This window comes from Harpegnathos saltator, unplaced genomic scaffold (genome assembly GCF_003227715.2).
Source record: "Harpegnathos saltator strain DR-91 unplaced genomic scaffold, Hsal_v8.6 scaffold672, whole genome shotgun sequence".
NCBI classification, from domain to species: Eukaryota; Metazoa; Arthropoda; class Insecta; order Hymenoptera; family Formicidae; genus Harpegnathos; species Harpegnathos saltator.
The window spans coordinates 6,252-77,224 of NW_020230507.1; the positions used below are offsets into that span (position 1 = coordinate 6,252).

At 36.3% G+C, this 70,973-nt stretch overlaps 6 protein-coding genes and 1 long non-coding RNA gene across 21 annotated transcripts in view; 1 reads left to right on the plus strand and 6 right to left on the minus strand.

Annotated features, from left to right (window-relative positions):
* Positions 1–2,834: 2,834 nt before the first annotated feature.
* On the minus strand, positions 2,835–20,615 carry LOC105181717 (cytochrome P450 4C1). 11 transcript variants are annotated; one of them, XR_003113884.1, is made up of 15 exons: positions 20,468–20,615; positions 20,134–20,346; positions 19,800–19,909; positions 19,506–19,596; positions 19,056–19,241; positions 18,365–18,455; positions 16,024–16,126; positions 15,713–15,812; positions 15,531–15,637; positions 15,207–15,275; positions 14,639–14,807; positions 14,289–14,468; positions 13,990–14,226; positions 12,846–13,062; positions 12,624–12,773 (listed from the first exon to the last, which is right to left on the minus strand). XR_003113884.1 is itself a non-coding variant. In XM_025305063.1 (14 exons), the coding sequence occupies exons 3-14, from the start codon at positions 8,150–8,152 to the stop codon at positions 4,015–4,017; spliced, it is 1,527 nt and encodes a 508-aa protein (XP_025160848.1). In that variant the 5' UTR covers positions 8,153–8,214; positions 11,724–12,048; positions 12,624–13,901; the 3' UTR covers positions 2,835–4,014. The 11 variants fall into 11 exon arrangements, 8 of the variants coding, with proteins under 8 accessions (XP_025160848.1, XP_025160847.1, XP_025160852.1 ...); XM_025305063.1 differs by lacking the exons at positions 13,990–14,226; positions 14,289–14,468; positions 14,639–14,807; ... (8 more) ...; positions 20,134–20,346; positions 20,468–20,615 and adding exons at positions 2,835–4,181; positions 4,245–4,424; positions 4,543–4,711; ... (8 more) ...; positions 7,999–8,214; positions 11,724–12,048 and having other exon boundaries at positions 12,624–13,901; XR_003113882.1 differs by having other exon boundaries at positions 12,624–13,062.
* Positions 20,616–24,930: 4,315 nt separating this feature from the next.
* On the minus strand, positions 24,931–29,587 carry LOC105189626 (cytochrome P450 4C1). Of its 4 annotated transcripts, none has more exons than XM_025305070.1 (13): positions 29,445–29,587; positions 29,111–29,318; positions 28,777–28,886; positions 28,482–28,572; positions 28,032–28,217; positions 27,341–27,431; positions 27,138–27,240; positions 26,869–26,968; positions 26,694–26,800; positions 26,370–26,438; positions 25,833–26,001; positions 25,522–25,701; positions 24,931–25,459 (listed from the first exon to the last, which is right to left on the minus strand). In XM_025305070.1, the coding sequence occupies exons 2-13, from the start codon at positions 29,262–29,264 to the stop codon at positions 25,293–25,295; spliced, it is 1,527 nt and encodes a 508-aa protein (XP_025160855.1). In that variant the 5' UTR covers positions 29,265–29,318; positions 29,445–29,587; the 3' UTR covers positions 24,931–25,292. The 4 variants fall into 4 exon arrangements, with proteins under 4 accessions (XP_025160855.1, XP_025160854.1, XP_025160857.1 ...); XM_025305069.1 differs by having other exon boundaries at positions 29,111–29,323; positions 29,445–29,580; XM_025305072.1 differs by having other exon boundaries at positions 29,111–29,193; positions 29,445–29,574.
* Positions 29,588–35,137: 5,550 nt separating this feature from the next.
* Positions 35,138–35,406, minus strand: LOC112589953 (uncharacterized). Its single transcript, XR_003113885.1, has 2 exons — positions 35,305–35,406; positions 35,138–35,253 (listed from the first exon to the last, which is right to left on the minus strand). It is a non-coding gene; the product is annotated as an uncharacterized LOC112589953 (long non-coding RNA).
* Positions 35,407–35,797: 391 nt separating this feature from the next.
* On the minus strand, positions 35,798–37,924 carry LOC105183738 (cytochrome P450 4C1). Its single transcript, XM_025305073.1, is given in 10 exon segments — positions 35,798–35,880; positions 36,050–36,139; positions 36,203–36,291; positions 36,293–36,365; positions 36,368–36,379; positions 36,496–36,664; positions 37,019–37,087; positions 37,332–37,438; positions 37,514–37,599; positions 37,822–37,924. Coding segments are annotated over 8 exon segments (609 nt in total). The 5' UTR covers positions 37,515–37,599; positions 37,822–37,924; the 3' UTR covers positions 35,798–35,880; position 36,050.
* A 2,681-nt stretch (positions 37,925–40,605) lies between these two features.
* On the plus strand, positions 40,606–47,218 carry retm (real-time). 2 transcript variants are annotated; one of them, XM_011142058.3, is made up of 16 exons: positions 40,606–40,856; positions 41,247–41,396; positions 41,599–41,730; positions 41,872–42,000; positions 42,108–42,211; positions 42,492–42,571; positions 42,750–43,052; positions 43,201–43,289; positions 43,358–43,495; positions 43,651–43,771; positions 43,859–43,983; positions 44,367–44,438; positions 45,200–45,446; positions 45,574–45,689; positions 45,750–45,892; positions 46,041–47,218. In XM_011142058.3, exons 1-16 carry the CDS (start codon positions 40,794–40,796, stop codon positions 46,108–46,110), a joined length of 2,082 nt encoding a protein of 693 aa, XP_011140360.1. In that variant the 5' UTR covers positions 40,606–40,793; the 3' UTR covers positions 46,111–47,218. The 2 variants fall into 2 exon arrangements, with proteins under 2 accessions (XP_011140360.1, XP_011140361.1); XM_011142059.3 differs by lacking the exon at positions 44,367–44,438.
* A 2,051-nt stretch (positions 47,219–49,269) lies between these two features.
* On the minus strand, positions 49,270–50,785 carry LOC105183729 (uncharacterized protein C45G9.7). Its single transcript, XM_011142057.3, has 3 exons — positions 50,377–50,785; positions 50,164–50,292; positions 49,270–50,074 (listed from the first exon to the last, which is right to left on the minus strand). The coding sequence occupies exons 1-3, from the start codon at positions 50,431–50,433 to the stop codon at positions 49,886–49,888; spliced, it is 375 nt and encodes a 124-aa protein (XP_011140359.1). The 5' UTR covers positions 50,434–50,785; the 3' UTR covers positions 49,270–49,885.
* A 2,645-nt stretch (positions 50,786–53,430) lies between these two features.
* Positions 53,431–70,973, minus strand: part of Dscam3 (Down syndrome cell adhesion molecule 3) — a 126,029-nt gene continuing 108,486 nt past the window's right edge. Inside the window, exons 5-33 of the mRNA XM_025305057.1 lie at positions 70,890–70,973; positions 66,522–66,668; positions 66,201–66,341; positions 65,596–65,786; positions 64,635–64,875; positions 64,162–64,315; positions 63,940–64,091; positions 63,271–63,540; positions 62,885–63,030; positions 61,882–62,317; positions 60,405–60,698; positions 60,095–60,298; positions 59,816–59,971; positions 59,671–59,741; positions 59,206–59,449; positions 58,980–59,126; positions 58,739–58,900; positions 58,305–58,521; positions 58,129–58,217; positions 57,736–57,915; positions 57,403–57,591; positions 57,143–57,328; positions 56,376–56,823; positions 56,056–56,282; positions 55,801–55,969; positions 55,507–55,670; positions 55,283–55,385; positions 54,384–54,572; positions 53,431–53,929 (exon numbers count right to left, since the gene is read on the minus strand). The exon at positions 70,890–70,973 is cut by the window's right edge and continues 81 nt beyond it. Coding sequence (XP_025160842.1) covers positions 53,878–53,929; positions 54,384–54,572; positions 55,283–55,385; positions 55,507–55,670; positions 55,801–55,969; positions 56,056–56,282; positions 56,376–56,823; positions 57,143–57,328; positions 57,403–57,591; positions 57,736–57,915; positions 58,129–58,217; positions 58,305–58,521; positions 58,739–58,900; positions 58,980–59,126; positions 59,206–59,449; positions 59,671–59,741; positions 59,816–59,971; positions 60,095–60,298; positions 60,405–60,698; positions 61,882–62,317; positions 62,885–63,030; positions 63,271–63,540; positions 63,940–64,091; positions 64,162–64,315; positions 64,635–64,875; positions 65,596–65,786; positions 66,201–66,341; positions 66,522–66,668; positions 70,890–70,973 — 5,453 coding nt within the window. The 3' untranslated portion in view covers positions 53,431–53,877. The remainder of the gene's footprint in view (positions 53,930–54,383; positions 54,573–55,282; positions 55,386–55,506; positions 55,671–55,800; positions 55,970–56,055; positions 56,283–56,375; positions 56,824–57,142; positions 57,329–57,402; positions 57,592–57,735; positions 57,916–58,128; positions 58,218–58,304; positions 58,522–58,738; positions 58,901–58,979; positions 59,127–59,205; positions 59,450–59,670; positions 59,742–59,815; positions 59,972–60,094; positions 60,299–60,404; positions 60,699–61,881; positions 62,318–62,884; positions 63,031–63,270; positions 63,541–63,939; positions 64,092–64,161; positions 64,316–64,634; positions 64,876–65,595; positions 65,787–66,200; positions 66,342–66,521; positions 66,669–70,889) is intronic.

A 70,973-nucleotide genomic window follows, 5' to 3' on the forward strand; every position in this document is an offset into this window, starting at 1 on the left:
TTTTGGACTACAATGACGACCCTCTACTCCCAATAGAAGCGGAGATATCGACGGAGAAAGGTTGAAAATTTAACCTTCGATATCTCCTAAACGGTTAGAGATACAGGCTTCGGACAGGTACCAAATTAAAGCCCATTCAAAACCCTACATTTTGGACTACAATGACGACCCTCTACTCCCAATAGAAGCGGAGATATCGACGGATGAAGGCTGGATATCGACGGAGAAAGGTTAGAAAACTTTAACCTTCGATATCTCCTAAACGGTTAGAGATACAGGCTTCGGACAGGTACCAAATTAAAGCCCTTTCAAAACCCTACATTTTGGACTACAATGACGACCCTCTACTCCCAATAGAAGCGGTGATATCGACGGATGAATGCTGGATATCGACGGAGAAAGGTTAGAAAACTTTAACCTTCGATATCTCCTAAACGGTTAGAGATACAGGCTTCGGACAGGTACCAAATTAAAGCCCTTTCAAAACCCTACATTTTGGACTACATGACGACCCTCTACTCCCAATAGAAGCGGAGATATCGACGGATGAAGGCTGGATATCGACGGAGAAAGGTTAGAAAACTTTAACCTTCGATATCTCCTAAACGGTTAGAGATACAGGCTTCGGACAGGTACCAAATTAAAGCCCTTTCAAAACCCTACATTTTGGACTACATGACGACCCTCTACTCCCAATAGAAGCGGAGATATCGACGAATGAAGGCTGGATATCGACGGAGAAAGGTTAGAAAACTTTAACCTTCGATATCTCCTAAACGGTTAGAGATACAGGCTTCGGACAGGTACCAAATTAAAGCCCTTTCAAAACCCTACATTTTGGACTACATGGACGACTCTACTCCCAGTAGAAGCGGAGATATCGACGGAGAAAGGTTGGAAAACTTTAACCTTCGATATCTCCTAAACGGTTAGAGATACAGGCTTCGACAGGTACCAAATTAAAGCCCTTTCAAAACCCTACATTTTGGACTACAATGACGACCCTCTACTCCCAATAGAAGCGGAAGCGGAGATATCGACGGAGAAACGTTGGAAAACTTTAACCTTCGATATCTCCTAAACGGTTAGAGATACAGGCTTCGGACAGGTACCAAATTAAAGCCCTTTCAAAACCCTACATTTTGGACTACAATGGACGACCCTCTACTCCCAATAGAAGCGGAGATATCGACGGATGAAGGCTGGATATCGACGGAGAAAGGTTAGAAAACTTTAACCTTCGATATCTCCTAAACGGTTAGAGATACAGGCTTCGGACAGGTACCAAATTAAAGCCCTTTCAAAACCCTACATTTTGGACTACAATGACGACCCTCTACTCCCAATAGAAGCGGAGATATCGACGGATGAAGGCTGGATATCGACGGAGAAAGGTTAGAAAACTTTAACCTTCGATATCTCCTAAACGGTTAGAGATACAGGCTTCGGACAGGTACCAAATTAAAGCCCTTTCAAAACCCTACATTTTGCACTACATGACGACCTCTACTCCCATAGAAGCGGAGATATCGACGGAGAAAGGATATGGAGAAAACTTTAACCTTCGATATCTCCTAAACGGTTAGAGATACAGGCTTCGGACAGGTACCAAATTAAAGCCCTTTCAAAACCCTACATTTTGGACTACATGGACGACCCTCTACTCCCAGTGGAAGCGGAGATATCGACGGATGAAGGCTGGATATCGACGGAAAAGGTTGGAAAACTTTAACCTTCGATATCTCCTAAACGGTTAGAGATACAGGCTTCGGACAGGTACCAAATTAAAGCCCTTTCAAAACCCTACATTTTGGACTACATGGACGACTCTACTCCCAGTAGAAGCGGAGATATCGACGGAGAAAGGTTGGAAAACTTTAACCTTCGATATCTCCTAAACGGTTAGAGATACAGGCTTCGGACAGGTACCAAATTAAAGCCCTTTCAAAACCCTACATTTTGGACTACAATGACGACCCTCTACTCCCAGTAGAAGCGGAGATATCGACGAATGAAGACTGGATATCGACGGAGAAAGGTTAGAAAACTTTAACCTTCGATATCTCCTAAACGGTTAGAGATACAGGCTTCGGACAGGTACCAAATTAAAGCCCTTTCAAAACCCTACATTTTGCACTACATGGACGACCTCTACTCCCAATAGAAGCGGAGATAGATATCGACGGAGAAAGGTTAGAAAACTTTAACCTTCGATATCTCCTAAACGGTTAGAGATACAGACTTCGGACAGGTACCAAATTAAAGCCCTTTCAAAACCCTACATTTTGGACTACAATGGACGACTCCTACTCCCAAAGAAGCGGAGATATCGACGGATGAAGGCTGGATATCGACGGAGAAAGGTTAGAAAACTTTAACCTTCGATATCTCCTAAACGGTTAGAGATACAGGCTTCGGACAGGTACCAAATTAAAGCCCTTTCAAAACCCTACATTTTGCACTACATGGACGACTCTCTACTCCCAGTAGAAGCGGAGATATCGACGGAGAAAGGTTGGAAAACTTTAACCTTCGATATCTCCTAAACGGTTAGAGATACAGGCTTCGGACAGGTACCAAATTAAAGCCCTTTCAAAACCCTATATTTTGGACTACATGGACGACTCTCTACTCCCAGTAGAAGCGGAGATATCGACGGATGAAGGATGGATATCGACGGAGAAAGGTTGGAAAACTTTAACCTTCGATATCTCCTAAACGGTTAGAGATACAGGCTTCGGACAGGTACCAAATTAAAGCCCTTTCAAAACCCTACATTTTGCACTACATGGACGACTCTCTACTCCCAGATGTATATTGTACATTTAGCCCGATAGATACACGCATTTCATGCATTATTTGTAATAATGAAGTTACATTATTATTAAACATGCAAGTAGCTATGTGTGCCGCAATTTCAACAATAATGGCTCCGCTGTGCATTATTTTTGGAGCTACTTGCCAAATTAGATTATTCAAGCTGTCGCCACTAGTTTACATATAGCTACCAACGCAGTGCTCCAATAACGCGTCACATTTCAATATAGCAGAAAACACTTAAAAAATTCAAAATTCGATATCCCGTGTTAGGTGTTTCCAAACCTGGAATGTCGTCCGCACTTTTTAATTTTTTCACATTGGCCCTAGTACTTGCTTCATTTCTGTCGGCTTTGTACTGATTTTAAGTAGGATGCTTTTTCATTTTACATCTTTCCTAAATCTTCCAGAAATATGATCTTGTCTCCATTCTTTATTTCTTCCATCTTTACTTAGAATACTGTGAAATGAAGACTTTGATCCCAGTCTTAACTGCCAACTGTACGGATGGCAAGCTACTGACGAATTAAGCTATATTTATATCTAGATAACCGTTACGTTCAAAATATGTGACTCAAATAGGCTTCGTGCAGATATACCGAGAAATATTATAAATTCGAGAAGAATAATACATAGGACAGGCAATCAGACCACGCTGCCTAAGTAGCGCCCGCTTGTGCAAGATTTAAACGTACTCTCAGACCTGTAACTTCGTCATATGTTGCAATATCGACTTAAAACTGAAAGAAATTATTCTCCACATATGAAGCTTTGAGGTGTACAAAACGTAAACTCGATTTTTAACTCTGTTAGGTACATACGCCCCTTTAAACTATGGATACGTTCACGGTACTTTGCAGGAAACAGTTCCTTTTCTCCACAATATCAACAATAGACCTGAGAAATTAATCGTTTTGACAGTAACTTAATGTGTGACTATAGTAATATTGAAGAAAATCGTACAATATGCACTTACGCTTCCATTCTTCGAAAAAGAAAATATTTCTTTACTCCATTTTAATTATTACTTATGAGATAAAATATCTCCATGTAATAACATTCGATGAACATCAAAATGAACTAATGAACTAAATGAACTAACTAAACCATCACAAAATCTAAGTAACATTGTAATAGTAATATAATGTTCCGTTCACGAAATACTCTTTCCTCGGAATTAGTACTCGTGTTAGACAACTACTCCCGTTTAATTGGAATAACTTTCATGCGGATCGGACGTGAGGTGCGTAATACAATATCCAACTTGAATGAAACATCCTTCAAATAATCAACGGGTTCCAAGTAAAAATTGTACACCAGGCTGGCTATCATAGCCTTCAACTCCAACATGGCAAATCGTTGACCTAAAGATTTTAATATCATTAGAATTTATTTGCGATGTAGGAATATAGTATCTTATGAATTACCTATGCAATTTCGTAATCCTGCGCTGAACGGTACATAGGAATAAGGATGACGTTTCTGTATATTCTCTGGTAAAAATCTGTCTGGATCAAATACTTCTGGATCCGGCCAAAAGTTAGGATCGTGATGAAGGGTATAGATAAAAAGATGCATCGTTGTATCTTTTGGTATTATATATGATTCTGAAAATAACAGTGAACATACTAGAGTCTTTTTTCTTTACAAACAGCGAGGAAAAATTTAAATCATAAATATATCGGTATATAAATTTTATAGCATATAGATCCATTAATTATTTACGTAATTTTAGATCAGTGGTGCAAATGCGCGATATTATAGCAACGCTAGGATACAGTCTTAATGATTCTTTCAAGCATCTCTCTAAATAAGGTAGATTCTGTAACGCACTCATCGTAAGCTTCCCATTATTTTCCTGCATCACCTCATTAATTTCATTTCTTACACGATCCTGCAAACAAAAGTTTATACAATACACATCTTTTGCGTCTATATTGATTGTTAAATCGGAATTGTTTATATGTTTGTAGAATATTTGTAATTTCTAAAACAGTCTTCATAATTAAAAAGATCGAGAGAGAAAGAGACATAGAGAGAGAAATACTGAAAAATTTACCGAGACGATCTTTTAAAAGCTTAAAATTCCCTTCAATTATTTGATAAAACTGATTTATAGATATTTATAAAATATATAAAATAAATATATAAGACAAGTTTAAATAATCGTATATATATTGACAATTTATCATTGGTTGACGTTATTGCAAAAAGTTTGTTGCGAGATTATTTTAAGATGGGAAAAGTACCTGAATATCCTTATGTTCAGCTAATAATAGTAGACTAAAACATAAACTTGTCGCCACAGTGTCATGACCCTGTAATGATAAGAATTTCTTTCCGTACAGTTAATTAGTGTATACGTGAATAATAATAATTATACGCTGCAGAAAGCACGCAGATGAAGTACAGTCGGAATAAATGTTTCGCACTTATAGTTTCCAATAATCGCCGTTTAATATGCTCCGTTTAATATATCTCGTTGTATCATAATTACTATTATAATATTATTATCATCATATCATAATACTATTAAATCATAACTATATACTATTAAATCATATCATATCATAATACTATTAAAAGTATTAGCTTACAACATACATATATTAAACAGAAATACAGCTATATTCTTGAACAATTTTACAAAACTGTAACGTTTACCTCGAACACGAAAGTGTCAATTTCTTCTCTAATATCTGAATCAGTCAAATTACCATTGCGAGATTCTGCTAGCAAAATGTCCAATATGGCCATTCGTTTCTTTTTATCTTAAATAAACATAAAATACGTTATCTGTGCATCACATGACGTACAATATTTTATAGACGAAACATACTCCCTGTTATTTCTTTGTCTTCTATTTCTGTGTTGTTTTCAAAGTACTTCAAATATCGTTCTCTGGTTTCTTCATGATAACGTTTTCTATTTGCGATAATCTACAAAGACAAAGAAAAATATAATACCAACGTTATTTATTTCAATGCTACTAAAAGTATTTCTTAATTGATTTATTAACAAATTGATAATTTTTATTTATATATTTGCAAGAAGAATGTTTTCTTAAATGTCCAAATAATGTAATAACGTCTACATAAACATACTCACTTTCTCAGTAAATGAATGCAAGATATTCAAATACTTTGATTGTATAGTACTCAGTGATGTTAAATTAAATATCGTATCATTGAAAAGCCATGGTTTGACCAATCTAAGAGCAATTACATAAAATTAAATATGTTTAAGAAAATAATTGTATGGCTCCTAAATAATTTAGGTTGATTTCTTTTAACATACTTATTTATATATTACCTTTCGATTATAAGTTTACCGATATGGTGAATAGTCTGCCGATATTGTTGAGACTGATCGAAGTCGCTCAAAGAAATACCCATGGAGGTTTCTGAAAATATACTTGCCAAAGTTATATAGAAAAGTCGTCGGTCATATTAGTTTTACCACAATAATTTGATACTATTACACGCATGGTATTCATCGTGTTTCATTTGAAACTAGTAGAATATAAAAAGACATAAAATGCAATAAAGAACTCCGTATGTGTTTGTTACGTAAAATAACCTTCGGTCATTGCCCGCGCGTGCAGGTATTCAACATTTACGAATACATGCGCATATATATACATTACACACAGAAGAAAATATCAGGTTGTTTGAAAGAAACATAATCGACATTCAGATTCTATGTCGTCATAACTGCATGTTTAATTCTTTGATTTTACGCAGTTATGATAATGGAGTTGTAATAATATGGAGTTGTGACATAGATTTGTTCAAAATTATGAAAATTACGACATATTCTAGAACAGAATAATTTAACCAAGATTACTTTTTCAAAAGAAACATACCGGGGGGGTCCTTTAGGACTGGAAACAATTCGTTACACATTAAAACATGCCAATTTAAGAAATTGATAAAAATAATAAAAAGTTCACGCGAAAAAGACGCAAATTTTCGTAAAAAAGGCAAAATATACATATATATACCACATATTGCATTTAATGTATGATGACTGGTAAATAACATCACGTCTTCGATAATTGACTCTTCGGCAGGATTAAAAGACTTCACTGCGCGATTACCCTCTTCAATAAAAGTTTTGACAAATTCTTTCAATATAGAAAAGTGAAAGGCAGGCGTTAGTATCTTTCGTCTTTGATGCCACTTGGCTCCTAAGAAAAAGATAAGATAATATTATATGCGTGCATAAATATTATTTTTTATTATTGTTATCATGTTATCATTGTTATCATGTATATTGTTATCATGTAGCACATGATCATGTTATCATGTTATCATTGTTATCATGTATATTGTTATCATGTAGCACATGTAACGAAAGATGACATTTATTCAACTTATGTCGCGATAAATTAAGATTAAGCGTACTCACTTTGATAATCGCTAGCACTTAACGTACTATATTTAGTTTCTTAGAACTCTATTATGTCGTGATTGTTTTCTTCAAGAACTATCAAAGGCAATGATACTGTTCTGCATGAAAATTACGCATGACAAAAATACCTTGACTAGTAAGGAGACCATCACCTAACCAGGGATGAAAAAATTTGTACTCGTAACCTTTTACAGTGTGCTCCATACTGCTTAATATTTTCTAAAATCATAACGATATAGGATTAAAAAGCATGTTGTTATTATTGAATTATACAGATAACAATGATAGAATATGGGGAATATGTGTATGATTTTAAGTTGAAGTTGTAAACATTGACTTCGATTAACGTTAATGAAAACGCTGTGTAGATAATAAAATGTATCTATTTTCCGTAATAGTAGTTTTACCAACCTGCACGTCGTCCGGGTGATGAATAAAAACGTTAGGAAACGTGAGAATCCAAAATTTACTAATTGGATAAAATCTCTTTGTGTAATCGAGTACAAAGAGCCATAGTTTTTCTAAAATGTAAAGAATATTGAATTCAAAACTGTAAAAAATATTAAATTTAGATTTTCTACAATTTTTTCATAGTATTATTCTTTTCAACAATCCATTATACAATTAAATCAGAATTAACACCTTACATCTTGCTAACGAGCTATTGTGCAATTTTAGCTACTAATAGGGATTTCATTTTTTATTGTTGATTAGCGACAAACAAATTAATAGCTTATTATGTGAAACTTTATATAAATTTTTACTTACCTGGCGAATATGAACTAATTCGTATAACATATGGAGTAGGAAAACGTAAAGATCCTGGTATTTGTTCAATAAGCCGTCCATTTCTTCCAAAGTGGGCGACACAAAGATATATGATCACGAGAAAGAGACATGTTAATAATATAGTAATGATCATTATTCGTTGAAATGATAGCCGCTTTAACACTTTGTCTTTCTTCTTAATCCTTACATCCTATACTGCAACATAAAAAAGGTATCGTTTTATGAAAAACATATCCAAGATGAAATGCGAAATTGTATATAATACATATATACAGGGTGGTTGATTATAAGTTGCCAACCCGAAATGTCAAAGTAGATTGGGTTAAGATAAACATAAAAGTCCCATACCGTTTTGCGAGATTCGCAATAATCATCGAGTTATTAATGACAGAAATCTGAGGAATGGGAGCGCGCCGACATAGATGATTCGAGAAACGTTGCAGCTACTCAGGCCACAGCGCGGCCCACTCGACCCAGCAACTATTGGCGATGTGCGGCGAGACGTAGGTCTGGCGAGATAAAACAACGAATAGCAGCGCATTGTCTTTCCCCTCGCCGCGCACTGGCAACAGTTTCTGGATCAACTGGGTCGCGCTGCAGCCTAAGCAGCTGCAACGCTTCTCCAACTATCTATGTCGGCGCGCTCCCATTCCTCAGATTTCTGTCATTAATAACTCGATAATTATTGCGAATCTTGCAAAACGGTATGGGACTTTTATGTTTATCTTAACCCAATATACCTTCACATTTCGAGTTGACAACTTATAATCAACTACCCTGTATACATATACAGGGTGTTTGATAGCTGATCATGCAGACGAAAGTTGGAGATAGATTGGGTGTAGCCGAGAAGAAAGTCATGTATCATAATGTCAAATTGCCAATAGTTATCGAGTTATTAATTAAAACATGTGAGCCAACGAGCGCGTAGAGAGCGGAGGGCGGCCGCAGTAAGCACGTAGACATTTGATACAGGCGGAGTTAGCGAGTAACGGTAGGCGAGCGCGCGCGACGAGGGGCAACGTAAACGACAAGAGGCGCTCGCTCGCTCCTCGTCGCGCGCGCTCGTCTCTTGTCGCTTACGTCGTCCCTCGCCGTTGGCTCACATATTTTAATTAATAACTCGGTAACTATTGCCAATTTGACATTATGGCACATGACTTTTCTTCTCGGCTACACCCAATCTATCTCCAACTTTCGTCTGTATGATAAGCTTTCAAACATCCTGTATATATATTTACGTATACAGGGTGTCCCATTTAACCTGACAAATCGTAATTTCTGGAAAACTACATGTCGGATCAAAAAAAGTGGGTAATGAAATTTGTTTGTCTCGAAGAGGGACATCCAATGATATCAAACTCAACCTCCCCCCCCACTCCTAGGGGGTGGGGGTGGGGGGCAACTTTGAAATCTTAAATGGGAACCCCCATTTTTTATTGCAGATTCAGATTCTGCGCCACAAAATACGTAAGTTTCGTCCGAAATTCTTTTTTTGATTCGTGATAGATGGCGCTATAATCGCAAAAAATTAGGTTTTCTGCAATTTTCCAGAAATGACAAATTTTCCATAAAACATGTTTCCATAAAACAATTTTCCATAAAACATGTTTCCATAAAACAATTTTCCATAAAACATGTTTCCATAAAAACTTCACGTAGAATCTAATTCTGCAATGAAAAATGTGGATTCTCATTTGAGATTTGAACGTTACCACCCACCCTACCCCGAGGGGATGGGGGGAATAATTGTTATTATGTTTTTTAAAAATATTTTTAAAAATATTGAGCAGGTATTTTTTTATTTTTCAATCCAATGATCATTTCTGGAGAATTGCAGAAAATCTAATTTTTTGCGATTACAGCGCCATCTATTACGAACCAAAAAAAAAGTTTCGGACGAAACTTACTTATTTTGTGGCGTAGAATCCGAATCTGCAATAAAAAATGGGAGTTCCCATTTAAGATTTCAAATTTGCCCTTCACCCCCACCCCCGGGAGTGGGGTGGGAGGTCGAGTTTGATATCATTGGATGTTCCCCTTCGAGGCAAATAAATTTCATTACCCACTTTTTTTGATCCGACATGTAGTTTTCCAGATATTACGATTTGTCAGGTTAAATGGGACACCCCGCATAATTTACACACACACACACACACGTATATGTAAAATTGCAAATATCCAGGAATTTATAAATAAAGCAAATGTAATTGCAGATAATTTATCGTTATATAATTTATATTATTTTAGAAAAGATTTTACGTATTTTTGAAATAAATACGTATTACGATTTTATTAATAAGAACGTATTTTTTTGATAGTACCTAAACACTATTAAAATAAATGATATTTATGTCGACAAATAGAACTGATTAACAACATATGATATTTAAATAAAAGCAGGTCATTTTAAATCAAGAGTTATATAATTAAAAGAGTTATATAATTATATTGTAAAAGTTATATAGTTAAAAGAGTAATTAAAGAGTTATATAATTTCATAGTTCACAAAACGCAATACAAGAATGCACAAGAAACTCACAGCGTTCGAAATTTTAACAGTCTTTCAATATATCGACGATCAATGTATCGTGTCTTCGGACTTTATTACAATCTGATATACATTAACTGAACGTTGAGTTCTGCACACAAACTATCCGCGTAAGTATGAAGTAGGACTTTATACTATTTCATGTTTACTCAGTCACATATATAAGTTATACACCAACGTTGTAGTCACTACTGAAATCAATATTAGAATTTATAATGTAATTTTATAATAAAATTTTGAAAATATCATTATTAATTACAAACAATCAGTCAGATACTCGTCACTAGGTGATAAATATCCAAGATACATAAAAGAAAAGAGCAAAGTATGAAAAAATATTAAATAAATATTTTCGTAGTTTTAATGAAGCAGAATATTACGCACTGTTTTCTGATTAAAGTAGTCGTACAAAGAGTAGCAAGTAGCTACTACTATGACAAATATACACACGCACGTATACGCAGTTATAGATAAGTCGCGTGCACGTTCTCAATGTTATCTTTTTATCAATATTTTGTCAAACAAAGTCAGCAATTTAAGATGATAAAATTTTAGTTTAACATTCAAGTCCAATGTTGAAGACGTTAATACTTAATACTTCTACATTAATACTTAATACGATACTTTTAATCTATAATGTCTTGCTTTATTTGTATATTTCGTTCCTATAAATTCAATTTGTCTAAAATTGACAAATGTTTATAATTCTGAAAGAGTTGATCTTTCGACTTATGTTTTTACTAACAAGGAGATGGCAATATACAATAATATCTGTTTTATTATATAAAAACATATTTTCAAATGTTAATCAGTTATGTTTCCCTTCAAACATACATAATGTAAAATATTTCGGCCAAACAAATAATTCTTTGATAAAATGTTCGTGGTGTGCTACTTGTTTGTGTTTTACATGCTTTTATGTGAATTTTCCTCCACAATATTGTATGGCAATGTCTGAATTTTATAATAAATAATTAAAATGTTTATTCTTGTTAATTTTTATATAATAAAACAGATATTATTGTATACGTGTGCATTATATTTCTGTCCTACGAAAAATAATAAAAATATTAAAAATATTATAGAAATATTAATAAAATATAGTAATATATAATATAAAAAAAAAGTTGGCACTGCGAAAACTCAAACATACCTCGGATGTAGACCACAAAATAATAGCGCGCGCCTTAGCTTCCGCAGTTACCGCACTTCACGCTTATTGATTCCAAGTTACTAGACTTAACATGTAGCTGTTTCTTTAATTGCAAATTTCTCGCAACGAAGGCCCATGCACGCAAACTCTTTTAGGATTTTATGTACTCAACCCCTCCATTCGAATGAAATATGACTCATTCAATTATCGATTTTACATGTCTTGCCATCTCCTTGTAAGTATATTTTACTCAATATATCGTAAATATTATTTGCCTTATAAGCCTGGGACTTTTTTCTTTAAAGAGGCATATATACCTAGGAGCCTGAGAAAAAGGTAAATTTCAGAAATTTTTTCTGGAAAATTATTGAAGTTACAGGATTCGGTTTTTCCTTTATTTGAAAACATACACTTTTAAGAATATTCATGATTTTTTATGGTCTGCATTTATAAAAAATAATACAAGCAAACGAAGTAATATTCGAAAAATTCGTATAATCGGTACCACACGTAGCTTCGCAAAAACTCAACTCAAACAAAAAAGAGAAATAGATTATTAAAATAGATAGTATAATTTTTCGCATATTGTAGTCGTATTGCAGTTTTGAAAATATCGATTTTTATGGCGGAATCGATTTGAATTTAACATAGCGATTTTCAAGGAAAAATTCATTCTTCAGCGTTTTTCTGCTGTAAAATAATTACGTATCATAAAAATAATCCTACGATACACGATAGAGAATTATGTATAGAATAAGTAAAAAAAGTTGCAGGTACATCGGTTTAATGGTTAGGTTAGGCTTTAGAGTAATTTCTGGTACCAGTTCGACAAAAATTGTTCCGAGGAAAACACGTTTGAATGTTTAGTCGTTGGTAAATCATGAAATTTGTTTAACTTACATCGAATCATCGATACCAGGGCCGTAATGTAGGTCTTTCCTGACGGATGATATAGTGAGTCTTTCACATTTTCATTCGCTGGCGACGACGTGCTCTCGCTTTTTTAGTAATCCCAAGTCGCGCACCTTTGTTTGTGCGGCGGCCATCTTCCTGTATAGTATATTGTACGTTCAGCCTAACAGATACACGCATTTCATGCATTATTTGTAATAATGAAGTTACATTATTATTAAACATGCAAGTAGCTGTGTGTGCCACAATTTCAACAATAATGACTCCGCTGTGCATTATTTTTGGAGCTACTTGCCAAATTAGATTATTCAAGCTGTCGCCACATATAGCTACCAACGCAGTGCTCCAATAACGCGTCACATTTCAATATAGCAGAAAACACTCAAAAAATTCAAAATTCGATATCCCGTGTTAGGTGTTTCCAAACCTGGAATATCGTCCGCACTTTTTAATTTTTTCACATTGGCCCCAGTACTTGCTTCATTTCTGTCGGCTTTGTACTGATTTTAAGTGGGATGCTTTTTCATTTTACATCTTTCCTAAATCTTCCAGAAATATGATCTTGTCTCCATTCTTTATTTCTTCCATCTTTACTTAGAATACTGTGAAATGAAGACTTTGATCCCAGTCTTAACTGCCAACTGTACGGATGGCAAGCTACTGACGAATTAAGCTATATTTATATCTAGATAACCGTTACGTTCAAAATATGTGACTCAAATAGGCTTCGTGCAGATATACCGAGAAATATTATAAATTCGAGAAGAATAATACATAGGACAGGCAATCAGACCACGCTGCCTAAGTAGCGCCCGCTTGTGCAAGATTTAAACGTACACTCAGACCTATAACTTCGTCACATGCAATCGTCATTGCAATATCGACTTAAAATTTAAAGAAAATATTCTCCACATATGAAGCTTTAAGATGTACCAAACGAAAACTCGATTTTTAACTCTGTTAGGTACATATGCCCCTTTAAACTGTGGATACATTCACGGTACTTTGCAGGAGGCAGTTCCTATTCTCCCCGATATCAACAATAGACCTGAGAAATTAATCGTTTTGACAGTAACTTAATGTGTGACTGTAGTAATATTGATAAAGAAAATCGTACAATATGCACTTACGCTTCCATTCTTCGAAAAAGAAAATATTTCTTTACTCCATTTTAATTATTACTTATGAGATAAAATATCCCCATGTAATAACATTCGATGAACACCAAAATGAACTAATGAACTAATGAACTAAATGAACTAACTAAATGAACTAACCTAAATGAACTAACTAAATGAACTAATGAACTAATGAACTAAATGAACTAACTAAACCACCACAAAATCTAATTAACCTTATAAGAGTAACATAATGTTTCGTTCGCGAAATATTCTTTCCTCCGAATTAGTACTCGCGTTAGACAATTACTCCCGTTTAATTGGAATAACTTTCATGCGGATCGGACGTGAGGTGCGTAATAAAATATCCAACTTGAATGAAACATCCTTCAAATAATCAGTGGGTTCCAAGTAAAAATTGTACACCAGGCTAGCTATCATAGCTTTCAACTCCAACATGGCAAATCGTTGACCTAACGATTTTAAGACATTTAGAATTTATTTGCGATGTAGAATATAGTATCTTATGAATTACCTATACAATTTCGTAATCCTGCACTGAACGGTAGATAGGAATAAGGATGACGTTTCTGTATATTCTCTGGTAAAAATCTGTCTGGATCAAATACCTTCGGATTCGGCCAAAAGTTGGGATCGTGATGAAGAGCATAGATAAAAAGATGCATCGTTGTGCCTTTTGGTATTGTATATGATTCTGAAAATATCAGTGAACATACTAAAGTCTTTTTTTTACAAACAGCGAGGAAAAATTTAAATCATAAGTATATCCGTATATAAATTTTATATACGGCCAAAAGTTAGTTCGGCCAAAAATCCCAAATCCGTATAAAAATTTTATGACATATAGATCCATTAATTACTCACGTAATTTTAAATCAGTGGTGCAAATGCGCGATATTACAGGAACGCTAGGATACAGTCTTAATGATTCTTTCAAGCATCTCTCCAAATATGGTAGATTCTGTAACGCATTCATCGTAAGCTTCCTATTATTTTCCTGCATTACCTCATTAATTTCCTTTCTTACACGATCCTGCAAACAAAAGTTTATACAATATACATCGTTTGCGGCCATATTGATTGTCAAATCGCTATTGTCCATATGTTTCTAGAATATTTATAATTTCTAAAACAATGTTATTTAGTTAAAAAGATCGAGAGAGAGAGAGAGAGAGATAGAGAGAGAGAGAAAGAGAGAGAGAAAGAGAAAGAGAAATACTGAGAAATTTACCGAGACGATTTTTTATAAGCTTAAAATTTCCTTCAATTATTTGATAAAAACTGATTTACAAAATGTATGGATATTTATAAAATATATAAATTAAATATATAATACAAGTTTAAATAATCGTATATATATTGGCAATTCATCATTGGTCGACGTTATTGCAAAGAGTTTGTTGCAAGATTATTTCAGGAGGGGAAAATGTACCTGAATATCCTTATGCTCAGCTAATAATAGTAGACTAAAACATAAACTTGTCGCCACAGTGTCATGACCCTGTAATGATAAGAATTTCTTTCCGTACAGTTAATTATTGTATACGTGAACAATAATAATTATACGCTGCAGAAAGCACGCAGATAAAGAGCAGTCCGAAAAAATGCTTCGCACTTATAGTTTCCAATAATCGCCGTTTAATATGCATCTCGTTGTATCATATCATAATTACTATTAAAATTATTAGCTTACAACATATATTAAACAAATATACAACTACATTCTTGAGCAATTTAACAGAACACTAATGTTTACCTCGAACACGAAAGTGTCAATTTCTTCTCTGATATCTGAATCAGTCAAATTACCGTTGCGAGATTCTGCTAGCAAAATGTCCAACATGGCCATTCGTTTCTCTTTCACTTAAATAAACATAAAATACGTTATCTGTACAAATGAATTTCATGATATACAGTTATTTTATATAGGAAACATACTCCCTATCACTTCTTCATTTTCTGTTTCTGTGTTATTTTCAAAGTACTTCAAATATCGACCTCCGGTTTCTTCATGATAACGTTTTCTATTCGCAATAATCTACAAAGTCAACAACAACAAAGAACAACAAACTACAAAGATCTACAAAGATAAAGAAAAATATAATTCCAATGTTATTTATTTCAACGCTTCTAAAAATATTTCTTAATTAATATTTTAACAAATCGATAATTTTTATTTATATATTTGCAAGAAGAATGTTTTCTTAAATGTCCAAATAATGTAATAACGTCTACATAAACATACTCACTTTCTCAGTAAATGAATGCAAGATATTCAAATACTTTGATTGTATAGTACTCAGTGATGTTAAGTTAAATATCGTATCATTGAAAAGCCATGGTTTGACCAATCTAAGAGCAATTACATAAAATTAAATATGTTTAACCACTTGCGCTGGAAAGACGTGCTACGCATGTCAAGATGCTTTTGTCACAAAATCGCCAACGACGTGCTGTACACGTCGGCGGGCAATTGTCACAGAAATAAAAAAGATGTGCGTGGCACGTCGACTGAGACTGTTTGCTAGAGCATAGTTGCTGATTACACTACATCGCGTCTAATTATCCATATTCAACCCATATTCTAAAATGGGAAACGACAGTGAAGTTAGCGATATTATTTCGACAAATAGAAAAAGAAAACAAGATAGTGCGAATAGTGATAGCGATTTCGATGAAATCGTTTTTCCACTTCGCAATCGGCGTAGAATCATTTCTGATGACGAGGAAGAAAGCAAAAATAAAGATTGTGAAATTAATCTTATATCTAAGGAATGGATGTAGAAAAACACTCAAAATATAAGTAAAATATGGAAATATTCACGAATTCCAAGAATAAATATACTAGTTGGGCAAAATGTCACAGCTTTACAAATGGCAAATGGAATACTAACGGAAAACTTTTGGACAATCTTTGTAACAGAAACTAATCGTTACGCGAGTCAGACTTTCCAAAATGCAACTAGCAAATTAAAAAAGTATGAAGACAAATGGAGGGACACGAATATAGATGAGATAAATGCTTGCATTACTTTATGCATTTTGATGTTTCAAGTAAAAAAACCCACTGTTCAATCTTATTGGTCAAAAAGAAGCATAATCGAAACTCCTATATTTCGAAAAACCATACCATTTTGGAGATTTGCCCTACTATCTCGCTTTTTACACTTCACTAACAACGAAGTTGTAGACAATAACGATGACCGTTCATGTAAATTGCGAAGTATAATCGACTATTTAAATGAAAAATTTAAAACTACACTCCCGAGGAATATGTATCATTAGATGAATCTCTAATGAAATATATAGGCCGCATGTCATATAAGCAGTACAATCCGTCGAAAAGAGCACGCTTTGGAAAGAAATTCTATAAACTTTGTGGATCTAAGTCGGGATATTGCATTCAATTTAAAATATATACTGGTCAAGATATAGATAAAAATGCAAACACAAGTGCATCGGAAAATGTCACGATGTTTATGTGCACATCAATAGCTGGTTACGGACACACTCTGTTTGTCGACAATTGGTATTCTTCGCCAGGACTGTTTGAAAAGTCGCAATTTATAAAAACTAATGCCATAGGAACAGTGAGGTCCAATAGAAAGAATATGCCCAAAGAACTTGCAGCAACAAAACTGAAACGATCTGATGTTATCTCAAGATCGTGTAATGGCATTTTAGTTGCAAAATGGAAAGATAAGAAAGACATATATTTACTGTCCACAAAACATTCGAAAATTGAGATGATGGAAATGGAAAAGAAGAGGTGGAAAAATTATAATAGCCCTGTTACAAAGCCCAATATCGTTTTGGAGTATAATGATGGCATGGGTGGGATGGATCTGCAAGATAGTTACTTATCTTCGTTTACGCTCATGAGGAAATATGTAAAAAGTTATAAAAAATATTTTTTTACTTAGCGGATTTTGCACTTTTTAATTCTTATGCTTTATTCTGTAAAAAATGGATGTAACAAAAAGCAAGAAATATTCGTTTTTGAAGTTTCGATTAGATGTGGCAGAGCAAATTTTACAAGGTGTATGTATTCCTGATTATAAAAAATGTGGAAGGATGTCTGTTGGTTGCACACCAGATCGTTTACAGGCAAAGCAATGGGGACATTTCCCGAGGAATATTCCACCCACAAACGCCAAAAAGATCCACAAAGAAGGTGTAGAGTATGTGCCAAACACAAAAAACGCAGTGAAACTACATGGGAATGCAAGAAATGCCTCATGCCATTACATATTCCAGACTGTTTCGAAAGATACCATACTTTGCACGATTATTAATAAACAAATTTAGTGTTTAGATTTGTATAATTTTATCACCAATCGATGCATCGTTATATTCTCTTCAAAAAACTATTAGACGACCTAGGTCGAAAATTAATTAGTTTAGAAGATATAAATCTTTTCCCGATTTCTATAAGGTTTCGAACACTTAACGTCTCGCAGTGAGTTGCAGTCAACTGTTTTGGTACGCATATCTGTGAATTTCTTGCCAGCGCCAGGGGTTAAGAAAATAATTGTATGGCTTCTAAATAATTTAGGTTGATTTCTTTTAACATACTTATTTATATATTACCTTTCGATTATAAATTTACCCATATGGTGAATAGTCTGCCGATATTGTTGAGACTGATCAGAGTCATTCAAAAAAATGCCCATAGACGTTTCTGGAAATATACTTGCCGAAATCACATGAAAAACTTATTGGTCATACTAGTTTCACTATAATAATTTGATACTGTTACATGGATGGCATTCACCGTCTTTCATTTGAAACTAGTAGAATATAAAAAGACATAGAGTGCAATAAAGAACTCCGTATGTGTTTGTTACGTAAAATAACCTTCGGTCATTGCCCGCGCGTGCAGGTATTCAACATTTACGAATACATGCGCATATGTATACATTACACACAGAAGAAAATATCAGGTTGTTTGAAAGAAACATAATCGACATTCAGATTCTATGTCGTCATAACTGCATGTTTGATTCTTTGATTTTACGCAGTTATGATAATGGAGTTGTAATAATATGGAGTTGTGACATAGATTTGTTCAAAATTATGAAAATTACGACATATTCTAGAACAGAATAATTTAACCAAGATTACTTTTTCAAAAGAAACATACCGGGGGAGTCCTTTAGGACTGGAAACAATTCGTTACACATTAAAACATGCCAATTTAAGAAATTGATAAAAATAATAAAAAGTTCACGCGAAAAAGACGCAAATTTTCGTAAAAAAGGCAAAATATACATATATATACCACATATTGCATTTAATGTATGATGACTGGTAAATAACATCACGTCTTCGATAATTGACTCTTCTGCAGGATTAAAAGACTTCACTACGCGATTACCCTCTTCAATAAAAGTTTTGACAAATTCTTTCAATACAGAAAAGTGAAATGCAGGCGTTAGTATCTTTCGTCTTTTATGCCACTTGGCTCCTAAAAAAGAGATAAGAAAATATTATACGCGTGCATAAATATTATTCTTTATTGTGTTACCATGTAGCACATGTAACGAAAGATAACATTTATTCAACTTATGTCGCGATAAATTTACATTAAACGTATTTGCTTTGATAATCGCTAGCACTTAACGTACTATATTTAGCTTTTTAGAACTCTATTATATCGTAATTTTTTTCTTCAAAATCTATCAAAGGCAATGATACCGTTCTGCATGAAAATTACGCATGACAAAAATACCTTGACTAATAACAAGGCCATCACCTAACCAAGGATGAAGAAGTTTGTACTCGTAACCTTTCACAGTATGCTCCATACCGCTTAGTACTTTCTAAAACCATAAAAGAAAAAGGATTAAAAATCATGTTGTCATTATCCAATTATACAATACTTATTAACATAGATAGAATGTGTTATGGGAAATATGTGTACGATTTTGAGTAAAAGCTACGAACATTGGCTTCGATTAATGTTAATGAAAATGTTGTATAGATAATAGGTGTATCTATTTTCCGTAACAATTATTTCACCAACCTGCACGTCGTCCGGGTGATAAATCAAAACGTTAGGAATCGTTAAAATCCAAAATTTACTAATTGGATAAAATCTCTTCGCGTAATCGAGTGCTAAGAGCCATAGTTGTTCTAAAATGTAAAGAATACTATAATTAGATTTTCTACCTTTTTTTCAATCGTACTATTCTTTTCAACAACCTACTATGCAATTAAATCAGAATTAATATCTTACATCTTGCTATAAGCTGTTACGCAATTTTAACTACAAATACAGATTTCATTTTTTATTGTGTATTAAGCATCGACGAACAATCTATAGCTTATTACATAAAACCATACAAATTTTTACTTACCTGGCGAATATGAACAAATTCGTATAACATATGGAGTAGGAAAACATATAGATCCTGGTATTTGATCAATAAGTCGTCCATTTCTTCCAAAGTGCGCGACACAAAGATACGTGATCACGAGAAAAAGGCATGTTAATAATATCGTGATGATCATTATTCGTCAAAATGATAACTGCTTTAAGACTTGGTCTTTTTTTATCTTTACACGCTATACTTTAAAAATATAAAATATATACTATAAAAAACGAAATACCGTTTTATAAAAAACATGTCCGTAATGATATACACAAATGTATATATATACATATACGAGTACGTATGTATGTATGCTTACAGCGAAATTTCAACAGACATTCAATATGTATCGTGTCTGAAGACTTCACACTTTGCTAAAAACTGATGTATAATAACTGAACTGTGAGTTCTACACACAACTATCCACATAAGTGTGTGGAGTAGGACTTAAATTATTTCAAGCTTACTCCTATATATATGTAAATTACGCACCAAGATTGTAGTCACTACTTATATCAATATTAGTACCATTATTAATTACAATCAGTCAGATACTCACTAGAATAAAATAAATACCTAAGATACATAAAAGAAAAAAAGAAAGTATAAAGAAATATGAGATAAATATTAGTAGTTTTAATAAAACGAAATATTACGCGCTATTTTTTATTAAAGTAGTTGTACAAAGAATAGCATATACCTACTGCTGTATATGTACATACGCATGCGCGCATATAGATGGCACTTGTACATTGTAAATGATGAGTCATTTGTTTTATCAATATCCTATCAATCAAAGTCAGTAATTTAATACGACAAGATTTTAGTTTAAAACCCAAGTCCAATCTTGAAGACGTTAACACTCAATTCTGTAAATAATACTTTTTACCTACAATGACTTGCGTTACTTGTATACTTCGATTGTATAAATTCGATGTTTAAATTTGGAAAATGTTTATAGTCCTGGGAAAGTTGATTTTTCGACTTATGTTTTTACTAACAAGGAGATGGCAAGACATGTAAAATCGATAATTGAATGAGTCATATTTCATTCGGATGGGGGGGTTGAGTATATAAAAACCCTATAAGGGTTTACGTGCATGGGCCTTCGTTTGCGAGAAATTTGCAATTAAAGAAACAACTACATGTTAAGTGTTGTAACTTGGAACCAATAAGCGTGAGGTGCGGTAACTGCGGAAGCTAAGGCGCGCGCTACTAGTTTGTGGTCTACGTGCGAGGAATATTCAAGTCCTCGCAGTGCCAACTTTTCTTTTATAATATTATGTATTATTATATTTTATAATATTTCCATAATATTTTTAATATATTTTTTATTTTTCGTAGGACAAAAATATAATGCACACATATACAATAATATCTCTAATATTATATTATAATATATTATAATATTACATAAATTAGTACCATTATTAATTACAATCAGTCAGATACTCACTAGAATAAAATAAATACCTAAAATACATAAAAGAAAAAAAGAAAACGTAAAGAAATATGAGATAAATATTAGTAGTTTTAATAAAATGAAACATTACGCGCTATTTTTTATTAAAGTAGTTGTACAAGGAGTAGCATATAGCTACTGCTGTATATGTACATACGCATGCGCGCATAAAGATGACACTTGTACATTGTAAATGATGAGTCATTTGTTTTATTAATATCCTATCAATCAAAGTCTAACTTATTGATTACTGGAAATTTTAAAATTATCAAATTGGTCAAAAATCAAAGCTCTATTGTAACAATATATTCTTGAGACCAAATAGAGTATAAAAGTCTAATACCGTTTTTTCTTTCAATAAACAGTTAACAAGATATCGTAAGTTAAATGTCGAAAAAGTTACCAAATTTTCTTTAAATATCTCAAAAAATATTAGGCAAATAAAAAAAAGTTTCAGACAAAAATTGTTTAAATTAATTGATAAGAAAAGATGATATAATAAAAAGTTGGGATTTCCATTTAAGAAAAGTAATGATCAGTGAATATCTAGAAAGTGGCGCCATCTGTTAACAATCTGATATAGTTGTTTTATGTTTCTCTTGAAACCAAACAACTTTTCTCTGAAATATTTTTTTCTAAAATGTCGTATTTACAAGAATATCAAGATGGACGCATGGTCCAATACATCCGGTATATAAGAAAAGCAAAACATTAATATAATGTTTAATTAATTTCCAGTCAACTATGTTCAATGGAATATAATAAGACAATTGTTGCTGTACTTGAATAAGGAAATGAGAGAAATTTGGTATGACTCATTTCAAATAAAATATAATGTGGACAAGCGACAACCACGGTAACTCTTCAATACATAATAAAACGATTTTTAGTTCCTAGATATACATTCAAGTATATTTCTTTTTATCTTATAGTTGGAAATTATGTGTCTCAGATACACAACACATGTTGCAAGACGCTTTGTCTGCACTATTTATCAAGAAATATAACCTGCCAGATAGCATAACAGCTGTGAGTTCATCATGGAATGTTTTCCTTCCAACACATGTAGGGAAGAAAGTCAAGAGAAGAAAGATATTTAAAAATGTGTTATTATTCCGTGTTATTAATCTTTTTAAGGGGATGCTGAACGCGAAAACTTTATCAACAGCGAAATGTCAAAATTTGATATTTTTTCTGCAAAGTTTACGTCATCTTAAATGCTTCAGAATTAAATATGCTTTTACACGATGAAAGTACGTACAAAAATTAATTGAAGCATCACTCAATATGTGACGAAAGCGATAAAAAATTTTTCAATTAAAATTTCGAATTGACAGTTAGCGTAATATTTATCTAATACAAAAGTTTTGCAGCTTGTATGCACTGAAACTCTGGATGCTCCAATGAGGAAAAATTTACAAATCATTTCTAACAACTCAAAATTTAGGTAGGAAACCTGAAACGATACGAAAACTTTGCAGAAAAATTTTTAATATATGCGGTTAGGTCTTCCGATAAATATGATAATGCAGAGCAGAAAAATAGTTTACGACTGTTCTCATAGCCAGCGCTGCAATTTTCCCGCAAATATGATAACGAGTAATCCGAATGTATCCTAAGTATTAGGTTGTTGCAGATGAAATAGCCATTTTTTAATTTTTAATTTAAATTTTTATTCGACACACTTTATATACATCTCGTCAATCGAAATAATCTCCCCCCACCTCAATACGCTTTCTCCAACGTGATACAAGCGCATCAATGCCTTTCACGTAGAAATTAGAAGAGCGAGATGCAAGAAATTCGTTGAACGCATTTTTCACGTTGCTTTCTGTTTGAAATACCTTTTCACTTAAAAAGTTATCCAGATGCTTAAACAAATGGTAATCAGTTGGAGAAAGGTCAGGAGAATAAGTAGGGTGAGGAATAACTTCGCATTTGTATTCTGTTAATGTTTTTACAGTTTCTTTTGCAATATGCGGTCTAGCATTATCATGGAGCAATAACATATCGCATCTATTTAATAACGCCGGCTGTTGAATACGCAGTTTTTCCATCACAATATGAATTTCTTCACAATATTTGTCAGGATTTATAATTTCACCCTTTCTCAAAAACGAAAAATGTACAATACCCTTGGCAGACCACCACCATACAGATACCATAACTTTACGTGTATGAAGGTTCGGTTTCGGCATGTGTTTCGGAGCTTAATCAGCATCTAACCACTGGGCAGAACGTCGACGATTGTCATAAAGAACCCACTTTTCATCACACGTTACTCTTCGATTCAATATTCCTTCATTATTGTGTCGGGAAAGCAAAGATGGGCTGATTTCCATACGGCGAAGCTTGTCTCACTCAGTCAGTTCATATGGTACCCATTTGTCAAGCTTTTTCACTTTCTTCATGGCCTTTAGGTGTCGGGAAACAGTGGAATAATGAACGTTGATGCTGTGTGCAATATCTCGAACTGATAAACGCGAGTTTGCTTCAACCATGTCTTTCAAAACATTGTCATCAATCACTGATAGTGCATGGCCGCGAGGCAAATTGTCGAGATTTGTATCACCAGACCGAAACCTTTTCAAACCAATGTCTAATGGTTCGATCACTTACAAAACCTTCCCCAAAAGCAGTGTTTATGTTTCGCGTTGCCTCGGCCGCACTATGACCAAGTTTATATTCGTACAAGAATATTATCCGCATTTCCTTACTTTCCATGTCGAAAAGACAGCGATTTTCAACGATATAAACAATGTGATAAAAGTAAGGTTATGCGTGCGAATTTACGTGTGGGGCATATACTTTTCAAATATCACGCATGCAACGACAACTGCATGAAAAGAGCTGAACTACTCGGGAAATTTGAATTTTGAAAAACGGCTATTTCATCTGTAACAACCTAGTATATACATATAGATATATATACAGGGTGGGGGGTTATGAGTTTACAACCTGAAAATATGTGACTCAAATAGGCTTCGTGCAGATATACCGAGAAATATTATAAATTCGAGAAGAATAATACATGGGACAGGCAATCAGACCACGCTGCCTAAGTAGCGCCCGCTTGTGCAAGATTTAAACTCTCAGACCTGTAACTTCGTCACATGCAATCGTCATTGCAATATCGACTTAAAATTTAAAGAAAATATTCTCCACATATGAAGCTTTAAGATGTACCAAACGAAAACTCGATTTTTAACTCTGTTAGGTACATATGCCCCTTTAAACTGTGGATGCATTCACGGTACTTTGCAGGAGGCAGTTCCTATTCTCCCCGATATCAACAATAGACCTGAGAAATTAATCGTTTTAACAGTAACTTAATGTGTGACTGTAGTAATATTGAAAAAAATCGCACAATATGCACTTACGCTTCCATTCTTCGAAAAAGAAAATATTTTTTATTCCATTTTAATTATTACTTATGAGATGAAATATCCCCATGTAATAACATTCGATGAACACCAAAATGAACTAATGAACTAATGAACTAAATGAACTAACTAAATGAACTAACCTAAATGAACTAACTAAATGAACTAATGAACTAAATGAACTAATGAACTAAATGAACTAACTAAACCACCACAAAATCTAATTAACCTTATAAGAGTAACATAATGTTTCGTTCGCGAAATACTCTTTCCTCCGAATTAGTACTCGCGTTAGGCAACTACTCCCGTTTAATTGGAATAACTTTCATGCGGATCGGACGTGAGGCACGTAATATAATATCTACTTTGAGTGAAACATCCTTCAAATAATCAATGGGTTCCAAGTAAAAATTGTACATCAGGCTAGCTATTATAGCTTTCAACTCCAACATGGCAAATCGTTGACCTAACGATTTTAAGACATTTAGAATTTATTTGTGATGTAGAATATAGTATCTTATGAATTACCTATACAATTTCGTAATCCTGCACTGAACGGTACATAGGAATAAGGATGACGTTTCTGTATATTTTCTGGTAAAAATCTGTCTGGATCAAATACCTCCGGATTCGGCCAAAAGTTGGGATCGTGATGAAGAGCATAGATAAAAAGATGCACCGTTGTGTTTTTCGGTATTATATATGATTCTGGAATTATCAATGAATATGCTAAAGTATTTTTGTACGAACAGCGAGAAAAAATTTAAATCACAAATATATCTGTACATAAATTTATCTGTACATAAATTTTATAACATACAGATCCTTTAATTACTCACGTAATTTTAAACCAGTGGTGCAAACGCGCGATATAAAAAAAACACTAGGATATAATCTTAATGATTCTTTTAAGCATCTGTCCAAATACGGTAGATTCTGTAACGCGTTCATTGTAAGCTTCCCATTATTTTCCTGCATCACCTCATTAATTTCATTTCTTACACGATCCTGCAAACAAAAGTTTATACAATATACATCGTTTGCGGCCATATTGATTGTCAAATCGCTATTGTCCATATGTTTCTAGAATATTTATAATTTCTAAAACAATGTTATTTAATTAAAAAGATCGAGAGAGAGAGAGAGAGAGAGAGAGAGAAATACTGAGAAATTTACCGAGACGATTTGTATAAACTTAAAATTTCCTTCAATTATTTGATAAAAACTGATTTACAAAATATATGGGTATTTATAAAATATATAAATTAAATATATAATACAAGTTTAAATAATCGTATATATATTGGCAATTCATCATTGGTCGACGTTATTGCAAAGAGTTTGTTGCAAGATTATTTCAGGAGGGGAAAATGTACCTGAATATCCTTATGCTCAGCTAATAATAGTAGACTAAAACATAAACTTGTCGCCACAGTGTCATGACCCTGTAATGATAAGAATTTCTTTCCGTACAGTTAATTATTGTATACGTGAACAATAATAATTATACGCTGCAGAAAGCACGCAGATAAAGAGCAGTCCGAAAAAATGCTTCGCACTTATAGTTTCCAATAATCGCCGTTTAATATGCATCTCATTGTATCATATCATAATTACTATTAAAATTATTAGCTTACAACATATATTAAACAAAAATACAGCTACATTCTTGAACAATTTAACAAAACACTAACGTTTACCTCGAATACGAAAGTGTCAATTTCTTCTCTGATATCTGAATCAATCAAATTACCGTTGCGAGATTCTGCTAGCAAAATGTCCAACATGGCCATTCGTTTCTTTTTATCTTAAATAAACATAAAATACGTTATCTGTGCATCACATGACGTACAATATTTTATAGACGAAACATACTCCCTGTTATTTCTTTGTCTTCTATTTCTGTGTTGTTTTCAAAGTACTTCAAATATCGTTCTCTGGTTTCTTCATGATAACGTTTTCTATTTGCGATAATCTACAAAGACAAAGAAAAATATAATACCAACGTTATTTATTTCAATGCTACTAAAAGTATTTCTTAATTGATTTATTAACAAATTGATAATTTTTATTTATATATTTGCAAGAAGAATGTTTTCTTAAATGTCCAAATAATGTAATAACGTCTACATAAACATACTCACTTTCTCAGTAAATGAATGCAAGATATTCAAATACTTTGATTGTGTAGTACTCAGTGATGTTAAGTTAAATATCGTATCATTGAAAAGCCATGGTTTCAAAAACCTAAGAGTAATTACATAAAATTAGATGTGTTTAAGAAAGTAACTGTATTACTTCTAAATAATTTAGATTGATTTCTTTTAACTAGACATTTATATATTACCTATTGAACATAAGTTTACCCATATGGTGAATAGTCTGCCGATATTGTTGAGACTGATCAGAGTCATTCAAAAAAATGCCCATAGACGTTTCTGGAAATATACTTGCCGAAATCACATGAAAAACTTATTGGTCATACTAGTTTCACTACAATAATTTGATACTGTTACATGGATGGCATTCACCGTCTTTCATTTGAAACTAGTAGAATATAAAAAGACATAGAGTGCAATAAAGAACTCCGTTTGTGTTTGTTATGTAAAATAACCTTCGGTCATTGCCCGCGCGTGCAGTTATTCAACATTTACGAATATATGCGCATATGTATACATTACACACAGAAGAAAATATCAGGTTGTTTGAAAGAAACATAATCGACATTCAGATTCTATGTCGTCATAACTGCATGTTTGATTCTTTGATTTTACGCAGTTATGATAATGGAGTTGTAATAATATGGAGTTGTGACATAGATTTGTTCAAAATTAGGAAAATTACGACATATTCTAGAACAGAATAATTTAACCAAGATTACTTTTTCAAAAGAAACATACCGGGGGGGTCCTTTAAGACTGGAAACAATTCGTTACACATTAAAACATGCCAATTTAAGAAATTGATAAAAATAATAAAAAGTTCACGCGAAAAAGACGTAAATTTTCGTAAAAAAGGCAAAATATACATATATATACCACATATTGCATTTAATGTATGATGACTGGTAAATAACATCACGTCTTCGATAATTGACTCTTCTGCAGGATTAAAAGACTTCACTGCGCGATCACCCTCTTCAATAAAAGTTTTGACAAATTCTTTCAATACAGAAAAGTGAAATGCAGGCGTTAGTATCTTTCGTCTTTTATGCCACTTGGCTCCTAAGAAAGAGATAAGATAATATTATACGCGTGCATAAATATTATTCTTTATTGTGTTACCATGTAGCACATGTAACGAAAGATAACATTTATTCAACTTATGTCGCGATAAGTTTACATTAAGCGTATTTGCTTTGATAATCGCTAGCGCTTAACGTACTATATTTAGCTTCTTAGAACTCTATTATATCGTAATTTTTTTCTTCAAAAACTATCAAAGGCAATGATACTGTTCTGCATGAAAATTACGCATGACAAAAATACCTTGACTAGTAAGAAGGCCATCACCTAACCAAGGATGAAGAAGTTTGTACTCGTAACCTTTCACAGTATGCTCCATACCGCTTAGTACTTTCTAAAACCATAAAAGAAAAAGGATTAAAAATCGTGTTGTCATTATCCAATTATACAATACTTATTAACATAGATAGAATGTGTTATGGGAAATATGTGTACGATTTTGAGTAAAAGCTGCGAACATTGGCTTCGATTAACGTTAATGAAAACGCTGTGTAGATAATAAAATGTATCTATTTTCCGTAACAATTGTTTTACCAACCTGCACGTCGTCCGGGTGATAAATGAGAACGTTAGGAATCGTTAAAACCCAAAATTTACTAATTGGATAAAATCTCTTCGCGTAATCGAGTGCTAAGAGCCATAGTTGTTCTAAAATGTAAAGAATACTATAATTAGATTTTCTACCTTTTTTTCAATCGTACTATTCTTTTCAACAACCTACTATGCAATTAAATCAGAATTAATATCTTACATCTTGCTATAAGCTGTTACGCAATTTTAACTACAAATACAGATTTCATTTTTTATTGTGTATTAAGCATCGACGAACAATCTATAGCTTATTACATAAAACCATACAAATTTTTACTTACCTGGCGAATATGAACAAATTTGTATAACATATGGAGTAGGAAAACATATAGATCCTGGTATTTGATCAATAAGTCGTCCATTTCTTCCAAAGTGCGCGACACAAAGATACGTGATCACGAGAAAAAGGCATGTTAATAATATCGTGATGATCATTATTCGTCAAAATGATAACTGCTTTAAGACTTGGTCTTTTTTTATCTTTACACGCTATACTTTAAAAATATAAAATATATACTATAAAAAACGAAATACCGTTTTATAAAAAACATGTCCGTAATGATATACACAAATGTATATATATACATATACGAGTACGTATGTATGTATGCTTACAGCGATCGAAATTTCAACAGACATTCAATATGTATCGTGTCTGAAGACTTCACACTTTGCTAAAATGATGTATAATAACTGAACTGTGAGTTCTACACACAACTATCCACATAAGTGTGTGGAGTAGGACTTAAATTATTTCAAGCTTACTCCTATATATATGTAAATTACACACCAACATTGTAGTCACTACTTATATCAATATTAGTACCATTATTAATTACAATCAGTCAGATACTCACCAGAATAAAATAAATACCTAAGATACATAAAAGAAAAAAAGGAAGTATAAAGAAATATGAGATAAATATTAGTAGTTTTAATAAAACGAAATATTACGCGCTATTTTTTATTAAAGTAGTTGTACAAAAAATAGCATATACCTACTGCTGTATATGTACATACGCATGCGCGCATATAGATGGCACTTATACATTGTAAATGATGAGTCATTTGTTTTATCAATATCCTATCAATCAAAGTCAGTAATTTAATACGATAAGATTTTAGTTTAAAACCCAAGTCCAATCTTGAAAATGTTAACACTCAATTCTGTAAATAATACTTTTTACCTACAATGACTTGCGTTACTTGTATACTTCAATTGTATAAATTCGATGTTTAAATTTGGAAAATGTTTATAGTCCTGGGAAAGTTGATTTTTCGACTTATGTTTTTACTAACAAGGAGATGGCAAGACATGTAAAATCGATAATTGAATGAGTCATATTTCATTCGGATAGGGGGGTTGAGTATATAAAAACCCTATAAGGGTTTACGTGCATGGGCCTCCGTTTGCGAGAAATTTGCAATTAAAGAAACAACTACATGTTAAGTGTTGTAACTTGGAACCAATAAGCGTGAGGTGCGGTAACTGCGGAAGCTAAGGCGCGCGCTACTACAATAGTTTGTGGTCTACGTGCGAGGAATATTCAAGTCCTCGCAGTGCCAACTTTTCTTTTATAATATTATGTATTATTATATTTTATAATATATCCATAATATTTTTAATACATTTATTATTTTTCGTAGGACAAAAATATAATGCACACATATACAATAATATCTATAATATTATATAAATTATAATATATTATAATATTACATAAATTAGTACCATTATTAATTACAATCAGTCAGATACTCACTAGAATAAAATAAATACCTAAGACGCATAAAAGAAAAAAAGAAAGTATAAAGATATATGAGATAAATATTAGTAGTTTTAATAAAACGAAACATTACGCGCTATTTTTTATTAAAATAGTTGTACAAAGAGTAGCATATAGCTACTGCTGTATATGTACATACGCATGCGCGCATAAAGATAACACTTGTACATTGTAAATGATGAGTCATTTGTTTTATTAATATCCTATCGATCAAAGTCTAACTTATTGATTACTGGAAATTTTAAAATTATCAAATTGGTCAAAAATCAAAGCTCTATTGTAACAATACATTCTTGAGACCAAATAGAGTATAAAAGTCTAATACCGTTTTTTCTTTCAATAAACAGTTAACAAGATATCGTAAGTTAAATGTCGAAAAAGTTACTAAATTTCATTTAAGTATCTCAAAAAATATTAGGCAAATAAAAAAAAGTTTCAGACAAAAATTGTTTAAATTAATTGATAAGAAAAGATATAATAAAAAGTTGGGATTTCCATTTAAGAAAAGTAATGATCAGTGAATATCTAGAAAGTGGCGCCATCAGTTAACAAACTGGTATAGTTATGTTATGCTTCTCTTGAAACCAAACTACTTTTCTCTGAAATATTTTTTCTAAAATGTCGTATTTACAAGAATATCAAGATGGACGCATGGTCCGATACATCCGGTATATAAGAAAAGCAAAACATTAATATAAAACTCTATGTTTAATTAATTTCCAGTCAATTATGTTCAATGGAATATAATAAGACAATTGTTGCTGTACTTGAATAAGGAAATGAGAGAAATTTGGTATGACTCATTTCAAATAAAATATAATGTGGACAAGCGACAAGCATGGTAACTCTTCAATACATAATAAAACGATTTTTAGTTCCTAGATATACATTCAAGTATATTCCTTTTTATCTTATAGTTGGAAATTATGTGTCTCAGATACACAACACATGTTGCAAGACGCTTTGTCTGCACTATTTATCAAGAAATATAACCTGCCAGAGGCCTAGCATAACAGCTGTGAGTTCATCATGGAATGTTTTCCTTCCAACACATGTAGGGAAGAAAGTCAAGAGAAGAAAGATATTTAAAAATGTGTTATTATTCCGTGTTATTAATCTTTTTAAGGGGATGCTGAACGCGAAAACTTTATCAGCGAAATGTCAAAATTTGATATTTTTTCTGCAAAGTTTACGTCGTCTTAAATGCTTCAGAATTAAATATGCTTTTACACGATGAAAGTACGTACAAAAATTAATTGGAGCATCACACAATATATGACGAAAGCGATAAAAAATTTTTCAATTAAAATTTCGAATTGACGGTTAGCGTAATATTTATCTAATACAAAAGTTTTGCAGCTTGTATGCACTGAAACTCTGGATGCTCCAATGAGGAAAAATTTACAAATCATTTCTAATAACTCAAAATTCAGGTAGGAAACCTGAAACAATACGAAAACTTTGCAGAAAAATTTTTAATATATGCGGTTAGGTCTTCCGATAAATATAATAATGCAGAACAGAAAAATAATTTACGACTGTTCTCATAGCCAGCGCTGCAATTTTCCCGCAAATATGATCACGAATAATCTGAATGTATCCTAAGTATATACATATAGATATATATATATATATAAGCAAAATTCCCTTAAATAATTTTTGAAAAAATGAAAATACCAAAAAACACGTATTTTGATTTTTCAAAAAAGCTACCCTATGACATAGATACCGATCATTCCCCACCCCCTGGTACGAGCGGGTAAAAGGGGGTTGAAAATTTTAAATTGGACTAAGGGTCGAATGGGTGCTCATTTGAAAGGTCTTTTCATAACAAACACACCTTTAAAATTTTAAGTCGCTACGACTCCCACCCCCATTAAAAATGGCGGCCGTTCAAATTTCGAAATTTCATGCATTTGGTGTTATCCAGGATCAACCGGCTACTTAAAATCAATTGTTTTCACTGCTACTTAAAATCAGTTGTTCTCACTGCTACTTAAAATCAAAAGATATTTAGATGGACAGGACTGGGAAGTATTACTCCACCCGCCATATTCGCCAGACATAGCTCCTTCAGATTACTACTTATTCCGGACAATGCAGTCAGATTTTACGGGAGAACAGTTCACTTCATACGAAAGTATCAAAATTTGGCTTGATAATTGGATCAGCTCAAAAGACCAGGACTTCTTCAGGCAAGGAATACATAAATTAAAAGATGGGCCTGGAAAATGGGCGAAGGTTGTAGCTGCAGATGGAGCATACTTTCAATAAACTTTTCTTTAATTTTCTAAACAAGCAAATGTGTTTTATTTTAACAAAAAAGGGCGGAGTCATATTCACACACCCAATACTTTCGCATGCGGCTTACTCACCAGACTTGGCTCCGTCCGATTACTAGGGTAGACTGGGTACGGTTGAAACAAAGGACGGTTGAAACAGAGTTAATATCTTTCGAACCGTGTGCGGTAAAGTGAGGTGTACAAGGGGCGAACGAAGCGGACAGCAAGTTCGAACACGAAGTTCAGTGTTGCGTCGCTCACAGAGAGCAACAGTTGTTTATAGGAGGCCCTATTGTGTTTTAATAAGCAAAAGTAAGTATTTTTGTTCAAAGATTTTTGTAATTATTATGGCTTTTATTAAAGTAAGAGTATTGATTATTTTTTTCTGTTTGAAACAAAGCTTGTAGAATATGGTAGCGTGATTAGTTTTAATTTGAAATTATTGTCACCGATCATAGGAACTGTTTTGTACTCAATGGTGGGGATGGGGACGGTTGAAACATTTTTTGTGGGGACGGTTGAAACAATATATTTATTTAATTTCCTAGTTTTATAGATGCCGAGAGTACGTGCAAGAAAGACTTCGAGGGGGCAGGTTGATTTATCGAGATACAAAGACGCCTATGAGGAGGTAAAAGCAGGAGATTCTTTGCGAAAGGCGGCAGAGAAACATGGAGTGAACCACTGTTCGCTTCTAAGATATATACGAAAGCGAGATGCATCCGGCAACGAAGAAAATCAAGACATGGGATATAAAGCTCACAACCGTGTTTTTAATGAAGAGCAAGAGCGAGAGCTTTCTAAATATTTGATTCGATGTGCAGATATATATTTCGGCCTATCTAAGAAGGACGTAAGAAAATTGGCATACGAACTAACAATCAAGTATAACTTATCACGACCTCGAACTTGGGATGACAACGAGATGGCTGGTGAAGAATGGTTTCAGATGTTTATGAAAAGAAACCATGAACTGTCTGTACGTGCAGCGCAAGCTACAAGCCTTTCAAGGGCTACTAGCTTTAACAAAAGCAACGTAGATGCTTTCTACGACAATTTGACCATTGTCATGGACCGTTATAAGTTTGAGCCACAAGATATATATAATACTGATGAAACAGGCATAACGACAGTCCAAAAGCCAGACAGAGTGGTAGCTAGACGTGGTGCTCGTCAAGTAGGGTCAGTAACTTCAGCAGAAAGGGGTACATTAGTCACATTAGCCTTTGCGGCTAATGTCATTGGGAATGTAATTCCTCCATTCTTCGTCTTCCCGCGAGTGCGTTACCAAGATCATTTTATCAGGGATGGACCAGTAGGATCTGCTGGAACGGTAAACCCCTCTGGCTGGATGCAGGATAAAACATTTATACATTTCCTGGAACACTTCAAAAAACATACAATTGTATCTCCTTCACATAAAGTGTTACTTGTGCTCAATAACCACTCATCACATATTCATATCAACGCACTGGACTTTTGCAAGAAAAATGGCATTGTCTTACTATCTTTCCCTCCCCACTGCTCTCATAGACTCCAACCGCTTGATCGATCTGTGTACGGCCCTCTGAAGAATTCACTTGATGCACCATTTATACGTGTAAAAATCCATATAATATATATACATATACAACAAAATTTGAAACCTACCAAAAACTTTTAATTTTTATTATTTTTCAACATTTAATTAACCACTATATCTATCTCTACTTACCATTGTTAAAATTACTACACATATATTTATCATATACTTTTCCCCTCCAGTCAGCTTCGTCTTGACTGATAATTTCGCCACAATATTCTGAGATGAATTCATTCTTTGCTGCTGATCTTGCAAATTGTAATAAAGTATATCTCAAATTATAAAGACCATGTTGCACGCTGACATTTTTTCAAGATTTAGAATTGATTTGGAAATGATCTGCACCATATGTTTGGCAAAGATCCAGATCACATTCCCTGACAGCCAGATAACAAGGACACTGCTTTGTATTGCATTGCGCCTTACACCTACACTCAGGAAATCTGTTCTGGCATTCGTTGCTGCACTGATAAAACTTCTCGCAGAAGATTTGTGCTTGTATACATGGGCATGAATTATCACACTGACAGCCGGAATGATTACAAGGTGCAAAATTGTGCACGTGATTAGCACCTATTCATTCAAATGAAACGTACGAATTAGAGGCAAGATGAGGGGATAGTATTTAACATATCCGAGTTCTTCTTAACTTGTAACTTCCGGCAATGCATAGACCACAACCGATGCTTTTTTCTTTTTTCGCGGCGGTGTGAAGTCCTTGAGATTTTCTATAGCAGGAATGTCCGAAGCTTCTTTCTGCGCAAATTCGTAAACTTTCTTGCATGTTTTTGTTAATAATCATTTTTGTTAATCATCATATTTACTTCTTAATCAATCACTGATGTTTAATCAGAAAATATCCTAATCAATCACTAATATATCCCACTGATGATGATGACACTTCATGTATGTATATATATAATATAATATTCTTAATTAATCACTGATGTTTAATCAAAAAAATCCTAATCAATCACTATAATACATATCCCACTGATGACGATGTACCGATGTTGCGTACTTAACCCACTATTTCTTCCCAATGTTGCGTATACGCAACACGAAGTTTAACTTCACAAAATGCAGTCAAAATGAACTTATTATCACAATGTAACACTTCGTGAAAAAAAATAATTACTGACGTCAGTAATTAATTAAACACTTCGTGTTGCGTATACGCAACATTGGGAAGAAATAGGTTAATGTATGTATACTACGTTATAAAAAGATTGAAGAGCCATCTCTCTAGACAATCAAAAAGCACCTCTCTCTCACTCTCCCTCGCTTGCTCGCTTGCTTGCATTCGCTGCTGTCTGCTCTTCAGCGCTCTCGTAGCGCCCCTGGTGTCGGGAAAGCAATGTGCACGTTTTGCCCCACTCCTTTGCGTCTGACGTTTCTTACTGAATCGAAATTTTCCGTGATTCAGAATTTATCTTAAAATATCTCCACTTAGATACAATGTACACAAAAAGCACAAGAACACTTTTCTTCCTATTTTTGAAGGCCGAATCGATTGGGTATAAAAAAACCTCGATCGGTTCGGCCATTGCTGAGATATGAAAATCTCACCTCATTTCAACTCGTATAATAGGCATGGTGTGCCTCTTGACACCAGGCTAGCTATCATAGCCTTCAACTCCAACGTGGCAAATCGTTGACCTAAAGATTTTAATACCATTAGAATTTATTTGCGATGTAGAAATATAGTATCTTATGAATTACCTATGCAATTTCGTAACCCTGCGCTGAACGGTACATAGGAATAAGGATGACGTTTCTGTATATTCTCTGGTAAAAATCTGTCTGGATCAGACTTCTGGATTCAGCCAAAAGTTAGGATTGTGATGAAGGGTATAGATAAAAAGATGCATCGTTGTACCTTTTGTATTATATATGATTCTGAAAATATCAGTGAATATACTAAAGTCTTTTTTTTACAAACAGCGAGGAAAAATTTAAATCACAAATATATCTGTATATAAATTTTATGGCATATAGATCCATTAATTACTCACGTAATTTTAAATCAGTGATGCAAATGCGCGATATAAAATTAACGCTGGGATATAATCTTAATGATTCTTTTAAGCATCTCTCCAAATATGGTAGATTCTGTAACGCATTCATCGTAAGCTTCCCATTATTTTCCTGCATCACCTCATTAATTTCATCTCTTACACGATCCTGCAAACAAAAGTTTATACAATACACATCTTTGCGTCTATATTGATTGTTAAATCGGAATTGTTTATATGTTTCCAGAATATTTATAATTTCTAAAACAGTCTTCATAATTAAAAAGATCGAGAGAGAAAGAAACATAGAGAGAGAAATACTAAGAAATTTACCGAGACGATCTTTAACAAACTTAAAATTCCCTTCAATTATTTGATAAAACTGATTTATAAATATTTATAAAATATATAAAATTAATATATAAGACAAGTTTAAATAATCGTATATATATTGGCAATTTATCATTGGTTGACGTTATTGCAATAAGTTTGTTGCGAGATTATTTTAAGATGGGAAAAGTACCTGAATATCCTTATGTTCAGCTAATAATAGTAGACTAAAACATAAACTTGTCGCCACAGTGTCATGACCCTGTAATGATAAGAATTTCTTTCCGTACAATTAATCATTGCATACGTGAATAATAATAATTATATGCTGCAGAAAGCACGCAGATAAAGAACAGTCCGAAAAAATACTTCTTACTTATAGTTTCCAATAATCGCCATTTAATATGCATCTCGTTGTATCATAATTACTATTAAAAGTATTAGCTTACAACATATATTAAACAGAAATACAGCTATATTCTTGAACAATTTTACAAAATGTTTACCTCCAACACGAAAGTGTCAATTTCTTCTCTGATATCTGAATCAGTCAAATTACCGTTGAGAGATTCTGCTAGCAAAATGTCCAACATGGCCATTCGTTTCTCTTTCACTTAAATAAACATAAAATACGTTATCTGTGCAAATGAATTTCATGACATACAGTTATTTTATATAGGAAACATACTCCCTATTACTTCTTCATTTTCTGTTTCTGTGTTATTTTCAAAGTACTTCAAATATCGTCCTCCGGTTTCTTCATGATAATGTTTTCTATTTGCAATAATCTACAAAGTCAACAACAACAAAGAACAACAAACTACAAAAATCTACAAAGATAAAGAAAAATATAATTCCAATGTTATTTATTTCAACGCTTCTAAAAATATTTCTTAATTAATATTTTAACAAATCGATAATTTTTATTTATATATTTGCAAGAATGTTTTTTTAAATGTCCAAATAATGTAATAACGTCTACATAAACATACTCACTTTCTCAGTAAATGAATGCAAGATATTCAAATACTTTGATTGTGTAGTACTCAGTGATGTTAAGTTAAATATCGTATCATTGAAAAGCCATGGTTTGAAAAACCTAAGAGTAATTGCATAAAATTAGATATGTTTAAGAAAGTAACTGTATCACTTCTAAATAATTTAGATTGATTTCTTTTAACTAGACATTTATATATTACTTATTGAATACAAGTTTACCCATATGGTGAATAGTCTGCCGATATTGTTGAAACTGATCGAAGTCGCTCAAAGAAATACCCATGGAGGTTTCTGGAAATATACTTACCAAAATTAGGTAATTATCCAGTTTAGGGGTTCCGCCTTAGAATTCGATAAAAATAGACTCAATCAACGCGTTTTTTAATAAGGAGCAACTTTTTCCTCCGCGAAAATTGTTGCTCTCTACTGCGAAACGAAATAAAAATAGTTAAAGTTGACTGGTATAATAGGTTAGGAAACCTGTCATACAGACTAAAGGTAGCGACATGAGTATACTCTGTGGTTACGTGCGCATGCTCTGTGGTTGCGTGCGCATGTAAAAAGTGCGCTAATTTAAAATCAACACTTCTCTCTGTACTTATGTGTCATTTAGAGTTCAACGATAAATTAATATATTTATTAAATCTTCACCTTACTAAATAGATGAGTCTATAATATACTAAAATTAATGAATACAGAAAAGATTATTATTATTATTATTATTATTATTATTATTATTATTATTATTACTAAATTCCAAAAGATCCAACAAAGACACAAAGATCCAGGACCCCCTCAACTAAACCAACGAATATTGTACACTCATTAATTTAGTAAAGCAGAAAATTTTAGTACAATTTTAATAAGATAAATTTAAAAAATTAAAAATAAATATGGAATCGATAGTTACGATCTTTAATTGTTAATAACTTTTTTTATGACGAAACTGATAAGTTAATGACATTTAATGAAAGATATTTACCTTATTAAAATTGTACTAAAATTTTCTGCTTTACTAAATTAATGAGTGTACAATATTCGTTGGTTTAATAAATAAAAATGTCTCAAACATATATACACACACACACACACGGGGGGCGCGAGGGGGGCCTTCGGCCCCTCCCTCCCGCACCCACCCCGTCCTCGTTGCGCGTGGAAAGTTGCGAACCCATCCGGAATCTTGACAGGTTTCCTAACCTATTATACCAGTCAACTTTAACTATTTTTATTTCGTTTCGCAATGAAGAGCGACAATTTTCGCAGAGGAAAAAGTTGCTCCTTATTAAAAAACGCATTGATTGAGTCTGTTTTTATCGAATTCTAAGGCGGAGCCCCTAAACTGGATAATTACCAATTTCTCAAAGCAATATTTTAGTTTCATATTTTTATCTATTCTAATTGCATTGGCTAGAAATAAGTCCAAAATGCAACGTGCACTGTCATCTGCATGAGATGTACGGTCGCGGACATAAAAATTGTCACTTTTTTTTTAATGACTTTCGGGACTCATCCCGACTCGAGAAAGAGATGAGGGCTGCTGCTCCGCCTGCGGAGCACGCCTGCGCAGTAACTCAACGAAAGGCGAGAAATGAAATATACGTGGTATGACATAAGTATGTCAACAATCATTGCGTTCAGCGGAGAAAACCGCTCAGTGAGCGATTAGTGACTAAATAAATACGATTTCACTTAAAATTTAATATACATAGCTGTTCAATACCTTGCAAAAGATGCATTCCCATTTGAGTGACTTGCGCTATGTATCTATCCCTCCGCTACTGATTTTTCAAAATGTAAGAATTGGGTGCGTTCACGACACTCAACAGTTGAGCAACTGTTGAATAATTCGTCAACGTTATTGGTCTGAATGTAAGGATCTAACAGTAAGGACCAATAGTCACTAATCGCTCACTGAGCGGTTTTCTCCGCTGAACGCAATGATTGTTGACATACTTATGTCATACCACGTATATTTCATTTCTTGCCTTTCGTTGTGAGTTACTGCGCAAGCGTGCTCCGCAGGCGGAGCAGCAGCTCTCACTTTCTCGAGTCAGAATGCGTCCCGAAAGTCATTAAAAAAAAAAGTGATAACCTTTATGTCCGCGACCGTACCATACTATACCGCGTATGAAAACAGCCAACGACAAGTCGTTATATTTCTGAGCTAAATACAGTAGTTGCCGATAATGGCATAATCGGTAAGTGCATCTTGATGACAATGAAATCTAATCTGTTCTTCTTCGAAGATCTTTTTAAACTGGAAGACATGGTCACCGACGAACCATTATCAATTATCAACCATTTAAGCCAGCGACACGCGGTGTTTTGTTTTTATACTAGATTTAGTAAGATTTGGTAACATTAGAAATGTACCAATTAAAACTTAGCATATTTAGTATAACTAAACTTTATCAAATTCAGCACAGAAACAAACACCGTGTACCGTAAGCTTTAGTTAAAATTCAAACTTTCTTGGTGAGCTCCGATTTCCGAAGTTCAACTTTAATCATTAATATCTTAAAAATCAAAATGAATTTGATGAAACACTCGAATATAGATTAAATACTTTTCAATTTAGTTTTATTATATTTAATTGCATACAGATTGGTTGGCGTATTTATGAAAATATTAATGTAATCTGTAAACAGTACATTTATAATACAAAATGTTCAGCTGAAAAGAGCAAACTTCTATACAACGCGTGTAATTCAGTTGCAACATCGCGTTCACGAGATGGCACTGAATGCTGTAAAAAAGTGCACTACATCCTCAAACTTCTGCTCTATCTAGTCGTCACTGAACAGTGACAGTGCTTTCTATACTTTAATTGAAGAAAAGTCGCGAGTTCCGTCTGCCAATTGATTAGTTGTGATGTTTGCAGTGTATATATCGTGATCGAATTACCATAGCCTACAAGCGTAATCAGTGCGTATCTAATATACTAAATCGTGTAAAAAGGATCGACAGACATGGTTCAACAATACCAATCGCCCGTTCGAGTTTATAAGCATCCTTTTGCTCTTGTCATGATGGTCTGTTTGTTATATTATTCAGCCTTCAAACTTAGCAGTTATAAAATATTCATTACATTCCATCCCCTGTGGCCTTCACAGTACACGTGCTATATCCCATCTAATCCAATAACCGATTCTTGTCATAAATACCCGTTTTAAACTATACAGAAAAACGGTAGAACAGTAGAAAAGCAGCATCATTCTTTTAAATATCATACCTTTGTCTTTGAGTCATGTAATGTGCAAATCATTTAATTATTTTTAAACAATTTTTTATTCATGAGATACTGCTTATAGTAATTACTGCATATAGTAATACTGCATAATAATAAATAATAGACATATCATAGTATCGTGTACAAAGTATCATATGCAAATGGAGATTATATAAAATCTTGTTTTTTCTAGGCATATGAGCGTAGATTTCCAACATGTCCACAGATACCAGTTTTTATTGGATGTGAAGTTATGTTAGATGAGGAGAGTAAGGATGGTGCAGTTAGAACTACAGAAAGACGGTGTAAATTAAATGTCGAAGCACCTTATATCTTAAAGAAGGTTTGTCTATAAGATCTATATATTGAGTAATATTTCTTATCATATTTGACTTTATAAAAAATATTGTATAGTATCTTCCTTTCTTTCCATGTGAAATCAAATATATTTGTAAACTGATAAAAACAATTATATTATATATTAATAACTAATAACATTATATATTAAAATATTTGTCATGTTTATAATATATTATTTATTTCAGATAATTGGTGTAGATTTTGTATATTTTATTCAAAGAAACATTTTAGATAGACGCAATAATGTTTTAGAAATAGAAGCATACAATGAAAGCTTTTCCTCTAGAGTCACTGTTATTGAGAAATGTAGATATTTTGTAAGTATAATATATAGATCTATTGATTTTTTATAATATCTTTATTTTCTCTGTATTAAATAAACTTTATATTAATTTGTATATTCTCTATATACTTTAAGTTACATAAGAATTAATAAAATTAATATGTTTCATATTAAGATTCATCCTGAAAATCCAGACTGGACTTGCTTTGAACAAACAGCAAGTTTAGATATCAGAAATTTCTTTGGTTTCGAAAACTCAATGGAAAAATTGGCAATGAAGCAATATGCTCAAAACATTGCTAAAGTAAGATATTATATTTTGTGTCATGCAAATAAAAATCATGATAATATAATAATATATTAACTGTTTTTATTAAACATAATTTGTATTACTTTTTGTTTTAATTGAAGGGTAAGGAAATTATTGAATTCTTCATAAATCAGTTAAAGGAAGAAGGCATTACTTATGTCTCTCCATGGAAAGATTCACAAGAGAAATCACCTGAGGAAGAAAAGTAAGTCTTTAGATATTTCATATTAAAACTTAAATGCATTTTGATTGCACAAATCCCATGAAATATTAATTATAAAGGGACATCATGGACGCAAGCACTTCAGACATCAAAAGCACAAGTGGTTATTTGTGTAAAATAATGTTTAAAATTTTCGCAAATGTAATATCTTATAATTTTAATTTCCAGCAGTAAACATTTAACACATTTTACCTAAATTTATACTAACAAATTATATTGAGCAATTATTTTCGGGTCTGCAATGGTTACTTTTTTTATATAGGAAAAATATGGATGAAAATAATGAATTATATAGTGACAAAGAATTATGTAATGTCGACAGTAAACTGCCCAGCAATAGAGGTACGACATTTGGCATATATATGATTCTATACATAAGTGTAGTCACTATGTATAATAAGTAAATGATTGATTGATGTGTGTAAGAAGTAAGTGATATATGATATACATGATGATGGTATGTATGATAATGATTGTGTATAATAAGAAATTTATTTTATCTTTCCATTCTTCATTTCAGAGATGCAACTGTCTTCAGATTACATAGAGAGATATCTAGGTAAACTAGACATGTTACAGGAAAGCAAACTAGTCCAACTCAGACATAGCATAGAGGAGTTAAGGGGAAGTTCAGTACCAGGTTATGCAACTCTCCTACGGTTTCTGCGTGCCGCAGAATTTTCAGTCGAAAAAGCTAGAGAAATGTTGACACATTCCTTACATTGGAGGAAAAAGCATCAGATTGATAAACTCCTGGATGAGTATGAAATGCCACAAGTGACTAAGGACTACTTTCCTGGTGGCTGGCATCATTTTGACAAAGGTAGTTACTTAATAGTAAAAAAAGTAGACTGTCGAAAATGTCAAATGTTAGACTGTAGACTAGGCTATAAAAATTAATAATAAGTCGATACGTTAAAAAATGTACGTCATAGTACAATACCTTCTATTTATATATACCTTTGATGTAGATGGACGACCCTTATATATCTTAAGGCTCGGTCAAATGGATGTTAAAGGTCTACTCAAATCGATTGGGGAGGATGAATTATTATTACTGGCAAGACAATTTCAATGTTTTAAAATCCAAAACTATTCTAGAGTTATTTAATAATGTTCTTGTTACAGGCTCTACATATCTGTGAAGAAGGTTTGCATTTGATGGAGGAAGCCACTACTGTTTGGGGGCATCCAGTTTCACAATGGACTCTGTTAATAGACTTGGAAGGTTTAAATATGCGACATTTATGGAGACCCGGAATAAAAGTACGGGAGTTTTAATGAAATAAGTAGCTTGCATCTAATTACAATTAATTTTCCAAATGTAATTTACATTAGCTATAAGATTATAAAAGCTATAACATTATAAATGAAATTATAATATTGAGGCTAACGATATAAACTTATCTGATTTATTCTAGGCATTATTGAGAATAATCGAAATTGTTGAAGCGAATTATCCAGAAACAATGGGAAGGGTTTTGATTATACGTGCGCCTAGGTGTTTTCCTATTTTGTGGACACTTATCAGCACTTTTATTAGTAAGGATTTTAGTTACACCAATTTAACTAAATAATAATTAATTGTTAAATATTTCCTTATATTAATCATATATATTATAACTTTAGACGAGAACACCAGGAAAAAGTTCATTTTCTATTGTGGTACAGACTATCAAGAACAGGGGTCTGGAGGTCTCAGTGAATATATCAATCAAGAATTTGTTCCTGATTTTCTCGGTGGTTCCTCAGAGGTAAGACTAAAACAAAGTTAGTGATAATTATATATATTTATAAAAAATAATAATATTATATAATTATAATATAATATTTAATATACGCGATTGAAAATATGGACATTTTTACATTAAAGGACATTTAACTTATATATAAATTTATTATATATTATTAATATACAGTTTAATTTATTTATATTGTTCTTTCTTACGAAAAAATAAATAATGTACCACATGTAATGGTGATTAATGTCAGAATAATCATACAAATTTTCTTAATATATTATTATTTGACAATAAGTAGACATTTTACACAAACTTTTGATACTGAGAAAAAACAATAGTGCTGTTTTTAATCTTTATATACATACTGAAGTAACATATCGCATGTTAAATACTAGGAAATGAATATATGCGAAGTCTATAGTATGGTACCTCGAAGATTTTACATTTTCGACGCAACCGTGAACAGCGTAAGAAAATGATATGAAATTTGTGTTGTAGAACTTGCTTTCTGCAGCTAACTGGCTTTAGTGAAACACAGACGATGTGACGTTTTTATACTTATTCAAAATGCACATTATTGTATATTATCATATTTGAAATACCAAAGAAGTATTGGTTATCAAATTATGTCATTCATAACATCATCAATTGATAGATATGTAGATATTATTTGTGTCGTGATGTCCTTATCTCTATCATACATCATCCACGTATTAGTTCGACACAAAACCAGATTATGCAAGTCATCTATAATATTATAATTTTTCATTTATATATATATATATATATATATATATATATGAAAAATAAGATGTTAAGAAGGGATTTTATATATTCCATCAAATTTGGATACAGTTATTAACCAATTTGGATTCTACAATCATATCATACGCATATATATTCAAGCACTAAATGAAAAATACACAGTAACGTTATGCACATGAAAAATTAGGTAATTTTGCGTGCTAGAGCTAATGGAATTTCAGAATATCTAATAATCAGGTTAATCAGAATATTTTAACGGAGGTTAAAATTATATTGTCAAATATATATATATAGTTAAATTATATAATTAGATTTTGTACAAATTTCATAAAAAATATCAGATATCTGAAATTTAATTTGCTATACAATAAAATGTGTTTAAATATTTAGTAGTTATATACTAAATAAGTATAATGTATGCTTATAAAATTAAAACTTTTGTCTTTTTTTTTCTAAACATTAGACATACATAATGGATGGAGGAGTAGTGCCGAAGAATTTATACAGACTAGACTTGGAGGGTACCACTGGTGAACACGAGCACAGTTTATATCATTCCATTAGCTTAAGCCGTGGCCAAACTCATCACGTGTTCATTGAATCTGATGATCCAGGCGCAGTATTGACATGGGACTTTGACGTGATGCGTCATAATGTTGTCTTCACGGTGCTTCACAAATCGAGAAATAGTGGAAATGGTGCAATAGCAGGTAACTTTATACACAAGAGGCAATTTTAAAATGAAACGCACTTTGATGAAATGTGCGAACAATTCAAAATGACAATATAATATATATTATATACACATCATATTGATGAATATTGGTTGTTCAATAGAAGTTTCAGAGCTTGCAGTAGGTGGTGATCATGATATAGTGATTGCAAAGGAGCTAAAAGATAATTTTGTTAAAGTTGAATCCAGTGTAGTTTGTCACGATGGGGAGAGTATTCAAGTATGTATTTTGCAGTCGAATATTGTCTCTACGAAATTAATGATCATTTCGATATTACAGGGAACTCATATCATGCAAGATGCAGGTACCTACGTATTACAATGGCAAAATCAAGAAGACCAAACTGAATTTCTTCCTTCTATTAGTTCTCATAAGGCTCAACTTATGTATTTTTACGAGACATTGCCATCTGCGCATTATAGGTATTTACACAATGCACATATAGAATGAGAATTTGCATATATTTTTACATTTAATACATTTATTTATAGTTATAATTATTTATAGTTACAGAAAGTTTACATATAGCGTAATTCTGTACCTATATCTTTACTAGATATTTTTTTTCAGGGGTTCGATGATGAGCCTACAATCTGCAATAAGCGGACGATCAGAGGCTAGTTCGTCCTTATCCAGATGAAAAATGATGGATGTGAACGTGGAAATGCAGGAAACATGAGTGTGATTCATTAACATTTAAAAAAATATATGCTATGAAAGCATAAATCTCATAATAATATTTAAAGCGACTAAAGTGCGATTCAAATTTTAATCATTTTGATATTTTATCTTTCTTTGACATGGAAACTTCCATACACATCACCAAGTCTAAACTGCTGCAGGAATTCAATTCTCAAGCCTAAAATACTCACCTCAGTAATTGCATAGCCAATGTTATCATATAATTGTTAAACAATGATACAGTGTATAATAATGTTGTCTGTTTAAACATTATTTTCATATATAAACTAGATCTCAAAATGAAATCCTATACATTTGATAAATTATATTGCAATATAAGAAACAGGAATATCTTGCAACAAGAGCACGTTGTAATTTCCAGCTCTAAAGCGAATAGTACTGCAAAGTATGCAACTGCAGTTAATGTATATTAATTTATATACACATACATATATATATATATTTATATAAAAAAATTCAAATAACGAAAAAATGTTCTTCCTTTGTGAAATTACATTTTACTCGTATCTTGTCTTATGATACAAGATGAATATGTGTAAACGAATTTTTGTAGAATTATAACAAAACATTCCATTCCATCATTGATCAATAGAACACACTGTGCCACATTTAGAATATTTTTCGCATACTTCCACGAATCTTTTAATGTAGCATGCAAAAGAATTAGCAAGTTACATTAGAATCTCAGAACAAATAATAGCTTAAAATATATAGATTAAGTTTAAACGTTGTGATGACGCTTTCAAGCTTAGGGAAAATAGCTGCCTAAAAATTAATAAACACATGTAATATGTTTAAAAATTTGTGTGCCAAAGTGTTTAAATTAACGAAAAATACTTTTAGTACAACTGGAGAAACGAATTATAAATGAAAATAAGAGAAAATTAATTTTGAGATAACAATATACTGTTACAGAATACAATTTATGATCATTAAATATGAATGACTGTTTTGACAAGAAAATAATACTTCAATGTGTTATTGTTAATTTTCAGGTAGCTTAAAAGATTATATCAATAAGCATAATATTTACATAAATTATTTAACGACGAATATTAAAGTAATTAAGGTTATAAAAATTGATTAATTCTAAAATGCAGGATATTATATTCATAATATATAAATATTGTAAATAACTATAGTCAATTACACTGAATAACGTAAGAACAATGTTATAAGTGCTCATATATCGATGATATTGTATCGAAATATAAGCAAAAAGGAAGCTTTTATATAAAAAATTGTCCATAATCGCCAAGATATAATTTGTGAGATCATCAAGTGTTCTACATATTAATCAGCTATATTGATGAACAGAAACATTCTTCCAGCGTGTTCTTAACAAATTTGGTCTTGACGATTACTGATTGTAACCAATAGTTCAAGCAAAGAAACAACATATTTTTCAAATGGAGATTTTTAGAATAAACATAAAACATGTTTTTACTAGAATAGTATATAACGAAATTGTATGGCCGGCCACTTGATACAATATTACAAATTATATTTGTTAGATAGTTAATTAAAAATATCGCATTCACCGGTTATTTATCACTAGGATTCAATTTGCTGTTTTAAAATATAGTTGAATAGATGGCATGTGGGAATATGTAGTGCATTATTATATTGCATCCCGAAAGAAAAAAACATAAGATGCGTGTGAATTGATAAAATTTATATGTACGAGATGTTCGAAGTAAGAATAGTCAGAAGAAACTTGTAGAAATCGCAAAGAAGACACGTACTGCATTATTCGATAATCCAATATGTATCTCCTTTGCGACTAGAAATTATGCAACATAATATTGTGATTTAGAAAACGAGTAAAATGGAAATCCACCACTGATTTAAAGCATCACATAATGTAGCGACACGTAATTAATAGTATCGTTACTCCTATTGTCATCACATACAAGTTCAAGGCAATAAAATTTAAATGGTTTATGCAAAGTTTATTGTTATGAAATATAGATAACCCATTTCTGTCGTTTATGAATAATTATGCATGTGAAAGTTAAAGAATGCTTTCAGATTAGGATAAATAAAGTACAATGAGAATAGTTTTAACAATTTCTTTGGTTTTTTTATAACATAACTGTATTCTACAATTCATACAGTATAAGGGATATTTTTTGTAACCCGCACACATTTTATGCATACATTGTGCATACACTAATATATGTACGAAACATTTCAATATTTTTGACATTATTAGACTAGGGTATATACATATGTAACACACAGTTTCTCGGAGGTGTATATTTTTACATAAATCATGCAGGAACTCTCCATTTTTCCGTGATCATGATACCTTTAAAATATATGTGTGAAACAAAAAAATGTTTATATCCTCTATAATAAGTATAAAAAGTTACAAAATATTTGAAAAATTCGTCCTTTGGGTAAAAACAAAGAGACGAAGTACAAAAATTGCTTTATATTTTTGTGTATAATGTATCATCTATTCGTAGCATGATTATTAGCTAAAAATTAGCTAAAAATTTTTAAGAAGTGCAATATAACAAGATGTTGATCTGTGAGATGTTTAAGAAAATCTTTACATCTAAAGATTTTCTTAGTATATTCCCTATCTAATCCTATCCTGAAATAAAGATACTTGAAAATTCGATCAACTTATATATAATAATATTTGTATAATAAATTAAATATATCTTCATTTGTATTCATAAAAATTAGAATAAATCATACATGAATATATTATTTCCATCGCTCTTTACGAGATATGTTCCAATATTTTTTAATAGTTGAGACTATGTTGAATGAGTATATGCAGTTTCACCTTGCAAACAAACTTAATTTTTAATCAGAGGATTATTAATATTAAATAATATGTTACACATCATAAATGTATTAAAGAGATAGTTTGGAATGTTCTAATTGTTACTTTTCAACAAGTTTTCAATTTTGGATAGAAAAAATAGTCACAGGATAGATCAATTTATCACAATAGTATTAATAATAAAAATATAAGTATTATATATATATATATATATATCAAAATAACTATATAGTAACTACTATACGTAGATATTACAAAAATTTTTCTAACAAATGTTATATTTTAATAATTCTCCAGAACAAGATGCATAAATATTTTGAAAGTTTTGAAATTTTCAACTACTCTTCTTTACAAAACCACCAAATTCCTTTCCTGCTACAATTAAACTTAAAGATTATAGTTATAAAAGTTGATGTTGCCTATTATGTATTTGCCTTTGACTATAAAGCTACGGCAGTTTTTTTCTTACTATAGATTGATATATAAATGCACCAAAAAAATCAAACTTGATGGATATTTTTGTAAATAATATCCTTATTAGAGAGAAATAAAAACAGCTCATGCTTTCATAGTCAAAGATATATGTAAATTAATGCAACTTTATTAAGCTTTGGCATCTCTCTTTTTAGACTTCTTCATAAAGATACTAATAATATCCTTATAGTCATGTTAGAGCAGTGACTTTTGCTTCTTATAGTTTTAAGACAGAGAAACTATTTCAACTGTTTCAATTATATGATTCAATGATATCTCATACTAAACTAACTTCTATTCATGTTAATTATTAGATAGAAGTTGCTAGCATTTACTGTAATAATATTTGGCAAAAAATAGATTGAATAGGCAAATCTTGTTAAAAAAAGATATGTGAAATAAATATTTCTCAAAGAACAGGATTTCTTTTGGTATGTCCTTAAGTACTGGTGACACCTTTACGAGCTACTAAAAGGTTTAATATTGGATGTTTTCTTATATAAGAAACAGCTTTCTTATGAGTGACCATTGTAAAATCATATCCATTGCATTGTAAGATTTTGTCATGCATTCTAAGACCGCTTTTTGCTGCTGGTGATCCTTCATGTACTTCTGTCACATATATACCCTGAAAGAGATACAAATTTATAAACTTTTGTTATATTAAAATAATATAAACAGATCTGTATATTTATTGCTTATTATAACGTTTCTTACATTATCCGTATAGCCTTGAGGACTTTTTGTAAAGTCTTGATCAATACCACCGCCTATTTTGAAACCACATTTCATTACTTCTTCGCCATTCTCGTTAATTTCTGTTTCCTTGTGTAATGTAATGGGTATCTATAATTAAATCAATAAGAAAATTTGTTAACAACGATAGGTATGCGTGGTATCAATTATATAGCGTAGTTTAAGAGTACGTACGCTTAGGCACTCCATCGCAGTACCCGGCTGATGTTGAAAGGCCATTTTCGCACACATAATGAGATATTTGAACTCTGGCACACGTTTATTTCACAAATTACTCCGGCAATTCACGCGCGGTCAACCGTACGCGTCAAGGGCACAATTAATAATAAATTCACAGCACGTTCCAGCGTCGTACGATCGTGCGATTTGTACGAACGGAAAATTGATTCTCATGCGCTTTTAATAATCGGCCGACAAACTTTTATCAACTTCCGAACGCGATTTTCTATAACTGAACCTTCCAAGCGAACTCCGATGGAATGACAGCCATGCGCGTCGTTGAAATTGGTTGAAATAGACGTCAAGAAACTGGAGAAGGATGAACGATATTCGACAAATGAATTGATGTTTGGTACTTCCAGATGGCACCAGGTAACCTGTTTTAGTCATATTTTATCGGGTCTAACAACTTGGCTATTGCTCCTAAATGTAGTTCCAAAGTCTCCGCTATGAGCCGCCACCATTTCGAAATACCGAATCGGATTGGTCGAAGTTCAGGGAGGAGATGAGTTTGAACACGATTTTACCGTAACGGCGGGTCCTCTCAAAATGGCGAGTTCGCTTCTCCGCAGCGTCGGTTTTATCTGCAAATCCTTTGAAAATGTTTACCTTTTCGTCCCAAATCGTCGAGCTTCACACGCAAATAGGTATTTCCGTACTCTATATCAATTATGTTTATATAGTTTAAAGAATCTTAGAAAATCTAGCATATAGAATACCGTGATGGATCGGGGGGGAGGGGGAGAAAGAGAAAAGGAGAAGGTAGGTAGGTTGGTTGAAAAGAGATAGTTAGTAACAGAATAAAAATTCCAAGAAATCGATGCGATCTCTCATCGCCTTTACACAATTTGCGTTATATCAAAACTCTACTATATCATATTTCTTCTTTTTATTTCTTTTTCTGTCTCAATGAATGTATACATATGTCTCAATGGAGACCGTTCCTTTGGCATATACAAATTCCAGAATTATCGAAATGTTCAAAATGGCGTCTTCACTGGTTTTTCGTCGTATATAATTTTTATTTCGTTCCACATTTTCTCTAATTAATCGAACAGACAGTCTTCATTTAACGCTTTCACTCGCGTGATGAATTAAGACATTTACACACATTTTCACTCCTTAAAGTTGCAATATATTTCGCATTTATTCCGATTGTTAAACGGACAGCTTCGCTTTTTCGATTGCGAGTATGCGGCAATTGAAACATACGCACGGTATTCTTTCTCTCTCTCTTTCTCTCTTCCTCCATATTATAATTTCGCTTCGTATTTGTTCTAATTATTTAAACGATCTTATCCAGAAATAAATGAATTATGAGGAATCGACAATGAGTAACCCATTTCTCAAATCTTGAAGGACAGAAAATCCAATTTCGCGAAGCAATTTTCCATACGATCCCTTTAAATTCATTTATTTTCTTGTACAATATTACGATTCCGGTCGCAATAATTTTGCCACATTTTCTCGCATATATTTCCGTCCTCCGAAATAGTGCGTTCGTGCCCGCGAATCTCGAAGAATCGCCTTCTGATCATCTCATTTATATACATATTGCATCTATGCGATAACTCGCTGTAAAGTAATAGAAGACGCATGTCGTGAATTTCCATAAAATACCTATGAGACTTACCCGCATTAATAACGCCTTAATCAAAACAGTCGTGAGATAATACTAAGCGAGTCTTTCGAGTCTTGTCTCTCTTTATTTAAAAGTGGAAAAAAAGCGAGAGGTGAAAAAAGATGACAAAGAATGTCGTGCGCGCGTGTTGCATGTCTCCATTTCGGTGCAACCGCAAGTGTCGCCTCGGCAAAACGACTAATCGTTTACTTTCTTTGGCAGAAATCAACATAAGCGTACTCGGTTAACATCATCAGTCTCATGTCGCGGTGGATATCTTCGAAAAGAAAACGTCGCGCCGGATTCCCGACATGAGATGAAGCTCTACAGCCTCATCGATCGCTCTACGATTGCTCTACGATTCTCGATCCTGTTTGCGGATATACTACGATTCTGTCTCTGCGCACACGTAAGTGATATCCCATAATCAATAGTGTATTTTACGATCACATCGATAAATGCCATTCCTTGGGAGAAGCCGTTTTAGATTTATTTACACAATTAAGGCGCTAGTCGCTCTCGTTCGAATGATCGGCTCGTAGATACTAATTTAATAATAGCGCTTAAGAGCGTTCGACTTTTTTCCTTTTGGGAATGAAGGAACACACGAGCATCCTTCTTGTTCCAAATCTTTCTCGTAACGTTCTTAATACTATACAGTTTCGTTAGAATTGGCACTATTAGAAGAAACCCATCTCGATCATTAAAAGTTAATTTTCCAAATCAATATCGTCGAATCGTATTGCACTTTTTTCGCGAGATGTATATATATATATATATTTTTTTTTTCTTGTTCGATACTATCGAAAGAAATATGCGAAAATTTAGAAATCAATGTTCGATGCCCGAGAATGAGAATTGAATTTCATCGGATATATATGTCTTTCGTTTCCTTTCAATTAATTGACCTATTTTACGAAGGGTAACACGTAACGCCGCGAACGCTGCGGCGCTCTTAAAATCTTTTAAAATGTAATATTCGTTCCCGATAATTGGTCATTCCTATATTCACACATAGAATGGCTCGTTAGTAAGTAAATTGCGGTAAGTGAAGCGGAGATACTCGTTGCGGTAGTTGGCGTTCACCCTGTATATCAGTAATTGGTCGTCGCGAAAGTAATGGATCGGTCAATCAGACTTTCTTTATCGCAATCACGTTTCGTACAATAATACAATACAATCGTAATTTGGCGATAGAAAGAATAAATGCTATCAAAAACGCGCAGTTAGAGTCGTCGAGTGTTTTTCCGTTGCTTCTCGATTAATCGCGTGTGCTAGTGTATATATTATGTGTGTATGTGTGTGTATGTGTGTGTGTGTGTGTGTGTGTGTGTGTGTGTGTGTGTGTGTGTGAGTGAGTGAGTGAGTGAGTGAGTGAGTGAGTGAGTGAGTAAGTGAGTGAGTGAGTGAGTGAGTGAGTGAGTGAATGCATGCACGAGTGAGTGTATGCCGATAAGCGAGAGGGGTTTGGCATTCTTTTCTCTCGCCATTCGGCGCGCTGCTTCGTTTACGGTATTACATACAGGGTTACGTACGAAGGCCATGTTTTTTTTTTATGTATAATAACGGCAGTATTTTTTTGCACAACGCAGATCGGTAGTTAACATGCCTCTCTGACGAACAGAACTATGAGTCTCCTGTCGCTTTCTCTGTCCTCGCGAACAGAGTTGAATAGTCCCTTACGACACATTAAACTACCATCTCCATTAAGATTTCGTAAAATTTCCGTCAATGACGGGTGATCTCGAGGTGAACGAGAGACGACTCCTCGTCTCTCTTTCTAAACAACGTTATATCGTCCGGCGAAGATACCAAGTCGAACCAGCGAATCTCGATCATACATGTATAGTGAACTCTTGTCTTTCTTGCTCCTTTCTTTGCTGATATCTGCAACGAACGATCTCTTGTCAAAGACACGTGATAGGATTATTAATTAACAACGTTCCTAAGGCATATATCACTTTATAAACGAGCTTTCTTTTTTATGATCGAGAGAGCCGTAAAACCGAGCAGTAATTTTTCGCAAACAGATCGACGATGTTTCAAACTTATACAGAATGCTCTAGGACCTTTCCCCGTCCTTCGTATTGCTGAATATATTTTCTTTTGCCTAATCGTGTCGATGATTGAAATCTGAATTTTTCTTCCGTTAAACACGTATCGTATGCTTGTGTATCATTACTGAGAATTATTCGTACAATTACGATCTTGTTCTGTGGCGTACAGCGACAACGCCTAGCGCATTCTGTACACAGGCAAGACGTAAAACTTCTCCGGTGTCAACCGGCCTCAGTCAGCTTGGTGTTTGACATGCCTGGTCTACGGAGACTCGTGTCGATACCTAGCGAGCATAGATTCGACGGCCTCGATCGGGAGTCTACCCAGGCTACCGCCATGACGGGTCCCGGCCGACAAACTCTGCCACTCACGATCGCGTTCGCGATCACGATCACGGTCGCACTCCACGTCGCTCAATTCACGGCTGTCGCTGAACCCGCTTGGCGGCAATAGCGTCATGTCCTCCACCGAACTGCCAAACAGATTAGAGGATATGTCGGCCGAATCAGAAAGGGCGGTCGCTAAAGTATGATAGGTAATCGATGACGGTGGTCTCGCCACGTCTCCTCTCGCTCGAATCGCGAGACCTTTCGTCGCGACGCTGCCGCCTGAATTAAGGGAATCGACAGAACGCAACTTTGATTCAATCGTGCATAAATAGTAGAATCTCTTAAAATTATACTTTATGATTTTTTTCTTCTGCAGTTTTATATATCTCATAAGCAACGATGTATCACTTTGACATCACTTGGACAAGATATCGTATAAAGTCAGGTAGTTACGTATTTTACATATGTAACCACACACACACACACACACATATCTTTTTTATCAGTTACAACAACTCAATTATAGATACTAACATGTCGAATATTGAAAAACGGTCATGCGATTATTTTTTACATATAATAGTACGTATGTCAAAACATCTACTTAGTATTCTTTGTCGCATCAAGTAGGCTTTAGAATCAAGTGCAAAGACACAAATTCAATTAACGTCTCCGAAGTGCCTCTTGCGGAGTGTTTCGTAAACGTTTTTGTTGTTTCGCAAAGAAATTCACCTCGAATTACCGTACTCGCGCATCGTTGCACTTCTTTCTCGCGCCAATGTGAAAGACCGATAAGATTGATACCGAATAATCAAGACTGAGTGCTATGTAGAAACAAACAAACCTTGGCTACCTGCGAGTAGACCGGCTCGGCTGTCGGCTTCGTCGTCTCGCGAGTGAAGGCGAGCCTTCGTTGTTGGACTCCGTACTCGATTCCACACCTCGCGAAAATACATCTGCAACGGATATCACTCGAATCAGTAATATCAATCTGCATCGGTTCGTTTGGCCGATTCTTTTCAGTAGTAATACTTTTCACACCGATTTACAGAAAAGAGATGAGAGTAGAAATTATACCTCTACAAGGCTTAACTGGCACTCTATAACTAGGCCCGGCGCATTCGCCACAGGGACTCCCGGACGTGTCGCTCCCGGAGCCCTGTCGACTCGATCGCAGCTTGCTCTCGGCTTCCGCAATACTCGGAAAGTAGCGTTGCTTGTGCCACCTTGGTGTTTTCGACCTGCGTGTGAAAGAATACCAGAAAGAGGAAGAGAAGAGGAGGAAAGCGAAAAGCGGGACGAGTTAGGCAGGTGGATTTCGTCGAGGCGCAGCGAGAGAGTTATGCAGCGACGCAGGAGGATGCCAATTACCTCTCGAACTCCACGCTAGATCTGTCGTAGTCGATAGTATTGATGTCCTCGTTCTCCAAGTGGCCGAACGTCTTGAACTGCATCGTGTAATCGAGCGTGGCCGTCGTCACCGAACGGTTTTCTCTTCCGGGAACGCTAAACGTGGCATACGGACTTATCTCGTACATCTCTGTTATGCAAAAGATCACGAAACGGCTGTTGAGAAATGTTATCTATGAGAGAAAACTATCTCATCAAACCGCAATGCACACCCACCTGATCCATGATCGGCGGTCTTGTGGTTCTCCTGCTTCACTGGCGAGCTTGTGTAAACCTGATGATTGCGTCTGTTGTCGCGTTCAGCGGTCGACTTGAGTTGCACGGTAGACATGCAGCTCGACAAGTGGTGATGCTGCTGCTGATGCTGTTGCTGTTGAACCATTCCTAATCCCGTTTGCTGCTGCTGCTGTTGTCCCGGTAGCATCTCGCCTAGGTAACTCGCTCTTTTAAGAACGACGTTCACAAATGACGATTACTACAAATCCGACATTCTCGAGTACATTCTCGAGATTGCTTGAAATCGCGTCGTGCTTTACCTGCCGCTACGTTTGAGCATGACGTATCCTAGGATAACCGCGGAAACGACTAATACGATCGCGCAGATGAGCGGCACCACGACGTATAGAACTTTGTGGTTAGGCACAGCCTTCTTCACATCGTCCTCCATTATCAGGTCGTTGGGCGGGCCGATACTGACTCCGCTCAGCGTGGTAGTAGCGAACTCCATCTGGGTCTGTGTCGAGCCCGCGTCATTGTGCGCGGTCAAACGTAGACTGTACCACGACGCCGTTTTCAAATCGCGGATGATGAGATTCTCGGTCGCTCTACTGGCTACTAGGATCCACGGTTCCGTGCTGATGCGCCGGCGATATTCCACGGTGTAATACTGAATTGGACACCCTCCGTTAGGCCAAGACAATAGGTTCAGTTTCACCGATGTGCCATTCGCCGAGATGATATCTCTCTCCTTAGGCAGTAGAGGCGCTGAAACGCGGATTAGAGTATAAATTAGATAAATCAGATTGGGTCCAATGAACCCAGTCTTATTGAATTAATAAATTAGACCAGATTCAAAGAGAAGTCAATGATTGCGCGAGTTATATCTTCGAGGTGAGAAGTTTGATTTCGCAGTAGGGCGAGTTTCGCGAAGTCCGCTTTGTCGCAAGTATCATGTCACAGAGGCATCATACTTATGATAAAGAGGCATTCAAACATCATCATGACTTCGGTTTTGTGATTGTGATCATTATGAGCTTGATGAGCTATGAGAGTTCCAGACAGTCGAAATGTATGTTCTACTTGCCGGTGCCTTTCGTTGTTGCACTGATCAGCGGACTCGGGTCACCAGTGTCGACGCGATTATGCGCCGTCAGGTGCGCCAAGTAGGAGGAACCACACTTTAGTCCAGAGAGAACGAACTCTGTCTGCTCGGGGGACAAGGTGATTTCTTCCCAACCACCCTGATCCCTCTTGTAGCTCAACACGTATCCTGAGATAGAACGAAGAAATCCTCGTTATACGTATCCAATGCATCGTGGTTAGCCTTTCCTTCCTCGTTATTACCTTGTATAGTAGCACCGCCGTTGTCCGGATGATTCCATCGAAATCTGATACTGTTGGTCGTTGTGTACTGCAGCTCCAACGATGGCGCTTTGGGCGGCATTACGACGACCAACGAGTACGTGATGGAATCGTCGCCGAACAGATTGCTGGCGGAGCAAGTGTAATTCCCCGCAACCGATTGTTCCAGTCCTGAAGGGAACACGATTGGAGAGACGACTGTCAGTACGACGATGATTTTTCATCAGATTTTTCTTTTCCATTTAATCGCGCGATTAATATAAAAACGACGCGATGTTCTGCAAGTCGCGCGTGGAGTAAAATTAAATTATCTACCGCGTATATTGAGGTGTCCGTCGTGTGTGATCTCGTAATGCCTGCCGGTGGAGATTTGACCGTTTCTGTACGTCCAGATAGGTCGCGGCGTAGGGTTTCCGACCACCAGACACGACAGAATGACCGACGACTTCACGGCTCTTCTCAGTACTTGCGAGAACGATGCCACTCTGGCAGGAGCTACGGAATGAGTCCTATGCTCTTACAATTATACGATAGAAATTCGATTACAAGATTACGACACGAAGAGAGATGTAAAGCGCAGGTGTAAGCTGTGTAAGAACTACGTTATTCGGCGAAACGCCGTGCAATGCGTCCAAAACTAGATTTTGGAATTGGAAAAATTTCCTCTCGGAATCCGGATTCTCTCGAATACATGACCCGCACAAGCACCTCTGGTATTCGTTGTCTGCGTGACTATAATGGTTTGTTCTCCCTCTCCGACGCTGGTCGTCGCCGACACCCAGAATTCGTACAGTTGCCTGAAAGATTAACGTTCGATTCGAACGACAGAAATTCAACGGCCGCGATGTAACGCTTCATTATCACGTCGCAGTAATCACGCGTACCTTTCCACCAGATCGCGTAACTCCATCGTGAGAGTATCCGTCGACGACAACGGCGGTTCGTGCATCGTGTGAGCGTTCGAATTCTTAGAACCGGCTTCCCTGCTGTACACCGTGTACTTTGAAACATTTCCATTAGGCTGCAAGGGCGGCAACCACGAGACCAATATGCTTTCCGCTGTTAACGCGAGCGCTTTGATGCCAGCGGGAGGGCCAGGAACTATAAAAAGAGCGCACAGTTTTATCGAAAGATGTATAAAGAGTGAGCGAGACTCTCTCTCTCTCTCTCTCTCTCTCTCTCTCTCTCTCTCTCTCTCTCTCTCTCTCTCTCTCTCTCTCTCTCTCTCTCTCTCTCTCTCTCTCTCTCTCTCTCTCTCTTTCTCTCTCTCTGCGCCTGTCTTTCTTTTATCGAGCGAAGGTTAAATCGAGTATCTTACCATCTTCTTCCGTCATGCAGAAGATCGGTGGGCTCAACGCTCCATCGCCCGCTTTCGTGTAGGCCAGCACTTTGATGGAATAGTTCGTGTACTTGTACAACGTGTGCAAGTAAGTTTCCATGCTGGAGGTCTTCTTCACTTCGCCGACTGTCGATATATCCACTACAACGGGAAAAAACAGAATCGAATGTTGATGTCGGACTTCCTCAAAAAGCTCTTGCTCTGATCGCGAGCGACTCACTGTTATCGGTAGGCACCGGCCTGTAGTAGACTTTGTATCCTATGATAATTCCACCGTGCTGATGAAGCGGCGGTGCGGTCCACGACACTTTGACACTTTGCGAGGATAACGGGGAGCACGTCACTTGAGTCGGCGGTGTTTCCGGTACTGCAAAGAGATCAACCAAATGATCGAGGTGTGTCTTCTGTTTTATGGACAGCGTCGCGCTCATCCCGCATGAAAGTACCTCCTTCTTGAGTGGTGCCAACAATAGGAGAGCTAGTTGGTCCGCTGGCTATGCTGTTGAAGGCTCGGATCGAAATGTCGTACTTGGTGAATTTCCTCAGGCCGGTCAGCTGCACCTTCGTCGTCGCCCAGCCGTTCACGGTCAAGCTCTTGCTCTGATTGACGCCCGAGGTCGACGACGAGTGCTCCGACCACGTCACTATGTAGCCCAGCAGATCTCCGTTGCAGGATTCCTTCGGTGGCGGCTGAGGAACGCGCACGTATGGAACGTTTTGTTGTTTATCCTCGCGTTATCGTTAGTTGAAGAATTTAGAAGAACTTTAGAAGAACGACAAATGTTATGACCTCAACGTCTCCCGCAATCTCTCTCGTTATCGCAGCGCGACTCACTTGCGAAAGACGTTGTTATCGTTGATATCGATCATAAGGAGTCTCGCGTTTCTGAAAATTAGCGGCGTTCACTCACCTGCCAACTAACCATGAGTTCCCCGGGTCCGGCGGATTGCACTTTGATGTTTTGCGGCGGCTCTGTGGGCGCTGTTACATAGGCGAGTAATATTACAATACGACGCAGTGAAGTTTCTGTCATACGATCGCATTGTCGCACTTACCTTCCTCTTGCGTCTTCGCCACCACGGGCTCCGTGGGTCCGCTCGCGTCGATGGAGTTTATGGCGAATATCCTGAAGGTATAGGTGACAGCCGGATGAAGACCGCCGACCAAAGCCACCTCTTGGTCATCGCCCGTGGTCTCGAACGGCGATAAGCCTAAAATTGATACAAGTCACATAGGGGGAGGGAGGGGGGGAGAGGGGAGGGACACGAATAGACGCGCGATATCGATCCGGTCGAGTGTGGACGAACCGTTTTGGGTTGGATGTATAGAATTACCGCTATTGGAGCTTCCCGGCGTGTACGTGACGTTGTGCGTTTTAACGGGATTCCAATCATCGGTCATACCGTGGCTCAGCGAGCGGTATTGTATCACGTAATTTCTTATGGGGCTATTTCCGTCGAAGGATCGCTTCCACAGCAAGCGTATCGATCGAGAGCCAATCTCTATTACCTCCAGTCCGACTGGCGGATCCGGCCTCTCTGTAAGAAGCGGAGCAAACTTTTCTCCCTGCGATAATCTCGGTGCGCCGTAATCGACTAGACCGGCTGATGAAGAACCTGAGATGCGAGGAGAACGCGCGCTCACCTTGCACCGCTAAGTAAATCAAGTGCTCGCTCCTCCCGTAAGCGTTGTTCGCGGTGCACCTGTACACCCCGGAGTCCTGCCGATCGCTGTTCGCGATGGACAGTTGGGACTTCAGACCGTTGTCAGTCTTGATCTCGCCGATGCTCAATCGATGATTGCTCATGTCCAGCCGGTCGCTGTTGTGCATCCATTGCACCTCTATAGGATTATCGCCGATCACGGTGCAATCGATGGTCACGGACTCCCCGCGGTGGATCGTCACGTTCTTACTCTGGAACTCGAATCTCGCCGGCTCTGCGCAGACGGAGATCATACATTTTTTTTGGCTTGTCTTTTCCCGGCCTACCTTAGCGTGAACTTCCCGACGTTAATGTTATCTGGAACCGCGCGAGATCAGAGATGCCGACGATCCGATGGTCGACGTAAAAGAGAATCGTCCGCGAGAGAAAAACGCTGTTATTATTAGACGAGAAAAACGTCGCATGCGTCGTTCTTGATTTAACCCTTTCACTGTTAGTGGAAAGTATATTTTCCCACCTTTTCTTGATTTAATTTCGCGTTGTAAATCACATAATTTTTAAGAACTAACCGGGGACTTGAGCTTTTCAGATAACTGAATAGTTGTTCAACATATACTCCAATAGGTTTTTATACCCAATTATTCATTTGTGATTATTTATAACAATTCAAAGTTGAAAAAAATACTTTTTTTCTTTTAGGAAAAAATCTATTCCTCGGAAAGTATTGAATGTAGAGGTCTGAAATTTTCACCAAATATTTTTCCGATGTTGTACAGAAACATTATTATATTTTTTTCAGTATTTTTTTGCAGGTTAAATTTTTTTTATAAACAAATATTTCTACAAAAACGGCCGAAATTTGATTTTTTTGCGCTTTTCCGCTGTATTTTCTTAGTTTTTTCATTCTGTATCTCCATCTTATCCATACTATCAATATTATTTTACTCAAAAGATTCGTAATCAGCGATTCGAAAAACCCATATATCATCAATAATAAACGAAATTGTTATCAATTTCGTACATTATGGTCGCCATAGTGAATCCGCCATTTTGAATTTTGCAAATCTGACTTCAGATTCGTAATCAGCGACCCGAAAAACACATACGCCATCAATAATAATTGGAATTTTCATTAATTTTGTACATCATGATTGCCATATTGAGTCCGCCATTTCAAATTTTGCAAATTTGACTTTAGATTCGTAATCAGCGAGCCCAAAAAAAACGTAGGGCTACCAAATATTTTAATAATTTTCTCAAGGGAAGTTAATTCAGCAGTGAAAGGGTTAACAACGATTCCGGAGAATAAAAGTATCATCAATGTTTATCGGATCGGTCAATCGATCTCTCATCTCCTCTCTGCGTCACTTGGGATCATTTAGTCTCCGTTTCATCTTACGCACTAGATTCATCGTCGCTAATTAGTCTGCAATTTGTAACGTTAATCGCACTCTTACCGTGCACGGACACGTATATCACTTTGCTTAACCCTGATCCGATTCCATTGTTAGCCCGACATAGATAGTAACCCTCATCCTGCGGGCCGGCGGAAGCCGTCCACAAAGACCCATTAGGCAATATCGTGAGTCTACCATCGGAACCATCGACCAGTGGCTGATAGTCGTTGGACGTTCTGCCTCTGGCACGTAGCCACGTGATACGCGGCGGCGGAAAACCTTTGGCCTCGCAATGGACATTCAGCGGATTGCCCAGGAGAGTAGCCACGTCCAGCGGCTCAAATATCCACTGAGGCGGCACTTTTACCAAGAGCTCCGCCGTATGGTTGACCTTGGCGGCACTGTTGGTGGCTACGCAGGTGTACTTGCCGCTGTGGCGCGATGACAGTTCCTTGAAGACGAGCAGGCTGAAAAACTCGGCGCCTCGCTCTTCGATCTGTGCGATAAGAATACGTTCAGGGAGACCAAAATAAGGACGATTCGTGCTGAGCATCTTAAGGGCAATGTACCACGTTATTCTAATTGTTGCAAACGGGAACGACGAAATTAGACCAAACTGCGTGAGGAATTCCAAAGTTTCGAGTCGCGAAAAGAGCCGAAAGGGGAGGGGGGGTACTTCCTCGTGAGCTATTTTTGAGATCGCGATTACCGAGCTCACTCTATATCGCATATAAAATTTCATTCCGCTGAATTTGTCTGAGTGAGTAACATCATTCACGGAAAATGTAAATCCCCTGCGGGAGTTTCATTATTAGAAAATACGTATTTTCGTTTCCATGAGGCAGAACGCCGAGGAAAAATACGGGGATCGTCAAAGCAGCGTTTTGTAGAATATGTGCATAGCTTTTTAAATGAAATTTCAATTCGTCTATATATACATATAGTTAGCTCTCGTGTCACGGCTGTCTTGCTTCCTCAGCTGACATTATTATCGCATGTCGCGGGAAATGATCGAACGCGCGCCGTAAAAATAGAAACGCGGAGCTTAATTAACAATACTTACGCGCAGGGAGGAGGGCAATGGCTCACCGTCCTTCAACCAAGAGATATGGATCGGTAGATCGCCCGAAGTCACGCTGCACGTCACTTGAGCTCGACTGCCTTCTTGCGAATTCGCGGGGAAGCTGAAGGGACTCATTACCGGCGGACCTGGAAAATACGCACGGGCAAAAGCGTCGTCATTTCTTCGCGCAACTTCGCGCTCTCCTATATCGATCTTTCCGTCTCGTCGCAGAACTCTCAAGTGCCGCGACATTTTTCCCGCGAGTCTCGGTGTCTTGAAACGCGCAACGCTCGACGTGTACTCGATGTGTCTTAATTCGTCAGTTACTCGTTCGATTGCTTCCACGTCGTTCAACTTCCTCGATTCTTCCTTCGATTCTCACTTACTGTTAACGGTCAGAAGTATGTCTCTGTTGGCGGTCTCGCCGGAACTCGCTCGGACTATACAGGTGTAGGTGCCGGCATCGTTCGGATCCACCGTGACGATCGTAAGGTGGCCCTCGTTGTCGACTCGGTGCCTGATGTCAAAGGGCAACTCGGCGCCACCTCGGGTCCACTCGACCGATGTGATCGGATATCCCGAATAGGGACACGCTATTGTGATGTCGGCACCGGCGATGGCGCGAACCGGGCCGATCGATCGGATATACGGAGGTCCTAAAAATGGGGCTTCTTATTACGGAGCGACTTCGATTTAACGCTCGCGTGCGCGGCGCTCGCGTTCTAAGCACTCCTTCATGGCCTGATTTTGACACTTCTGCATTTCTATATCTTTATAAAGATATAAACGCGTGCTATTCCCGACGTACACTGATTAAATCAATCTATCAATCTATGTTCAGCGCGTTTCCTGTTTAACAGCGAAGTTTTGCGCTGATTTTGCAGGATCGTGAATTCACGCTTGTGCCGGATTTATCCGACCTTCTCATACCTAAAAGTCATTTTGATTTTCAAGATGCGTGATTGCACTTGCGTTTATCGCGTGAAATGCAAATTATACGCAAATTTGCGCGCTTAATGCGTAACTGCTTTCTTCGTGTGCATGCTTCGTCGTACCGTAAATGTTCAATCTAGCTTTGTGCTCGACGGTCGCCAAAGTGTTGGACGCAACACAAGCGTACAGCCCACCGTCCTCGGTTCCCGCCGATGAAATGTTTAAGTGACTGATCACGTCACCGGATTGATCCACGTATTGGCCTATCGCGTATCTGCACGTACAGTTACTGATTAGAAGACATTTGGATATCACGTCGCTGCCGGAATCTAGGTACGACCTACCTGTGTCCAGTCGCAATTTGGCTCAATGGTTCGCCGTCGAGCAGCCATGTGAAGGATGGCGTCGGTGAACCCGTAGCTGAACACCGCAGGGAGACCGGCGGGCCCGGTCGCAGGGCTTGCTCGATAAATGTGTATTGTAGTTCCGGAACCGTGTCTGAAATTCATTTTCAGAGGCTCTCTGAAGGCAGGACGGGCAGGAAACACGTAATAGCCAGCTTTTCAATAGCTTCGGTAAAAATTAACGTTGTTTATCTAGGTCGTGCGACACGAAGGAGAACAAGAGGTAATAAAACGAGAAATAGGAGGAGAAAATACAAAATTGAACCGAGATGAAAGCTCGGGATGGTAAAATCAGTGGAGAGCGTGGATTTCTGCAAACCGGTGGTGTGAGGATAGATAAGAGCAAACGAGAGAGCTGGGTGTTAAGCGATATCTAAAGGGAAAAAAAAAACGAACAATGCGCTCGCGCTGACCTCCAAGTTTGAGTTCGGCGGTGGCCTGCGCGTTTTCCTTGTCGCTCCTCACCAAACACTGATACATCCCTTTGTCTCTGCGACCGACGGAGCCTATCACGAGCACCAAGGGAGCCAACAATTTGATCCTCGTATCCTGTGCGGTCAATACTGGTATACCGTCGTGCAGCCACTCAACGCTCTCGACCGGATATCCCTCGACCGTGCAGTTCATCGTGGCGGTCTTGCCGGAATTAATGACCTGCGAATGACGACAAGCGAATCTATCTCTATCTCGCATTCGAGTGAGGCCGATCCTCGGCCGATATTTGCTCGCGCGATTTTTCCGCTTGCGTTTCCCCTTCGGCTCTCTCTCTCTCTCTCTCTCTCTCTCTCTCTCTCTCTCTCTCTCTCTCTCTCTCTCTCTCTCTCTCTCTCTCTCTCTCTCTCTCTCTCTCTCTCTCTCTCCCTCTCCCTCTCTGTAAGTGCGTGCGGTGTAAAATAGAAAAGAGAAAAAGAGAAAAATCCAAGTGATACGAATATATCTTGGAAGCTTATATTCATTTAGCGAATTATTCCTCCGTTTGATGCCAACCTGATCAATTTAATCGCCGTGCAGCATAATTCCATAATTGTTTCATTAGTCATTTAATATTGCACTGATGATGTTGGTAATTATCATTTAACCCGATTCCCCGTTGCACCCTCCCGCGATAAAATTAGAACATTGATTTTGAACACACAAGTGGATTTAATGTCTGATTCATAACTAATAATTAGCCGAGCTCGTTGGTAAAGTAGCTTTCGCTGAACGATACGGATATGATTTCAGCGAAAGCCTAATAATTTTCCAAATGGCGCACAGATTTTCTTCGCGCGTACTCGCTGCGCTTCCAAGCCTCGTTGCGGGATCTTTTCTCTCCGCACAACGCAGCTCCGCTATTGTCGTTCGTCCGCACAAATCGGACGGCTCTGTTCATACCTGTACGCGCGGCTGAATCCGGGCGTTTAGCTTTGAAGTGACCGACAAGTGCGTCTCCGCTCGTTGCTCGCCGAGTTGATTGCTGGCTCGGCAAACGTACCTTCCAGCGTCATCCGCGTCTACGCGACGAATTAGCATTAAATCACCCCAAAGCTGGATACGACCGAGCGATTCGACCGACATCGAGTGGCCTGCGACAAGACATTTGCATGTTACTGTCCTGTACCGTTCATGTCTATGCGATGTCACTCCGATAATGCAATTAAACGTTAGAGATTCGCGCCGTAAACGATTCGACACGCGGCGTACTGAACGATTCTCGACATCTCACGGGGCGAATTTATCTTTACGCTTGATCCTCTCTCGACGATGTGCCTCTCTTTGTCTGTGATTAAAGATAAAGAGTCGCCCAATCGAGATGCAGCGTCTTCTCCGTTTTTTCTCTCTCCTCCGCGATATAATATTCATTACACGACAACACAGTTTAAACATAATAGCGATATCCGCGTTATGCCGAGGAATCGACGCTCGAGCATAACTGGTCGTTTGTTCGGCGCTACCGTTAACATAGCTTATTCGGTAAACATTCCCCTAATTAAACCAACCATTAACATCGCGATACCAGGTAAATTGCGGCGGCGGGCTTCCTTGCGCCGAGCACGTGAGGTGAACGTCGGAGCCGCTCTCGGCGGAAATAGCGATTTCGGACCGTTGCATCAATCGCGGCGGCGAGGAGCCGCTTGGTTCTGCCAAGTAAAACAGGGATTATAAATCTCGGGGAGACGCATGCGAATGTAGGGGCGAAAAATGGTTCGTCCGACTGTCGCGGAATACCGGTCGACAGCGGCGAATCGAGATAAAAATAAAACGGGCGTTTCAATTTCAAATGCTATCTCGAGGAGGATTTATCCGATTCTGGCGGTTACCCGTGACTGTTAGACTGGCGGGTTCGCTTCTTTTGCGCTCGCTGGTTAAGGCATGCAGGGTCAGGCACGAGTACGTCGCTCTGCCGTCTTCGGGTCTGGCGGCCCGAATATGAAGATCACCCTGCGATGTAACCACGAATCTTCCGCCTGTGAACAAAGTCGAGTCGCGTACATCGAGACCGAGTCGACGCGCAGTTTGGGATGTTTGTTGCCAAAAAGTTGGCCAAAATTATTTTTTGACGAATTTTGGTTTAAAACGTGCTACTAATTATTATAAACATGATTATTATAAAGATTTCGTATAAGTTTTTCATGAAATAAAGTGTAAATATATATATTTTAATAATTAAGAAAGCATAATATTCCACATCAATAAATATTCAACTAGACAAACTCCAAATTTCTTCATCGAGTGCATTCCATCTTCAGAATCAACATCACTTTCATCTATCGAAATATCTCCTCTTCCTGGCGTGGGATCAGTGAGAAAAAACATATCCAATGTTTCTTTTAAAAATGGTTTAGGTTTCTTTCTTGATACGGGTCTCATATTTGCTTGTTAGTAACGGATCAGAACTTAGTAAAAGTCTGTTGATTATGTCTGTACTACAAAAGGAAATAAAAAAAAGAACAAAAAGAAACAAAAGGAAACTTCATGTCTAAACAACCTTTGGGCAAAAGCCAATTTACGTTTAGGGAAACAAAAGTAATTACCAAAACTACATCCGCGGTTTTCCGCGGCTAATTCTTTCTGATATTTTATCCGGAGAGCTTACTCTTTCATTTCATCCAAGAAACGTAACAGGGATACACCCTGAAGCTATCAAGCTAAATCCTTCGAGTTTCACATCAAGAACGCAAAAAGATACATTATTGAATGCTATTTTGAAAATCGTATAACTACGTGAATAACAATTCAATTGCAATAAACGTAGTCTAAAAAGTTTCTTCACACCTTCCTCGAAACAATCCATAACGAAAGACTTCGCGCTGTCATTTCTAAGAATCTTAAAATTCTGATCGAAGATCGTATGTTATAAAGCGCTGAGAATTGATGCGTGCAATACGAATGTCCAAATTCTGACTAAACAAACCACTTCGTGTTATCGCGGATGAACAAAAGCACAGCGGCCCTTTCCGCAGATATTCGACTGTCTAGGACAGTCGTCACTCATACTCGTAAAGCACGAATGATTTTAACAAAATTGACTTTTGGCCAAACATCCCACGACGTGCGACGATGTGATTCAGACATCGCGCGCGCACGCGTCAGCTTTTTCCCTCGCAGCTGCGGCGATCTCTTCGATTTTACCGAACGTCGGCTATTTTCTATACGCACTCTTGAATTAAATATTTCGCGAAATCTTGGGTCTGTCTCGGGTGCGCGAGAATTCGACGAGGCGCGCGCATACAGCAGGATATTAAAGCTACGAAAATCTCAGCGTGCGCAGCTGTGAATACGTAGCAAACGAATAAAGATTTCCGCTCTCATCACTAACGCAGCGCGGAACTAAGGAAAATGTTCCCCTCGACTTTGAGATTTATTCCAGTCTCTTCTATGGCGCGGGCGGCAGACTGAGCGGAAATACTATTCGACTTCTCAGAATTCAGGAGCCGGGAAATATCAATAATAAATCCCTGGACGCGCGCGCGCGCGCACGCGGTTCCAGCAATATTTTCTCCCGCGCTTCAAATTCGCGAGGGAGCAAAGGGTTATGCAAAATCCTCAGCATCTGTCGATGAAACCCCTTTAGATCACGGACGGGGCGTATACCATCAAGCGTGAAATTTTCAATTTGGCTCAGCCATCGGACAGCCATCGAGCAGCCTGCTCTAGCGACTTGCTAAAGTCGTCTGACTATTTCGGATTGACCCGCCAAAGAGATTCTTTTCCATCACGCCTGGGACATTACGAGTTTTGGCGCGCCAACTTGCTTCTTGCTCGAGGGTAATTAATATGAAAGAAATATTCCCGCCGGAGATAAGCTCCGGGGATGAACTTTTCATTACACTGTCATCGCTTTTCGTTACACCACCGCCCGGGAAAGGTCGCCAAGTAATTTAAGTACTTGACGGCAAATTTAATTATTCCGCAATGTTTCGTCTCTATGAATTTTGATTAAATGAGTGGAATGCATCACTTCCAAGTTCGAAAGCAGACATTTATTGGAGGGAGAAAAGGATAAGAGGAATATACACGTATGTACACATGTATGGAACGTCGCGAGCGCTTGTTTTAGCCCTCGCGAGAGCTGCACTTCACTGTCGGAGTCGGCAAGAAGAGTATTTCATGTTTCGAATAATGCGATGCTAATGACGACATCTGGCCAGAACTAGTTCTAGAAGACGAGTTCGATACGAACACGATTTCGAGCGTCTCTCCTCTCCGTCATTGATGTTCTAGCAGGAACGATCGTCGCAGACTCGATATCGTTATAACGCGTCAATGATAGAAGCGTCATGTTCTTCCGCAACGTACAACCGGAATTTCATGTTCTCGAGTCAGACTGCGAATCAGAACGCGATATCCGCGACAGCCAGTAGCAGACAATGCGAGCACGAGTACATCATGTCTCTTAACTTTCTTCATCCCGTGGAAAGTTACGCTCTCTCTCTCTCTCTCTCTCTCTCCTCTCTCTCTCTCTCTCTCTGTTTCTCTCTCTCTGCCCATCTCTCCTCCCCTCATCTCCGCTTATCCGCGAGAATCGCATTTTGCAGCGATCCAATCGTCGCGACGCGACGAAACAAGCGACCGAAACGATCATCATCCGCAGTACTTAGCTGCAAGGTGCACAACCCGGCTCGATGAGACACCGTTTGAAATGTTAATCCCTCGCATCGCGCCGCTTTCGCGAGTGACATCAGTCGTCAGCCGGCGTCTGTTACTTTTTTCATGAAGGAGCAAATGGAAAAGAGAGAGAGAGAGAGAGAGAGAGAGAGAGAAAGAGGGAGAGAGAGCTGAATGCAGCCGGTAATACACCCCGCGAGAGAAAACGATCTACATCCCGCGCGTCTCCCTCGCGACTGCGTTTCGTCACGAATGCGACGGACGCGGGGTCTATATGGAGCGCTCGGCGTTTCGTTTGTCTCCGCCCTCGCCGATATTGGCGCGACGCGTCGTTTGACGGATATCGTCACGTCCCCGTCGTCGCGTCGCCGATACCGTCGTCTTGGCCTACGATACGGATACGGATGCCCAGTGGCATCTTCTTGCGGCGCAGCGTCGCGCCCGTCCGCGATAACCGTGCACGGTGCTGGCGTAGAGGCGCCAGCCTACAGCTTCGTCGTCATCGTCGTCGGCATCGAGAGACACGTAGAGAACAGCTCGATGTGCAGGTGCTTTCGTACGGCACAATGTTACCCGCCTAGTTACGAAACAAACGTATCAAGCTCCGACATGACGCGATGCTTCCCATGATATTCCAACGGCACACGCGTACGTACAGTTACGCGCACACCGCTACCGGTTACGTGCAACCGAGCAGCATAAATATGTATGGGACATGAATGCCTGAGCGTGTACAGGACGATCTAAACCGCCGAGTTAGCGCACGTACGCGTGTTGTCCGAGTGAGTATGCGCGCGTGTGTGCGCGCGCGCGCGCGCGCAAATCTCTGTGCGCGAGCGCGCGCGTGCCGGATGTTCATTCGCGAGACCAAGCACATTTTGTTCCCTCCCCCCCCCTCTCTCTCTCTCTCTCTCTCTCTCTCTCTCTCTCTCTCTCTCTTTATACTATCGTCCGCCTCCGCGTAGCGGTCGTAATTGTGTTAATCCTTTTTTACGACGAGCTTCTTACGAGAAGCATGAGATTTATTGATAATTTAAGCAAAACGCGATAAACCGATCCCCGAGTGATCCTTATGCGGGTAAAAATCACCGCGCGATGGATGACGTGTTGCGCTTCGTATCCGCGCTTTTCCATCCGGTCGTTCGTTCGTAGTGATCATATTTTATGATATTCCTTGTTATGCTTTTCTTTTTCGTCGTCCGCTTTAATCAAGCCGGATGCGCGCTGACATGTTTATGTTCGTAATTTCAACACGGAAGCCGCATATCCGTTCGCGTTACTGACGCGATATAAAATCGGCGAATTGCCATGAATAGGCGGAATTAGCAGACGCAGATTCGCGTTGCGTGCAATACATAAACAATACTATTTAAAACAGAAAATTAATGATATTGAATGCGTTACCGATGAGCAAGCAAGAGCTAATTTCGATGCGATTTAACATCGATACACATGCACACACACACACACACACACACACACACACACACACACACACACACACACACACACATATATATATATATAAACACGTGTTTTACGTTAAAGAAAGAAAAGAAGTAGCGAATTTCGCAACTCACCGGTGTCTGTGTTTCCGGGTAGAAGGATAGCTTCGTCGCGGAACCACGAGGTTACGGTGAGATGCTCTTTGACATCTTCACGAG

What these genes read in the sequence shown, in the direction of transcription:
- LOC105189626 (XM_025305070.1), bottom strand. Translation starts at nt 29,264, where the DNA reads ATGATCATCACGATATTATTAACATGCCTTTTTCTCGTGATCACGTAT. An exon ending in ATCACCCGGACGACGTGCAG is followed by an intron (nt 28,573 to 28,776) that starts GTTGGTAAAACA and finishes TTATGGTTTTAG; the next exon opens with AAAGTACTAAGCGGTATGGA. An exon ending in TGGCCTTCTTACTAGTCAAG is followed by an intron (nt 28,218 to 28,481) that starts GTATTTTTGTCA and finishes TCTCTTTCTTAG; the next exon opens with GAGCCAAGTGGCATAAAAGA.
- retm (XM_011142058.3), top strand. Translation starts at nt 40,794, where the DNA reads ATGGTTCAACAATACCAATCGCCCGTTCGAGTTTATAAGCATCCTTTT. An exon ending in TGGAAATGGTGCAATAGCAG is followed by an intron (nt 45,447 to 45,573) that starts GTAACTTTATAC and finishes GTTGTTCAATAG; the next exon opens with AAGTTTCAGAGCTTGCAGTA. An exon ending in TTGCCATCTGCGCATTATAG is followed by an intron (nt 45,893 to 46,040) that starts GTATTTACACAA and finishes ATTTTTTTTCAG; the next exon opens with GGGTTCGATGATGAGCCTAC.
- LOC105183729 (XM_011142057.3), bottom strand. Translation starts at nt 50,433, where the DNA reads ATGTGTGCGAAAATGGCCTTTCAACATCAGCCGGGTACTGCGATGGAG. An exon ending in CTGCGATGGAGTGCCTAAGC is followed by an intron (nt 50,293 to 50,376) that starts GTACGTACTCTT and finishes ATTTAATTATAG; the next exon opens with ATACCCATTACATTACACAA. An exon ending in CTCAAGGCTATACGGATAAT is followed by an intron (nt 50,075 to 50,163) that starts GTAAGAAACGTT and finishes TATCTCTTTCAG; the next exon opens with GGTATATATGTGACAGAAGT.
- LOC105181717 (XM_025305062.1), bottom strand. Translation starts at nt 8,152, where the DNA reads ATGATCATTACTATATTATTAACATGTCTCTTTCTCGTGATCATATAT. An exon ending in AATTAGTTCATATTCGCCAG is followed by an intron (nt 7,752 to 7,998) that starts GTAAGTAAAAAT and finishes TTTACATTTTAG; the next exon opens with AAAAACTATGGCTCTTTGTA. An exon ending in TGCATTCATTTACTGAGAAA is followed by an intron (nt 5,757 to 5,925) that starts GTGAGTATGTTT and finishes TTGTCTTTGTAG; the next exon opens with ATTATCGCAAATAGAAAACG.